This window comes from Delphinapterus leucas, chromosome 3 (genome assembly GCF_059928025.1).
Source record: "Delphinapterus leucas isolate spDelLeu-1000000601 "Yukka" chromosome 3, BTC_Dleu_Yukka2, whole genome shotgun sequence".
Lineage (NCBI taxonomy): Eukaryota > Metazoa > Chordata > Mammalia > Artiodactyla > Monodontidae > Delphinapterus > Delphinapterus leucas.
Genome location: NC_143131.1, coordinates 67,912,967 through 67,985,055, shown reverse-complemented (window position 1 = coordinate 67,985,055; position 72,089 = coordinate 67,912,967). Strand labels below are relative to the sequence as shown.

At 38.6% G+C, this 72,089-nt stretch overlaps 1 protein-coding gene across 1 annotated transcript; it reads left to right on the top strand.

Annotated features, from left to right (window-relative positions):
- Positions 1-40,773: 40,773 nt before the first annotated feature.
- Positions 40,774-71,694, top strand: HAPLN1 (hyaluronan and proteoglycan link protein 1). The gene is made up of 4 exons (XM_030759641.2): positions 40,774-40,998; positions 60,967-61,338; positions 68,932-69,234; positions 71,225-71,694. Exons 1-4 carry the CDS (start codon positions 40,899-40,901, stop codon positions 71,512-71,514), a joined length of 1,065 nt encoding a protein of 354 aa, XP_030615501.1. The 5' UTR covers positions 40,774-40,898; the 3' UTR covers positions 71,515-71,694.
- The last annotated feature ends 395 nt before the right edge of the window (positions 71,695-72,089 follow it).

Below are 72,089 nucleotides of genomic sequence, written 5' to 3'. Positions count from 1 at the left end.
CTGATCTAAAGATTAGAACAATCACTAGCTGGGGCTAGAGGCAAGTTTGTAGGAGGATCTCTCAGGTGAGTAGGATTTAAGTAAAGCAGGGACTGGTCCAGCAGGGGATGTAGAGAGAGCAAGAGAATAGCCATCTCAGGTGGCCTGACTACACAACTAGCAACTGGCCTATCTGGGAAGATAGGAAATAGGGGTGAGGAAGGATTGACGAGATGAGTCTGGAAGCCTATCTCAATTGGTATGGTTTTACCTGAAAAAAAAAAAAAAATTCTGGTACAACTCACTGTGATCTAAAATGCAAAACGGATGGTTTTATGTGGCTAATAAACAATTTCTGAAGAGAACACATTACATTCTCTTAATGCTCTGCTGGAATAAGTATATGGACGGAGAAGACCGCAGAATAAGAAACACGTGCCATGATGGATGGACCAGCTAATCTGATTTACTGCCCAGGCAACTCCCAGAGATTAGGTGTTTAAGCTGAGGGAACAACATCAGTATTCTAACTATATTTATATCATTTCATAGCCACGGACCACCAGCTTCACCACCTTTGTGGAGCTTTAATGTAAAAAATGTAGGATATTTGTTCTTAAGTCCAATTCCTTTATGTTCCTTAAAATACATACCATCCTGAACATTTACAAGAAATAGCATAAAAACTCTTCACAGTTGAAAGGCAGAGATGTATCTTATTTTTATTGGCAGTTAATGTGAGGCCTACAGTGTAACAGCTGTCTCAATAGCTACGAAATTAACGACATAAAATTGCAAAGCCTAGAGCGGCCTGTTCCCTGTGAGGACAAAGAGAAAAAATGAAAAAAGGCGCCTTGCCCTGGTTTTGAAATTACAAGAAAAGTGTAGAATTGCCTGCTGGAGGATTCGTTTTTAATTATTTCATTTCCAATATAACTGTATTCATCCAGTCAGACTTTGTGGGTGTTCGGTTTGTCTTTGGAATAAAATCTTTTCAACAGGCACTTGTTAATTTACCAAAGACTCGAATGGCAAGGGTGAGCCTGGGGGCAGGAACCGGTGAAATACATCAGGGAAAAGCGGGAAATAAGACTTTTTTTTTTTTTTTTTTTTAAAGACCTCTTTCCCGCCTCTCTTCTAAGAGGAAGCCGCCAACACTGCTTAGGTTTTATCTCCAAGACAATAGCGCCGCTCGCCGCCTCCAGTGCAGCTCAGGCTGCGCGCACCGCCCTACTCGCGCCCCTGCCTCACCTGTCCCCCTGCCGCACTAGCTCATCAGCCCCACGAGTCACCTGCTCCACCGGCGTCCCTGCCTCACTGGTCCCCGTGCCTCCCACCCCACGAGATCATCTCCCCACGAGTCTCCCTGCCCCACCAATCCCTCTGCTCCATCAGTCCTCTGGCTCTCCAGAACCTCTGCCCCACCGGCTCCCCTGCCCTTCCAGTGCACCAGTTGAGCGGCGGCCGACGTGACGAGCCCGCAGCCCGGCCTGCGCCTCCCAAGCCGGAGGGCGAGAGCCGGGAGCGCAGCCCCGATTCCCTGGACGCCCCTGAGCGCCCTGCGCCCAGGGTGCCTGCACCCGAGGCCCCCAGGCGGACCGCCCTGCGTCTCGCCTCCTCCCTGGACAGGGGCCTCTGGGCTTGTTTGCTTGTCCTCATCCCCGGGCCAGCCCTGCTCCCTCCTCCCGGCGGCTGCAACAGCCGTTTGCTTCCTGCGGTGTGTTTCTTTTTTTCCTCTCCTAGGCTCCATCAAAGGTGGCTCTGTTATTGAAATATGAAGCCATTTCCTCTCCAAAACCCTTGGTTACTCAAAGCGGGAATCAGTGGACCTATATACTCTCCCAGAAGTTATAAATAAATGTCTATTTGTTCTGGAGGCGTTTTCCCGCGCGTCCCAGCATCTTCCCCAGTGGTTATTTTAGGGGCGCGCGCGCGCGCGTGTGTGCGTGCGCGCGCCCTGTACCCATCTGGTTCTAATCCTGGGTATGGATCCATAAGCCAACCCCACCCATCCTGTCTGCCCCTCGCATTCTTCACTCTATAAATAAATCTAGGTTCTTTGAGCTCTGTCACCCAGGGATACGACAGCAGTTGTTTGTTTGTTAACGGAGATTCAAACTCGATATCAATACTGAGTCCAGTAAACAAGAAAGCATACTTCTGGCAATTTGGGTGAAAGGGTACCTCAAGTTTAGGAAGCTTTATCCGCTGTTGTCATAATTACCTTTCTACTTGGTTACCCTGGATCTACTTTGGGGAGAGGGAGGCGGGAAAGCGAGGACCTCTCCTACCTTTGGATTTTCTTTTAAGCAGAGGCTAAAAAGCAAAATGAAAATTCACTGTCCTCGCTTGTCTGCCTCATCCCGCTGCCCCACGATCATTCCACAAGCCCCTTGCCCCATCCCCTCTGGACAGATCCAGGAGGTGTGCTGTGAGTGGGGGGCTTGTGGTTTTAGCTACGGCTTTGCCTGAACCCCCGAGGAGCGGGTTACTCGGGGATCGGAGCAGAGGGCAAAGTCATTTAACAGGCTGCTGTTTCACAAGGTCTGGGCGCTGAGCTGCCCCTCCTTTCCTCCCTGAAGTTTGCATGAAGTGCACGTTAGGCTGTAATTAGGGGATCTGGGAGGAGAACTTTCCTGGTGACGCTGCTTTGCTTTTCTTCTGCTCTTGGTGAGAAAGTGCCTCCTTCTTCCCAGGACCAGGACCTCTGCCATCCAGCGCCACAAAGAGACATTCTGCGCGGCGCAGGCACACACACACACTCACACAAGCACACACACTTACCCAGAAACAAACTTAAGGTGAGGGGAAAGAGCCCTAGCTTCACTTGATCTCCAGGCTCCAACTTCAGCAGGACTTGAGAGCATCTGAACTTCTGGATTTTAGGACAAGGTAAAACTTCCATAATTTTTTTACTCTTTCTGTCAAACCTTGATACCTTTAAGATTTCAGAGAGCAATGCATATCATGATATATGTATACATTAAAATAACTTTTCTTTAATTTTCTTTTGAGTTTAACATGACATCTCAACTTTTTTTAAGATGCATATTGTCAGATAAAATACTGTACTGCAGTAAACAAGCTCAGTCTCAACTGGGGCGAGAATTAAGTCCAGTATCCCAGCTTTTGCTAGTGCTACTATAAATCTGGTAGATGCATGGTTTCCAAGTGGCAGCGTTTCCATCTGTATTTCAACAAACATTTTTATAACACCTGAAAAAAAGGATAGTATAGGCTGAAGAAAATGCTGAGGAATGGGAAGGTCCATTCCACATGTATGAGTTTTCTTTTAGAGAATATGTAAGTTTATGTGAAAAAGAAAGTTACTGTAATCATAGGTAATACCTGTTAGATTGATAATCTTTGAGATGTTACCAGTTTTGGTCTGCTCTTCTCAACTTAACTGTGAAATTAAGATCATAGAATTATGATGCTTTTCATATATAGAATGATGTTGGTAGATAATATTAATGCACTGAAAAGAAGATTTTTTAAGTCATGGTTGGTAAGATTACTTTTAAAAGGTGCTTAAAGGAATTATTTGTGTTGAGACTGTTTATTTACCATCTTAAGCAAATCTGAACTCTTTTGGGTTGAAATGAAGTTGTTCTCTTCCATTGACTATGACTGTTGTGTTCCAAATAAGATGGTTTATTATTTTGAAAATAAGTTATTTTATTTTCATTTACCCCTGGAAAAATACACAAAGTAGCCAATACATTTGGGAGTTTTTAGGGTGGAAAGTGTTCCTGTACACGTTCCAGCGTGATGTCATAAAATCAAACATACCTCTTGGAAGTTAATGGTTCTTGAGAAATAAAGCCTGTGAATTAATTTCTGAACGCAATGTAATATTTATTCATTACAAATGTAGTTTCTGGTAACCATTTCTATTTGATTATTTCAGTGTACTAAATTTGCAGTCATTTTATACACTTTAGTGACTTAGATATTTTAATGGACTCATAAAATGGGAATATTGTTCCACCAAAAATACATATAGTAGTTCTCTTTGGATAACTTTTAGTGTGATATTTCTTAATCCTTACATCAGTTTTTAACTTCAGTTCCATATATTTTTATGAATAAAGAAGTTTTTCTTTCATTCAGTAAAATAGAATGTATGCCAAATGCTGGTTGAGCATTTAAGCTTTAGCCTTTAGACACTTTGGGACTATATGTTCTTAATAATTTAATTTTTAACCTAAGAGAATGACTACATGTTTTGGTAATCTCTTCAGAAAACTGAAAACAGCCTAAAAATGGGAAAACTAGATAAGAAGTAATTTTGTTTAAATGTAACTTAATGATCAAGAGAAACCCAACAACCTCCAGACCACTGGTCTCCAAAGAGAATGAACCTAGAGGCCAGTATTCCAACGAGGAGTGTTCAGTGGGCTTGCGCTTTCTGTGAGAAACAAGCAAGAGGGGAACATCATGTTCTTATAAAGTGAGCCATTTATTGTCAGCTAGGCCCTGTCTCTCAGAGGAATGACTGACACTGTAATTTAGAAGAACTGAAGATACTTTCACAGAGAAGAATCGATTCATTATATCCCTAGTGGTTTCACTTCCTTTTCCTTCCTTTGGGAGCTGGTAACACATCCAGGATAAATACGTTCGGCGAACTCAGAAAGATGCTTTATGAATAGATGGTCTACTAAACAGTCCTGCCTTTTAGCATCTTGGATGTGGAATGTCGATATTTTCTGAGTAGTTGAAGAAGTCTTTGAATCTTAAGGTAGCACAGCACTTCATCTTTGTAAAGATGAACAAGAGGCATATTCAGAAAATAACTCCCTTTCTAAGAAATGGTTTTCTTTTCATTTCCTTTTGCCCCATGCATGTTTTATTTTCCAGGTTACATTTTTTAAATAATGGTATTCCACCAGTTAAAATTCCAGCAAAATGCAGAGCAAATTTGAAAATAACCTTTACATTATAGTCTTCTGTTACCTTTAGTTAATTTTGCAACCTCCTGTATTCCTTATTAGTAACCCTAGTTCTTAGCCTATGGTATTTAAATGTATTCAGTCTGTTATTTAAAGGTAACAATATATTGTTGGGGAAAAACTGGAATGGAAACCTGAATATTCTTAGGATTTTAATCAATAGTGTTTAAGGAGGATTAGAGGAAACAGCTGGTTAAACAAATATTAGGTGTAGAGTGGACGCGATGGTATAAATTAATAATGCAGCTCTTTATTTACACTATGAATGGGAGGGTCTGTGAAGGTTCCACGTGTGAAGCACGGTCCCTATGTGCCACCTAGTGGACAAGTCAAAGAAAGCTTTCTCACCAGCCTCTTAGTAAAAAATTCTGAGATTTCTATTTTGTTGTCATTGAACACTAACTGCAGGCCTGACGTTGGGGTAGGTGCTCAGAGTAGAAAATACAGCAGCTGACTTTCGTATAATTTAAAAATCAAGGCACCACTTAATGGTTGATTAAATTCCCGGTAGCTGCATTTAAAATCAGTTTACTCTTTACTGGGTAATTTACCATCAACTTTCTGCCTCCATGAGGATACAGTTTAATAACCGTAACTCGCTTCTAATACAGGATTGGTTTTTGGCAGAGAGGTCATGACCTAGCTTAAAAAAGGATGGGGAGAGTTTGAATCTTGAATCACTTTCTCAAATGGAAATAAATTTCTATACAGTTTACTGTTACTGATTTTAAGTGGGTAACTAATGACTAGCTTAAAAGGTTAGCACACTGATACTAGCACATATTATTACATATTCTTTAGATTTTTTTCACTAAATGCAAAAGGATAAGAGTAAAAATTACTTTGGGGTAGTGAGGTATGCTTTACAGAATATTGCTCTCAGACACTAATGATCAGCATGTAGGACAACTTCATCTATACCTGTTGTTCGTATGTAGTTTTGAAGCAGGAACATTGCTTCTAAGTCGACATGCTAGAAAAAAATCTTAAGCAAGAAGAATTACAAGAAAAGCCACTGTTGGAAAAAAGCATCAGGGGCTTCCCTGGTGGTGCAGTGGTGAAGAATCCACCTGCCAATTCAGGGGATACAGGCTTGAGCCCTGGTCCTGGAAGATTCCACATGCCGCGGAGCAACTAAGCCCATGCACCACAACTACTGAGCCTGTGCTCTAGAGCCCGAGAGCCACAACTACTGAGCCCACGAACCACAACTACTGAGCCCATGTGTCACAACTACTGAAGCCTGTGCGCCTAGAGCCTGTGTGCCACAACAATGAGAAGCCCGCGCACCACAACAAAGAGTAGCCCCCGCTCGCGGCAACTAGAGAAAGCCCGCACAGCAACGAAGACCCAACACAGCCAAAAATAAATAAATTAATTAATTAAAATCATCAGGATATCATAGGAGATTAATCCATCGGAATATTGCACAGAGACTTTTGAAAAACTTTTCTCTGGGAGATATATGAATTATTACTCCAATTGGCTCTTTGTAAGATACATGACTTAATGGCAACAGCGTTCAGCACATCAGCCTTAATCAAGACAAGTTCTGAAATTCAGATTGGAAGGAAAAATGCCTCAGTTGGGGAAAAAAAATGATTAATTTGTTGCTTGCTGAGCTCTGAAGGTGTAATCCACAAATCGAGTTAGGCCTGCTCGTGTGGAATGCAACCTTCCCGCTTAGGGGACTTTGGTTTTGTGTACAACAGCGCGACCTACTCTGTGAAAGGAGAGCTGCTCATTAAGTCTTTCTTCATTAATGCCACAAAATTATAGCCTGACTTGATCGGAGGTAATGGTTGGAATCAACATCAACAATCATGTAAAATAAAGCATATTATCTTAATTCTTATTTCCAATGAGTTATTATCCACCAGAAACACAGCATTCTGTTAACGATTTCATCTGATCATCCTTGTGATTTAGCGTGAATCATAGATTCATTTTAGTGAGAGATTGCCTAAATGTCAGAGGTCCTCAAAGTAGAAATTTAGTCATGAATTGGAAAACTGTTACAAGAAGTTTTAACGGTTTCAGGCGACTTGATACTAGAGAAGACCAAACTCTACAAGAGAGAACCAGCCAAGCTTTCTGAAATGGTCTGATGCTACTGGGTTCTTGGCTGTATTGTAGGAGCTCTGCATAATGGCTTTTTCCAGTGGTGGAGACTTGGAGGGGGCTTTGCTGGGGCTGAAGAGTTCTTAGCTATATTCAGACAAAACCAGGTTTGTTTAAAATAGCAAATGTTGCTGGACTATTCTGAGCTTCTATTAATTGTCTTATAGCTCAATAGGGGATGGGGGAGTGATATCTGAGATGGGGGTATTGCAAGAAAGCCAGGGGGCTATTTGCAAAACAAAACAAACAAACTCACAAAGTTTTCTAAATAACCTAGAAAAATTACGGAAATTCAGTGATAGGTTCTCAGTCTTATAAGGGCAACAGAAATTTCCCCTTTTGGCCAACCTTGCTTAACCCAAAGAGAACACAATTTACTTGATTGGTTCCAAAATTCTGATTACTATATTCCAATTCCATTTACTGTGTTAAATAAAATCCAATTAAGTTAATAACATTCAATTATTTTTATGATAAATCTGGATTTTCCTCAACTTTTCACAAAGTTTTATGGATAATGTTTCAGCTTAGTCTCCACCTATATGGTGTGAATTTTCCTCACTTTGACTCTCTTATTTGGAATTTGGAGATCACCTCAATCGATCATTCACGCGTTCATTTGTTCATTCAACAAAAATTTATTGAACATTTGCTATTTGCCAGGCACTGTGCTAGATCTGAGTGCTGGGCCCTTCACTTTATACCATGAAAATTGATACTAAAAATCAAAAAGCCCACATTTGATTATAATGAATGGAAAATGTTGCAAGATGCTGAGGTACATTTTAAACGACAGAAACAACCAAAATGTTCTCGCCTCATAGTTTTTGTATTAGGAGAATTTTGAGCATGCATCTTTAAAATCATTTTCCCTTGTTTGCCGTCTCCTAGCTGAGTAAGAGCTTTGTTTCTTGGTTGTGTGGGCACAGATGGGCCTGAGAGGGCAGCTCTGACACTCCAAAACCCCAGGAGGGCAAGGGTTCCAATAATCTGTCTATTTGGCTGGGGAGGAAAAGCAAAAATTCATTTGTACACAGTTGCTGTCCACCAGTTGGGAACTAAAATTCAGCCTGAGCACAGAATGATTTCGTGCTTACCATTTGCACCAGCCTCCATGCTAGGTGTTACAGAGTCACTGGCTCAAGGAGTTCACAAGCCAGTGGAGAAGACAGATGGACGCACCTAATGAATCACTAGTAAAATGTGCCAAGTAGGTGAAGCTGGCCTTCCTAGTGTCCTGGGTGTCTTTCCGTGGCACTTAGCCAAACTCTCCAGCAACCCCCGCCCCACCTCTTAAACTGAGACTCCTGCCCTCCGCTCCCTACCCCAAGAATTTGATACTTCTCTGTTTATTGATTTCTTGACTGATTGATTACACCCAAGTGTGAATGAGTTCCACTCATGCATTTACATTTCAAGCCTTTTATCTCTGTAAAGTAAATGTTTTGTTTTCTGTGAAAAGAATTTCAAGCATCTGGGGGCCTTCCCACCCTCACACCACAGTGTATAATTAAGCTGATTTAGTCCTCCATGGTCTTCAATCTGTTATCCCCATTCCATATGTGAGGCCACAGAGATTCCCTCAAGGCTTGTTTCTAGAAATGTGCAGGACCTTGGGTCCTGCTAACCCACGGCCTGATCAACCTGTCCTTCCACCCTCCCCCCAGTGCTTTGCCCAGACACAATCTCCCTCCCACATCGCAAGGGGCATCCCAGCCCATCCCTTTGAACCCTCCTGTTCTCTTTGCTTGGGTCCTCTCAGCCCTTTATTACCATGCTTGGGTGGCTGCCCCTGGACAGGTAGAACACCTATAGCTTCTTATGTTCTATGGTTTGAGCCCTTATGTCACCCCAAATAGATGGACGGAGCAGTGGGAATCCACATATTCAGTCCAGAACTCCTCTAAATCAAGGTTTTGAAGGAGGAAGTATGCATAGGACAAGCACAGGTATTAGCCATCATGTTGAAAATATGGGTCAAAGCCAGCATCTTTTTTAAATGTGTGCTCAGGTACTTTCCAATTGGTTTCAGAGAAATTTCAACATCAATGCTAACTACAGATTCTGGAAAACTAACTGGAGGAAAAAAAAAACAGTGAAAATTTGCCTTGGCTTTTTAAACAAATGATCAGAGTCATTTGTTTAAATATTTTCCTATTTTATATTTGACATAGGGCATACAGATAATCACGTTATTAGTTGTTTCAGATTTATTTACGTTTTCTTTGATTATACTCCTTTGATTATGCCACCACTGATGCTCCTGTAATATAAAGATGTGTTCATCACTTTTTAAATTGCTAAGACTAATGACCCAGATTGAGAGACTTGGTTTCCTTCCCCTACTTCCCTGCAGCTTAGAGTATAGTGATCTTTGACCTGCATCAGTCACCTAGCTGGAGGATATGAGTGCCTGACATTCAGTAAGTGTCCTATAAATGCTTCCTGTTGTTTCCATCAGTGCCTAGTACCATGCCAAACTTGAGGCTGGAGGGGTCTCCCCGCCTTCTCTTCCAAGTGCCTATATTTCAGATGTCTGAACACCTCCCAACCCCAGGCCACGCCCTGACTCTGCCTTTGTTTCCTTATCAGTCTTCTTCTTAGCTTTCAATGTCACTAAATTCATAAACTCTTCTCAGATTAAAAAATAATTATTGGTATAAAATTAATAATGTAAATAAAATTAACTGATAATTTTAATAAATCTCCAAATTTAAGGAAATTGAGACTGGAGGAAGGAAACGAGTTTAAAAAGGACATGGAACAGTATAGGCACGATCTAGTAAGGATACACTGATGGGGGAGAGAATTTGAGGATCGTGTGAATGTTTCAAGGGCAGATGACAACATGAAGAGGGGTGCAATTGACTAAGATTGGGAATAAAGGAAGAATAAAAGTTTCTGGAGAAAACGGTGAGTCTAATATAGGAAGTACCCATGGGACAGCCGAGAACTCATGTTAGTTAAACGTACATACTTAGGTACAGGGGAGAAGTCATGGCTGGAATAGATATTTGGAAGTCTTTAGTATTAAAATGGTAGTTGCAAATCATACGTAAGAGAAAGGAGTTTATTCCAAGGAAGAACAAAGGGAGAAACAGTTGACCAAGGACTAAAACCCAGGAAAAAAATTGGTAAGAATGAGCTTGCCATTATTTATATATGATTTTAACTTTCATTTTATCAACAATAAATGTCCACCGAGATGAATAACATCAATGTTTTATTAATTCTTATATCTCACAGTCTTAGTCAGTCCTCTGCACATAGAAGGTGCCAGACATGTTTGTTGAATTAAATGAAATTAAAATGGCATTTCCGAGCCTTCAGGCTCTAATGACAGATTTTCATAATGATAACCCTGAGCATGGGTAAGCCCCCAAAATGTCTGAATTGCAGTTACTTATTCAATTGTGTCCAAAACTGAGCTAGCTTTAAATATATGTTGTTGCATTTTGTTGTTTGAAAATCAGTAATCAATGTGTGGTGTAGATAGTAATTCACCACAGTACTTGATTAATCTTAGCCCATGTTGTTTAGCTTAACATATAAATGAGTTCGCCACAGAATGTAGCCTAGTTCAAGTCCATTTATAATTCTTTTTCTGGTTCCTTGGTCCTGAAGACCTCTAAATCTTCAGTCAGATTTGGAGTCTAGAATCCTGGATTTCTCTGCAACTTGCTTTTTTTTTTCCCCCTAGTTCTTCTCCCTCCTGTTGCCCCCTACTTGGGTTACCATGTAAACTATATTGAAGAATTGAGTAATTTTCAGTATAAGTATGTCCCAAATATTGCATGGTACATTCTTATACTAAAGAGATTATTTGCTGTTTATCTGAAGTTCAAATTTAACCGGTATCCTGTATTTTCCATTGGCTAAATCAGATAACCATACCCACCTCCCACATTTGTGTTACTAAAGCCAAAATATGGCAAACAAGAATTTCTTCATGAGATTCTGAACACTCCCCTTGTAAAGGCCAACAAATGAAGTTACTGAGTGAATGTTCACGAGTGAGATAAATGCATTAAAAAGATACTGTAAATAAAATTATCTAACTACAATATACCAATCAAGATGCAAATTTATAAAACATTTATAACTACTGTATGATATACCCTGGATACTAATAGCTATCTTAAGAATGCCATGAGTGTCTATCAGTGATGTGTTTTAGTCTATTTTAAATATTTAAAAATAATGTACGTTTCAAAATAAAACTTTTTAATTTTCACATCTTCAAGTTGGCAATGATAAAACAAATTAATTGCTTTTAAATGAAGGAGAATACATTTAGAAAAAATTATACAATGTACAATGGCTATAAACTCTTAACTATTCTAACTGCAGAATATCTGAAAAGGATCTTTTCGCTTAATTATATGTCCTATTGTAGTTGTGCTGCCACCTTGTGCTGTTTTGAGATATAACCCAATTTAACTCAGTCCGTTAATGTGTTGTACCAGATTGACAATTTGGTCAACATTACAATGATTCCTCACATGATTAATATTTTCCATTTCACTCAGAAACACCACATACTTCAATACCAAGAAAGGGCCCTCAAGTATTTAATGTAAATATTTTCTAGGAGTTTAATGTATTAAATCCCTCGAGATAATCACTAAATTATAAGTCATTTAGTACTGTATTAATTTATGTTTTATGGGTGAGTATAGGTTGTATCTGCCTGTATGTTTGGTCTACTTAACCTTTTAACCTGAATTTCCTATAAACTCCTTGAGCCCAACATGTCCAAAATTAAACTCATTATCTCCCTTCTACCAAGCCTGGTCCATGTCATCTCTATATAGATACCAAGACATTTCATTTATTATCCAAACCAGGACACTTTCGAAAGTGAAATGAAATGGGGTGCCTTACTAATTACTCCAGCAAAACAGGTATAAACCAAGACTGTCTCAAGCGAACCGGTCTTCTTATATATAGGTTAAAAATCATCATAATCCCAATCACCCAAACTAGAAAATGTGGAGTCACAGACTACTGTTTCATCAAACAGACCTGGAACCTCCATCTCAGACTTCCTTCTACCTACTTGCTCCCTTTCATCTCCACTGTCCATCACACTTGTCAACATTCTCATTAGCCTTGTCCTGTTGTCTGCAGAGGCACCCAGCAGGCCCAAATCCTTTTTCAGGGTACATCTAACAGTCCCTTTCCTCCACAGCTGCTCCAAACTGCTGGCAGCTGCTGGGAGAGCTCATCACCCTGCAGCATGGGGCCAGTGCACAACTTCATGGTATCTGATTTCAGCTGGATCTTTAATGCTATGTGGCCATTCTACCATATTGCTTGAAAGTTTTTGCTTCTCCAACTTCCTGCAGCAGATATCCAAGCCTCCCTAATCCTGCTAAAAAGAGAAACCATCTGTAAAGAACCTTCTCTTTGTCCTGCCACCAAAACTAGTCCCTAACACAACCTTCTTTTCCCTTCTGTTAGGAAAAACAACAACAGAAACGGATCTCTCTCCTTTGCCTCTAAGCATCTCAGGCAGACATTGTCCCCTGAGTTCTAGATCCCGAATCCTCCAGTCTTTTCAAAGATATTCGCTATAAATTATGCTTTTTCTCTCTTGTATTCATCACCCTGTCCCACTCTGGTAATTTCCTCCTTTTGGCATTTGATCATGGTCAAATCTTTTTGTCCTAAAATTATCAGACATTCCCTAACCTCACATACATCCTATCTTTCTCCTTCCCTCACAGCCAGACTTCACTCTGAGGGCAAGAAGCACCCCGTGCTCACTCTCCACCCCTTCACCCATCCACTCCTCAGCCCACTGGCAACGTGCTTTCTCCTTGCACTCCAGTAGAACACTCCTCACCAGGGTCACACCAACGAGTTGTTTACAGTATGTTTGCTGAGTGGTATTTCATGCTGGTGACCACGTTCCCTTCACAACAATCTCTACCCTTTGCTTCTGTGACAGCCACTCCCCTAGTTGCCACAGACTTCTTTGCTGACTCCATCTCAGTCTGTTTCAGGCTTCCAAGAGCCCGCCTGCCCCTTGGCAGCTCTGTACTCTAACAGCTTCCACCCAGGACACCTCACCCTACCTGTACTCTTCCATCTACTCCTCTGCATTACACCACTCTCACCTGTGTGCAGATGAGTCCCAGAGCTTTATACCTGGCCCAGAATTTTCTCCCGAGTGTCCGGACCACAAACATCTCACAACTAGGAAGTCACCCTAACATCTCAAACTCCACAGGTCCCAAATCAACTCCTTTTCTTTCTCCTGAATTTGAACTTCCCCCAATTTTATCTAGTTTAGTAAATGGCACCATCTTCTCTTCACTCAGTTCCCAAAAACCAGAAACATGGGAATCATCATGTAGACCCTAGCCCATAAATACCTCTTAGATATATACACCCTTTTTATCTCCATTAGCATAAACCTTACCCCTAATTGCCACCCTCTCTTCTCAGATTCCTGTAAACCTTACCCACTGGTCCCTGTGTCTTACTGCTTAGATTAGAAAGTCTTTCTGCTTTCTAATGCATTCTCCCACATTCTCTCACACTTTCTGAAGTGTAAATGGAAAAGACCTGCCTGCTAAAATCCCTTCAATGCCTTTCTATTGCTGTGAAAATTAAGTCCAAGTTCTTTAATATGACTGGCAGCGTTCTCAGTGACCAGCTCTAGCTTACCTTTCCAGCCTCATCTCTCATCTAAAGTGACCCGGCATCCCAGCTGACAGGATCAAGTGACCAGAATAATTAAAACAGTAAAAACAGATCAACAGCTCTAAATATTAGAGTTATCAGATGCAGATTTTATGTTTATTTTAAGAAACTGCGTCCTAAGAAATTTAGCAAAGAACTGGAAACTACAAAAATATGATTCAAATGGAAACTCTAGAACTGAGAAAATGTAATAACCAAAATTAAGAACTCAGTACATGAGTTTATGAAAAGTTTAGATACATTGAGGAGATGATTAGTAAACTGGGAAATACTTCTGAAAAAATAACCAGACTGAAACCTGATAGAAAAAGGATGAAAGATACTGGAAGGGAAAAAAAGGAAAAGGCATGTGGGGTATAGACACTGGTGTCCCGGCAGGAGAATCAGCAAGTGGGGCAGAAACAATCTCTTAGAAATAGTAGCTTGTGACTGTCCATGTCAGGGATTCAAGGAGCACTACAAAGCCCAACAGGATAAAAACCAGAAAATAAAAAAATGAAAACCTCACAGCCAGGCATGATTATAGAAAAACTGCTGACAAAAACAAAGAGAGAATGTTAAAAACTTCCAGAAACAAAAGACTTCAGATAGACTAACAAGTAGCCAAATTAGCTAGTTGGAAATTTTGCTTTTCTTTTCACTTTAGGAAAATGCCAAAAATCAGTCGGTTGGCTTGGTTGTCTTCTGGGTGGATCTTATCGAGTCAGCCTACTTTCTCTGAGAGCAAAGTCTTCAAGCCTAGAGGGACAGCAGTGTGGCTGGTTCCCCAAAGGAGCTGCACTGAGATAAATCTTAGTGGTGACTCAGTTCCTGCAATCTGTTCTCAGATGCTGTACGGTCCTATTGCTATCTAGGAAAATTCTGGAAGCAATTTGGGAGTCTCCTATCTATCTTTATCACTAAGATTATTTTAGATTACAAAGAAGAAATAAATATGATTGAGAAGTTGATGATTTATGCCGGTGATATATATATATATACACACACACACATATATATACATCTATCTATATATGTATATATATATGTGTGTGTGTATATATATATATATACAGTAAGTCCATATATCTATCTATATATGTATATATATATGTGTGTATATATATATATATATATATATATATATATACAGTAAGTCCCCTACATACAAACAAGTTCCATTCCGAGAGCACGTTCATAAGTCCAATTTGTTCGTAAGTCCAACAAAGCCTAGGTACCTAACTAACACAATCGGCTATATAGTACTGTACTGTAATAGGTTTATGATACTTTGCACACAAATAATACTTAACAAACACTAAAAATAAAGAAAACATTTTTAATCTTAGAGTACATTACCTTGAAAAGTGCAGTAGTACCAGCTACATCACCGCTGCTTTTACACTTGCTTCCGGACATCCTGGGCTTGAAATAAAGACACTGTACTACTGTACTCTATGCAGTACAGTAAAGTACACAAAAGCACAGCCACTTACAGAGGATGCACGCACGTGACAATGTACGCCAGACACGTGAACGAACTTACATGATTGGACATGCAAACGTACGTTCTCATATTTGAAAGTTCACAACTTGAAGGTTCGTATGTAGGGGACTTACTGTATATTACAGCAAAGTGATTCAGTTATACATATATATGCTTTTTCATATTCTTTTCCATTATGGTTTATATTGAATATAGCTCCCTGTGCTACACTGTAGGACCTTGTTGTTTATCCATCCTGTATATAATAGTTTGCATCTGCTAATCTCAAACTCCCAGTCCTTCCCTCCCCCACCCCCCTCCCTCCCCCTTGGCAACAACAAGTCTGTTCTCTATGTCTGGGAGTCTGGTTTGTAGATAAGTTCATTTGTGTCATATTTTAGATTCCACATATAAGTGATATCATATGGTATTTGTCTTTCTCTTTCTGACTCACTTAGTATGATCATCTCTAGGTCCATCCATGTTGCTGCAAATGGCATTATTTCATTCTTTTTTATGTATGCCAGATATTTTACAATGTTATAACTATTTGTTTAAGGCATTGAAAGACAGGTCTTGGCAGCCAAAGTAAATACAAATTTATCACAAAGATTCTGATAATTAAAAGCTCCAGAATATTTCTCTTCTCTTACCAGACATTCATGGAGTTCCACTCTTCTAATTCTTTGCTCATGCCCTCCTTTCAGGCAGGCATCCCTTACCATGTTATCCCTCCCACCTGAAATACGACTCCTGCTAGGATCCTTCATATAACACTTCCTCCAAGCAATTTTACATTGTACTGCTACCTGGAATGCACTTTTCTCTCAATTCTTTCTTAATATTTTATTTGTATCACCGTTACTTAGCACACTTTCTATGTGTTATACTGTATTTAATTGTTGAAATGTCTTTCTTGTTTAGATTGTTTATCCATCTGATGTCCTAAAGAGCTCTGACCTGAAAGTTTAGATTGGGAATTGGAGTTCAAAGAACCAAATCTGTTCCAATGTTCCACCCACTCTAGGAATTCCCTGTGTAGTATAATTGACAGATGTTTGCTGATCTGCTTCAACACCTGCAGCGGCAGAAAGCACTAGTATTTCACAGGGCAATTCATTTCACTTTTAGAGGACTTACCAGAAAGTTCTTCCCGACAATGTGCAAAACTGGTTCCCTTAACTTCCATCCACGTGTTCCCGTGTCCCCTGTGAAGTTACATTGAATAAGTTTAATACCTTCCCCAGTTTATATCTGAGCAATCTAATTCTAAATGCAAAACACTGTTATGTTCTGTAAAACTTTGTTATTTTGGGCACATCATTCCAAACTCTGCAGATCATTTTATTTCTTGTAGCTTCTAAGCCACATTTCAACTACTCTTAGTACTAGGCTTTATGGCCCTTGCGGGCTTTGAGACTTGAAACTCTGAAAGGAAAAACTTCATTTATATTAACGTGACTTGAAAGCAAACCTCTTGATTGATAGTGTTCACAGAATTATTGAAATGAGTAAGATAATGTCCTTGTCACTGGAAAGTCTCCTTTTATTAAACAAATAACCAGTGCACCAGAGAAACGGAAAGCAAACGTCAGTGCAGACTTGAAAACCTTTCTTTTGAAAACAGAAGGCATTGACCATCTGCACTCTTTTATTCACTTCACTTCATTACGTATTGTCACTATTTCAAGTTAATCTTCAGATAACAGAATGAAAACAGCATTGTACCGTCATTGAATATCTATATCCTTAAACTGTTAGGCTATCAAAAACTGAAACCAAGCTTGTCTTATAGTTATGATTAGTGGTAATGCACTAATTTCCCAAAGATAAAATAATATATTTTGAAGAATATGAGATCTAAATATTAAAAGAAAATACCAATTTACTGTAATTGGTATAAAGCAACATGTGACATTAATTTGTATTACTGTACATTCTTTGAAAAAATGCTTCCCTCCATCCCAGTCCTCCTTGCCTGCACCAGTATTGCAGTATCTATGCTAAGGATGAGAAGTGAAAAATCTGTGACTCCTGAATAATAATAATAATTGTAAATTCTGAAAGGTAATGGATTTGCCATAGGACAGCAGCTGTCACCTCAGACTGATAGAAGGCAAGAGGGTCATTCAGAGATGAGACATCTGCAATACCTCGAATGGCAGGCCTCCCACTTTTAAAAACCTCTTGGTTTCTACACAGTATAGCAGATTTTAAATAAAGCATTTGTTTCAACCTACCAACAGGAGAATTCCAGTGTTCTGCTCTTGATGTTAAAGTAGAAGTGTAGCCTGAATTATGCTCCTATTCTTACCAACATTTTAATCGGTTGTTAATTAAACCTATTATCCTAAACTATGGAACAGGATTGATTTAATATTAAATATATTGGGAATCAGTTCTTTCTTTGTTTACACTTTTCATTTATGTAACAGAATGTTCCCATGAATCACAAATCTGAATTTTTGGTGCATGCGTGAACAGTATAGGAAACTTAATTTTGAATGAATTCAAAAACATTTCCCTTCATCTATGCCCTGACATATAATTGAAAATTACCTAAGCATACAAAAAAATGCCTTACAGTGTATTGACTTCCTGTGAAGTTGAGATTTTGATGTAATTGCACTCGAGCTCTGTGTAATGCCTATGAGCCTTTGATTAAGGAAGATTGCTCAGGAGCAGAGCAACTCTCTACACAGCCCATAGGATTTCTCCTCGAAGTAAAACGAAGGCATCCTGGGCCTTGATGATTTACAATTTCGGACTTCCCTGGTTGCTCAGTAGTTAAGAATCCACCTGCCAGAGCAGGGGACACAGGATCAATCCCTGGTCTGGGAAGATCCCACATGCTGCGGAGCAACTAAGCCCATGAGCCACAACTACTGAAGCTCCACAAGAGAAGCCACCGCAATGAGAAGCCCGCGCACCGCAACAAAAGAGCAGCCCCCTCTGGCCACAACTAGAGAAAAGTCCGCGTGCAGCAATGAAGACCCAATGCAGCCAATCGATCAGTCAATAAATAAATTTTACAATTTGAACTGTATATATGCTCCTTAAGGACAACCAGAAAAGTGCTTGTCATTCAGCGTGAACAGGCTCTATGTAAGATGCCCTAATAATAGTCGTCACCATATAAGGTCACCAAAACAGTTTTTGGACACACACACTTGATAAAAAATAATCTCCGTCAAGATTATCTGCCCTTGGTGGTTTACTAACTGGTTAAACAGCCAAGTGAAAAGTGGTGAAGGGAGATGCAGACAAACTGGACCTTTATTTATAAAGCCAGATCTTTACATTTGGGTTCTGTAAAACCTTTGCCTATGGGCTGAGATACAAAGCGTAACAGGGATTAGAACCTTACTTCAAGGGGCAGTATGGAAGGAGATGGAAGACAGAAAGGATCAATTCTATGAAAAACAAAAATCACCTTCAAGGGACTTCCCTGGTGATCCAGTAGGTAAGACTCCGATCTCCCAAAGCAGGGGGCCTGGGTTCGATCCCTGGTCGGGGAACTAGATCCCACATGCATACTCCAACTAAGAAGTCCCCATGCCACAACTAAGAAGTCGCATGCTGCAACTGAAAAAAAAAAAAAACCCTCATGCTCAACGAAGATCCCGTGTGCCACAACTAAGACCCGGCGCAGCCAAAACAAGTAAATAAATAAATACTTTTTAAAAAATTACCTTCAATAGTTTATTGATGGTAAGATACATTGTATTAAATATTTTACATTTGTTTGGCTACTTTATGGTTTTTAAAACCTCAACTTTATTTTATATACTGATAGTTTACTTTTTACTGACTTAGCATTCTTTTTTAAAATCATTGATAATTTACACACAACAGTGAATTTGATTTTTCATAGATAATATATTACATGGGGATTAAAAATTTATTAAACATGTTTAAAATTTTTTGAAATAGCATATTCTACACTAAAAATGCTATATTTCCCTTAATCAAGAGAGGCTAATCCTTAAATAGAATTGAGCATCATGTATAAGGTTGCCTCATTAGAAAAGTATTTGGGCAACTTTTTATATCCATGCTGATGAAGTTCAAATTTAAGTTATTTCAGTTATTTTGGAGCTTGCACTATGGAGTTCGGTAGACCTGAGCTTAAATCCCAATTCAGATTTTACTGTGACCACCTATGTACATTGTGCAAATTGCTCCTTGAGTTTCATTATCCATTTTAAAATAGAATGATTGATAGTATTTACCTCATAGTGTTTGTAGTTCTGAGAATCTACCATGATAATACATGTAAAGCACCATATAAATCTATTTATATTATTTTCATAAACTACTACTAAGGGGAAATATAGGTAAATATTTATCTAAAATGGCAGAAGAAATCATTGAGGAAAATACTAATACATTTAGTTTCATAAATGTTCACAATTTCTATACACAGAAAACGCTATTAATCAAAATAGAGGGAAAATGTCTTCAACATACACCAAAGGAGCAGTATCCTTAATATACAAAGAGTTCTTAAAAATTAGTACAATGTTTTCAACAAGAGTGCCAAAACAATTCAATGGAGAAGGTATACTTGTTTTAAAAATTGATGCTGGGACAACTAGGTAGCCACATCAGAATAATTAAGTTGGACCTCTACCTCATATCACACACAAATATTAATTCAATATAGAGCAAAGGCCTAAACATAAAAGCTAAAATTATAGAACTCTTAGAAGAAAACATAGAAATATTCATGAACTTAGAATATGCAATGTTTTCTTAGACATGACACCAAAGGCACAAGCAACCAATAAAAAAATAGATAACTTAGACTTCATCAAAATTAAAACCTTTCTTCAAAGGACAATATCAAGAAAATGTAAAGACAACACACAGATTGGGAGAAATTTTGCAAATCATATATCTAGTAAGGATATGGTATCTAGAGTATATGAATAACTCTTACAACACTTAAAAAAATTAAAAATGGGTGAAGGATTTGAAGAGCCATTTTTTCCAAGAATATATGTAAGTGGCCAATAAGCACAGGAAAGGATGCTCAACATCATTAGTCATTAGGGAAAGGCAAATAAAAAACAAAATGAGATACCACTTCACTCCCACTTAGGGAGGATATAATTAAAAAGACAATAACAGGTGCTAGTGAGGACATGGAGAAGTTGGAACCCTCATGCATCACTGGTAGAAATATAAACTGGTGAACTGCAATTCCATTGCTAGGTGTATAATATGTTCACGTAAAAACTTGTACGTGGACATTTATAGCAGCATTATTCACTAGAGCCAAAAAGCTAAAAAATAACCCAAATATCCATCAACTGCTGAATGGATAAACAACATGTGGTGTATCTATACAATGGATTATTTTTCAGCCATAAAAAGAATGAAGTACTGATACATGCTACAGAATGGGTGAACCTTGAAATTATGCTCAGTGAAAGTAGCCAGTCATTAAAGGACCACATAATGTATGATTCCATTTACATGAAATGTCTGGAATAGATAAATCCACATAGACAGAAAGTAGATTAATACTTGCCAGAGAATAGGGAGAGGGGGGATGGAGAGTGACTACTCATGAGTACAGGGTTTCTTTTAGGGGTGATGAAATGTTCCAGAATTAGATAGCGGTAATGGCTGCACAACTTCGTGGATATACATCTTAATTTAGTAACCTCATGTTGTAGAATCTAGCTGAAGAAAATATTTACCTAAAGCTATGTAATAATGTTTTTTATTAGTAAAACAATACAAATATACTTAAATATGCAAAAATGGGTAATTATTTAAAATATTTTTGACATACACATACAATAGTGTAACATGCAGGTATTAAAAACTATGTAAAAGAGGATTTAATGAAATGAAAAGATGCCCATTATATATTCAGTTTTAAAAATCGCTTTTAAAAAGGCCATATAATTTTGTTCCATCTCAGCAGAAATAAAAAGCATTTATATTTGGCTAAAATGTTTGGATAAGTATGAAATAAAATGCAAACAAAATTAATCTCCATTGGAATTACAGATGATTGTATTAACTTATAACATTTATTAAGGTACAATCAACATGCAATAAATAGGACATGTTCAAAGTGCACAAATGATAATTTTTCATGTATATATGCCTGTAAAACTAATACTACAATTAAGATAATAAAAGCGTTCATCACCCAGAAAGTTTTCAACTATCCAACTATGTTTATTTATTTAATAAACAGCCAAACAATTTCCAAAGTGATCACATCATTTTACATTCTCTCCAGCAGTGTGTGACAGTGTTCCAGTTGCTCACATCTTTTCCAACACTTGGTATGGTTAGTCCTATTTATCTTTCATCAGATTAGCCTGGATAGACGTTTATCAATTTTATTGATCTTTTCACGGAACCGTCTTTTGTTTTCATTGATTTTCTCATTGTTTCTGTTTTCTACTTCATTGATTTCTGTGCTGATCTTTATAATTCTTTCTTCTGCTTATATCAGGTTTCATATGCTCTTCTTTTTCTAGTTTCTTAAGGTGGAATCTGAAGTCATTGACTTGGGACTTTTCCTCTTTTCTACTGTAGGTATGTAAAGCTATAAACTTTTCGCTACATAATGCTTCAGCTGCATCCCAGAAATTTTGATATGTTGAATCTTCACTTTCATTCAATTGGAAATAATTGTTAATGTTCCTTTTGATTTTTTTCTATGACCCTTGGGTTACTTAGAGGTTGGTAGTTTAGTTTCTAAATACATGGATATATTCCACATATCTTTTTGTTATTGATTTCCAACTTAATTCTACCATTACCCAACATTTTTCTTATTCTAGGTCCCAACGTACTCATCAAATATTTTTCATAAAGCCTTTTAGTTCCCATTTACAGATGTTTCTCTCATGACCAAACAGCTAATGAGAATTCCATGGCCTAAATGATCCACTTTGAATAACATCTTATACTTTCCCCAAACTCGGAAACTCATCACACTACTAAAACCTGTTTCTACAACTGTGATTTTGGTTTTTATGATCTCCTTGGGTGGCTCATTTTTTCCCTGGCATTACTAAACCTTAAATTATAAAATAATCTCCCTGAAAAAGGTATCAGAAATTCCTAACTATTTTCTTGCTTTGGGTGTTTTAGGGGCAAAAAGAAAATACCAAGTTCCTTTCAAAATTTAAGATTGTCCTTTGCATTATATCCAACCCAAACAGATATGACAGAGTACTGGTGCCAAGGAATGTGTCCCATGCAGCCTTTCTTTTTAACGAAGCTGAAGACTGCTTCCTCAATTAGTTGAAACTTCTGGGTGGTCTTTTTAAAAATAGTTCTTTGAAGAAAATAGTGAACTAATAATACTATAAAGGTAAAAAAGAAACTTTAGTCCTTTAACGTTGAATCTAAGAAAGAATGAAGAGAAATTCAATGTTTTTTGTTTATTCATATAGAATTTTCTATCTCTGACTTGAGCGAAAAATTCTATACAAATCCAATGGAAGAAATTTTTTTAAAAAAGATGTGTATATATTTGGGCTTAGAATTAGCCAAGTTTAATTAATTAAGAGAGAGAGTGTGTGTGTGTGTGTGTGTGTGTGTGTGTGTAAACTACTTGGTTTGCTTATTTTTATATGTAAATAGATGCATACAAACATTCTGCAGTCTATATTAAAATCAGTGTATAATAAATTTAAAATATCTGGGACATGTAGTAAATAAAGAACTCTGTGCAATTCTGAGAAAATTGGCTATTACTTAGCCTGCACATTTCATTTCCACTTTTGGGTCTGAAATCACCCCTATGTGTTCTTTCAATATTATCCCCCATTACAGCTTGCCCTAGGCAAAATACTAAAGTAGTTGAAGTTGCTTTTATGGGCACTCCATTCTCTTCCAGAGACTCCTTTTTCCTTGTTACTCTTCTTGGCTGGTCAGTGAAAAAAAAAATTGTATTTCAGTTGTGAGGCCTTTTATTTCCCTGAAAAGTATCCATTTAGGTAGCTATTCCCTCCAGAGAAACACAGGACAGGCTGACAATATTAGTCATCTTCACTACTCAAATGCCTGTAACTCTGATTTTCAGTACTACACTGGATATGGCAGTCTAACAGTTTGACAGTGAAAATCGTCACCACTTAGCACTCAGAGCACTCAATATTGGTCTTGGCTAAATCCAGCAACCCCAAACCCTCTCCTAAATGGAGAGGTGGCTAAATGGTGGGTGGCTAAATCCACCCACCCCAAATAGGAAGGATAGTCAAATGAATTCTGTCATGAAAACAGAAAATCTTCCACAAACAGGGACCTAACAATTGGGGTGGCTGGCTAGTGGACTGAGCAAATTTAAATAAGGTAGACTATTTGCCTATTGTAGACTTTGCAAGTCCTTCAGGCAAATTCATTCTAAATGGCATTTTTGGTTGTGTAAATACAATGTCTGTACTAAGAATTATTCTGAATACAGAACACTGAATTTAAGTTCTCCATGGTGCTACTGACCTTTATCAGTGATTGGCCAAAGGAGCTTTGGGTGGCGGATGAATATTGTCATGGCCTTCAGCTTAGTTTTCTTGCCTCATTGTTTTATTAGTGGAATTATTAGCAGCTATTTCTCACTGTCCATAAGCAGAAGATTTCCTGCTTCTGTCCACCATTGCCCAGAATGCATCGTTTTCTAGGGCTGTTGTCTCCCCAGTCTATATTAATGTCTCCCATTTAAATAAGCTTTCCTAAAGTACCCATTATCACACACACACAAAAAGACTCAAATCTGCATCTGGCAAATACCATCCCAGGAAATTATCCAAAATCATGGATGCCAACAAAAGAGGTCAACAACCATTTGCTTTTCATGTATGTTTAATTATTGGAGGGAATTTGATTTGCCAATTATGCTAGTATTCTGAAGCAGCTTGATTTTGCTGTTGAGAATGTGAACTTTAAAGTGGGACTGTGCCAGTGAGCTTATGCCAGATCCACTGTGGGCACCAAAAAGTTTAATTTGTGAAGAGAACCAAATAAAGAATGGCAGGAGCTATGCTACTGCATGGAGATAAATGGAGCCTGTGCCCCAGAACAGGCAGCCAAGGTGGATGGCTTGATTCAGTGGTGTGATTCAGTGGTCAATGGGATGACTTCTTGGACAAAATATTTCTCCCACTGCCTAATATGCTCACTGTGAAAGATAAACCTTTGAATGAAAAGCATTAGTAGAGAAGCAAGAGTCATCAGAAGACTCAAGACAAAGGAAGTGTTGGTTTCAAGGGAGGAGAGGGTCAGGACAGCAGGTCTGAGGTGGGAGCCTGCAAGTATAGATCCATGAGTAACTAAAATACCCCAGACACAAGCATGTTCTAAAAAGAGAAAGAAGAAGATGGAAACAAAGGAAGACATGGAGGGATGCAGGAGCAAATTTACCTTGTCCCACCTGGCCTGTTTTGTGACTTAGAAATTCTTGTCTAGCTAATATTTGTACTTTAAGAAAACCAAGGGGATAGAAATATTCTTCTGATGTTTCAGTTGAAGAGCACTAACTAGGAATGTTCTATATAAATGCATTTCCAGAATTTAGATATCCCAACACCAAAGAGCACAAAAGTTTATCAATCCTCCTGATGTTTTCTCTTTTTCTCTTTCCATTATGTAGATTAGAGTGTTCCAAAATATTAAAATTGACAGATATAAATTGAAAGATAGTCATGAGGGTATTCTTCCAGCCTGCGTGCTGAAGATTCAAGGACAGATAGATACTACAATGTAGGCATTGCTCTGATCAAGGCAGCTGCATCCTAGTTGGAGAAGTTGAGTGTCTAATCACATCAGTATGACACCAAATGCAATCCCGTGGGATTTAAAGAGGTCCTTCCTGGTTTGATCTCCATAATGGTGATATAGACTTCATTTTATATACTTGCCTCTAAAATATTATTGAATAAATGTTTTTCACACGATGCCAGTATTTATTCTGCCTTTGCATATGATTAAATAGAAATTTATGCTTTTGCTGAAAGGGTTATTTTGCAAAGACCTTCCTAAACTATCACTAAAAATGCAAATCATAGTCAAGAGGTTCCTAACAGCAGGCTATGCTCTTCTTCTCAATTGGAGAAACAGCAGATGTATCCTTTGGCCATTCACTACATACTGAGAGAATATCTGCCAACTGCAGTTCTTAAAAATTGATTTTGCCTAAACCAGATCATAGAAGTTAATAATTCAATGAGATCCTTGTCTCTTCCTCTTTTCCTGTGGGTTTTTTTTGTTTGTTTGTTTGCTTTTCAATGACAAGTTGCCCTTTTTCATACCAGTTTTATCGTATACATTTTATTAAATACTTTAAGCACATTCCCCCTCTTGGAAGAGGAAATCTTAATCTTAAATCTTATTCCAAAATACCTGTCACCTTAACTACCTTAACTGTCAAACAGCCAACTTAATCTATTAGCCTTTTTTTTTTTTAAGCAATGGCATTTTGACAGAATGAAATTCTTCCCTTGAAATTCAGGAATGAATGAAAAAACGGACACACCCTTCCAGATGTGAAGAAAATAAACATTATCCTGCCCTTGAACTTCCTGAAATTTAAATGACCTTCAGTTTTGTGGTACTTTGCACCCCACCCGCTTTACTCTCTTCCACCACCCCTTTGGTCCAGCAACATAGATTCACTGAGCGTTTCTAAGCTCACTTGTAGACTGTTTCTAACATGGCGGGGTGGAATGGGGACTGCGGCATATGCCCCTGCTGGCATTGGATCTGACGCATTTTGGCATTAGCAGAATGAAGAGGTGACGTGGTTGCCCCTGAACTCATTCATTGCTAGAAATGACCATCTGAAGTCCAATGACATTGAGCCTTCTTACATCATGGCTGCTCTTACTATTCACTCTCTTTGTCTCTCCTAAGCCCAGGGAGGCTTCCATTAGCCTGGCAGAAAAGGACAGCAGAGTTCAGAGAGCCTCACTAAGGTGATTACGTTTGACAGACTGGTCTTGCTCCCTTTTATTTTTTTTCACCACTAGCAATGGCTGCTTCTTTGTTTTACGTGTCATACCTTTCTCTTTTCATGACAGAGGTCGGATAATTGTTTAAGGAGTGCATCAAAAGTCGTGATCCTTAAGCAAATTTTAAATTAGCAAGTAGGAGGAAATGAGATAATTTGTCCTCAGGTCTTGCTCTTTCCCTTTTTTGCCCCTATTTGACTACATTTTACATCTATAGTTTTTGCTTTGAGCCTGCTGTTGGTGGTGGTACAATTTCAAACAATCTCCATAGTACCGGGTGAAGAAATCAAATAGGAAGTGCTGATGAAAAATCAATTCTACTCATACGAAGCCTTCAATGGCTTGTATGGTGTTTATTTTCTATCAGTGTGAGAATATTCTATCAATAAGATGGGCTGGGGATTAGCAATGGGGGTAGAGGAGGCAGACAGCAATGAGAGTCCACGTAAATGCCTTTAAAGATTTTATGCCTTATGTTGTTCTACAAATGAACTTCAAGAACCTGGGTGGAAACACTTGCAGGAAGGTACAGGCAGTCGTATGCTCTTGGCCAAAAGTGGTCCTTTTAAGTCAGATTATGTAGATTATCTTTTCAAATGAGCAGCAAACTTGAAAGATGACAGGTTGAGGTTGAGGCAGGCCAGGAAGGGTCACAGAAATCAACAAAAAAAAAATGGAGTAACTAGTAGTGACTCTAGTAATTAGTTAACTCTAGTACACCCTCCATCAGCTGCATTTAGAACCACAGAAATGCCAATCTTTTTAATTCATTCACTGAACACTCACTGAAAACTCACTACGTGCCAGGAGTACAAAGACTCAGGGGGTTTGTCCTCAGGGGGTTTAAACTTTTGTAACATTAGCATGGAATCGAACACTTTTAGGTGCTTCATTTATCATTTGAAAATTAAATGAATTTTTTCTAAGTTTGTATGAAATGTGATGATTTGTCCAATAAGTAAGATGTGTGTGTATGTGTGTGTGTGTGGCATATCTAATGTCTAGAGAGCTATAGCATATGGCTGTGCAGATTGTGTACTATATAGCACTGGAGGCTGCCATTCATCCTACAGTGCACAAAGCAAAACCAGCGTCCCTGAGCTCCTACTGTGCGCAGAGGATATTGTGGTGAACACAGTTTCTACCTTCTTGGAGCTTGCATTCCAGCTGTTATGCATCCATGCAATGGGCTGGATTCTGCTCTCAAATCCTATAAAATACATTCCTAGAAGCACTTTAAAGTACATGGCTTGACAGTCTTTTGCTATAACCCAATATGAAAATGTATTACAATTCGAGTGTGTTCCATAATTACACTGATCATTGAATTTATAGCAATATTATGTTAATCTGGCGTTCCTGAAGCGTGAGAATCCAATATGAAAAGTTAACCCGTTACTTTCAAAAATTTTTACATTTTACTTTCATAAAAAATTGGAAATCTTTTTAAAGCATGTTATGTTTGCATCTTCCTTAGTAAACAGCGAATATATGACATGGTTAAGAAAATCCCTCTTGGGGTGTGGAGAAAAGGGAATCCTCCTACACCGTTTGTGGGAATGTAAATTGGTGCAGCCACTGTGGAGAACAGTATGGAGGTTCCTTAAAAAACTACAAACAGAACTACCATATGATTCAGCAATCCACTCCTGGGCATATATCCAGAAAAGAGGAAAACTCTAATTCGAAAAGATACATGCACCCCAATGTTCACTGTAGTAATACTTACAATAGCTAAGACACGGAAGCAACCTAAATGCCCATCGACAGATGAATGGATAAAGAAGATGTGGTATATATATATACATACATACATACACAATGGAATACTTCTTAGCCATAAAAAGAATGAAATAATGCCATTTGCAGCAACATGGATGGACCTAGAGATTATCATACTAAGTGAAATGAGTCAGACACAGAAAGACAAATACTATCTATATATGATATCACTTACATGGGGAATCTAAAAAAAAATGATACAAATGAACTTACTTACAAAACAGAAATAAACTCACAGACCTAGAAAACAAACTTATGGTTACCAAAGGGGAAAGGGGAGGGGGAAAATAAATTAGGAATTTGGGATTAACAGACATAAACTACTATACATAAAATAAACTACAAGGACCCACTGTATAACACAGGGAACTATATTCATTATCTTGTAATAATCTATAATGGAAAAAAATGAAGAAGGATATATATACATATGTATAACTGAATCACTTTGCTGTACACCTGAAACATTGTAAATCAACTATACTTAAAGAAAAAGAAAAGAAAATCCCTCTTAGTAATATGCTTTAACAGGGTTGTATTTTGAGAATATTATTGTGAGATGTGTAAAGATAAATAACTCTCGGTGGTTGTGGCACTTTGTTTGGAAGAGCTGAGAGCATCAGGAAAAATGCAAACAAGTGTGACATGCAAGGCCTTCTTGTCCCTGCCCCTGCCCGCCTGTCCAGCCTCGTCTCCAACCAGTCCATTCTGATTATCCTACTCTCCCGTCACAGGGAGCTACATGTAGTCCCACAAGCAGCCCAAGCCTCTCACAGCTCATTTCCTTTGCATGTGCTCTTCTAATAGACAGCGATATCCCTTTCCCTCTTCTCTGTCTCCTTCTCTTTCAGATCCAGCTGAGCAGTCACCTTCTTTGTGAAATCATTCTGAGCCCCTCCCAGGCACGGGATTAGGTGCCTGCCAAGGCTGCTGCATTTCACAGCTCCAGGGGGTGCCATTCCCTCTGCATACCAGAGAGCTCCTCCTTCTTCAGTAGTATCCTACGGAGATGCCTCTAGATGCTTAGCATCCTGCTCTGTCTACTGCTTCACAGCCTCCCAAAGAGTAACTGCTTTGCCATCTGAAGCTGAACCTTATTTCTACTTGCCTGGCATGAAGTGGCACTCAATGGATAATTACTTGAATTATGGCTTCACATGGCACGGTACATATTAGGAGCCCTCAAGATATGTCAGGCTGTTTTTTCCCTCCCTGGATCTGTTCAGATTGTTCACTTAGCCTATCTGGCCATTTTTTCTCTATGCGGATATCTGTCCTTCAAGTCATTCCTCCCACTGCCAGTGGCTGTGCTGCTGGCTGCCTTTTTCAGGAGTCCACTAGCTCTAAGGACACTGCTCCTTGGCCACCGCCCAGCTGCTGCTGCTTTCTTCTCCCTCCTCCTCTTCTTGTTCTTTTCTGCTTGCTTCTCAGTGGTAGGAGCTTTTGCCTTTTCAACGCTTGTCTGCAAATGCACACTCTGAATCAGCCATTGGCATTTTATTTCCCATGACATTTATACCTTTCGTGGTTCTCTCAGTATTTGCAGTATTGTGTGCACTAAAAATGATTTTCAGGTTGCAGTTATTACCAACACCTGAGGGTGATGACTGACAGCTGAGTTGGTGAGGTTTTTCTACAACTTTTTAATAGCAGCTCATTTTTTGAGGAGCTGTACAGTGTTACCATTTCCCTTGCTTTCTAGGTACTTTATTCTCAGGATTACATTTTATCGCCTAGATACAGATAGATCTGCGTACTGCTGAAGTTAGCAAGATGAAAGAGATTATTCAAAGGTCATTAGTACACAAATAATCCTCAGCTGTCATTTACCCGGCATTGATGAGAATTCTGATCTTTAGGTAACTGTTCATGAACAGCCATTTCTTTCTATGAAACTTAGCTTTTATGGTTACTCCTTTCCTCTTAACTCTAACAGCACCCACCCAGGAACTCTGTCACCTTTACACTGCTCTCACTAGCATGGACTTGTGTCTCTCCATAATATCTTACAAAGCCATGGTCAAGTTTGAAATGGAAAAGATCTTGGGCAACTTTGTATTGGTAATTCCAATGGTGGGAATATGGAGGGAGACTGAAAGTCTGCGGGAGGGTTCGGGTTGGTAATTTTATGGTATTTAGGACATTGAAAAACCTTCGAGATTTATGTATACCTACTTTCCATACTTCTGATAATACTGCCCATATTTTTATGCATTATACTCACAGATGATTATTTACTTCTAAGTCAATGGCAAGACTAATACCTATATTACATAAAGGTTTTAAATGACATTCTTCTTTATGAAAGTTATAAATTATGTAGCTATTTTTAGAGTCTAGAGCTCTGACTGTCTAAGCTTCAGTGCCTATAAAGAAGGTTGATTAAATGTTTTCAGAATGAAAAAATTCCTCAGCTAAAGAAGATGTAAATGAGGATTATTTAGTTTTAAAAGCTTAAACACTGAAAGATCACTGTAACTTAATCTATTAAGACATATTCTTGGGTTGTATCTTGTATCGCAAAACCAATATGGAAACTTGATTTAATGAGCTTAGCAGTCAATATTTGCCAAGTCAATTGGAGAATACTGGATTCTCCCTTGTTGTGCTGTGTAGACACAGCCTTTCAGACTGGAACAGGCTTTGTTATTCATAAGCCAACAAACTGAATTCTGATGAGATCATGCTTTGACGTAGGATGTGGACCAATAGTAAACCTGCTTCAGGGTCTTGGAAGATATCTTAAAAGTGACAGCCAAAAGAGGTGGGGGACTGCATCAAGCAAAGAGGAGAGAAGTTTATGCTCTAAAGATCATTAATGGATTTATTTTTGTTTTTATCATGACTTAGCATGATCAGATACCTCAGGAAAACATTGATCATAAAACCCTTCATTGTATTCAGTAAAAAATCAGAAATGACATATATTTAAAATCTTTCTACACCTTCTCAGAGTCTGATCATCGTTTAAAATATCTGTGAGTTGCCTGATTCTTGTTGTTTGTCAGCTAGTTTAGAATTCCATGTAGGATTCAGTGGGGAGCTTAGAGTTGGATTTTGCATTATGTTGAAAACTTGTTACTGTCACATCTGTGATGCACCAAAGCTGTGTTGTAGATAATTTGCAGTTGTATTTTTAGATCTAGTGTTAATATAATGTTTAACTGACAGCTGTTGAAATTTTTAACTTTATAAGAAATGCTAACATTTTAAACAAAATGGAGCCTTAAAATACTGTTTTGCTAGCTTAATTAGAAACTTTAAAAAGCAATTTAGTTGAAATTCATGTTATGATCAGTTTTCTATATGTATAAACTCTACTTCTAGTTTTAAAAAAATTGTTTCAAATTGTAAAGTCTACAGCTAAGAGGTTTGGATTCATTTAGTTGTGTGAATATGAGCTAGAGTAACTTGTTTTTATGTAACCTACATTTAAAAGCAGTCCTAACACCATCTTATTCATATTTGCACATTAAAATACAAAGAGGAGAGTTATTTTCCATGGTATTAAAATGATGTAAAAGATTAATAAAAATGGAAGTTGTTTTATTTTATTCACTTTTGTGTTTTTAGATTTATTATGTTAGGAAACAATGAGATAGCAATCTAAGCTCTTAATATTCATATAGGTGTATATATATATATATATTCATTCTTTTACAGCGCTTCAGGAAAAAGTGTTTACTATACATCATTGGTTAAAAGGGGCCTTCCAATCTCTTTAAAATGCCTGTGTTTAAGTTCTATTTGCATTGCAATTCACTAGGGAATGTTTACCTTTGTAGAGTTTTTAATTTAGTGCCAAATTCCTTGTCAGCATTCAAAAATCACTTAGTACTACTGAGAATGGCAGTAAGTCATTTGATTTTATACATTAAGAAAAATATTTTTAACATTTAATTTTATATTATTCAGTATAATGCTTTGTATTGATGCTACTGAGAATTTTGATCATGGACTCAAGGAAGAATGAATCTATAAAATGATGTGTTTCCTATACAAGTATGCCTAGCAAGTATATGTTTTTTCAGAACAATGCTAACATATGTACAAGTTTTTCTTGTTTGGTTTTTGAGGAGATTATAATAGTCCAGAAACGAAATTTTAGTCAAAATTACCTCTAGCATGTGGACTTATTATTCCCATAATTTGATCATGATTATAATGCCAAGACACCATTTAGCATGGCAGCATTTAGCAATCAAATTATAAAAGAAATTGTGAGTGAGCTTGGGAAGTGACAGCATTGCTAATTTACATACCAACAGGTTTAATCATCTTTTAAGAATTGCTCGTGAGGCGATTTGATTTTTGAAAATTTTATGTGTAATAACAGAAAATGAATGTTTTCTGCATTCTATGAAGGATGCATTTTTAATTGCATAGCAATATAATATTCATATCAGTTATAGTCTAATTTTTAATGTTCTATGGTAAAATCATGATCCTTTTTTTTAGGGCAATAAATGTAGGATAAGTTCCCCACAGGTAAACAGAAGGGAAGGTAAAAGATTCATTTTCTTTTAATCTCACCATTATCATCAAAATGTATTTCTTCACATGTACTTATTGACCTCCTCTACTAATAACTCTCTGGTTAAGAAACAAACTATTAATTATGGAAGACATGCCCCAACCCTAAAAACCTAGAAATCTCATGTAACTGAAAGGCTTTTGAGTAGATGTGGGAACCCTGCAGGTGGCAGACAGACAGCTCACAGGAACATGCCCAAGCTACTGTACCAACGTCCACAACACTCCAGGGCTTTGAGACCTTAAGTCCTGCCCATATCTTATACTAGTTTTTTCTCCAACAGATTGTGAATTATCCACTAGCATTAGAACTAGAATATTGGAATATAATGAGAGAAAGTCTGGAATTTCCTTGGCATGACCTGGGAAGACAGTCTTACTGACTGCCCGTGTAAATGGGCAGGCATTACTATAGTTACAACTTATATTTTTTCCGTCTTGTTTTATGAGTGGACTTTGACATCTACCTGTCCACTGGTATTATCTCACAAGATTGGAGAGGCATAGTTTATGCTGCCTACTCTCCAATATAATTCCAACCAAAGGTATTGCATGTAAATAAACGTTGAATGAAATGTTCCCAGCTCTTAAGCATCACTATAAGGTTAGGGTTTCACATCATCTATAACCTGGGAGTGTCAGAATCCTGCTGTATATGCCTCATTCATTTATTCATTCAGCAATGCCAGGCTATTAGATACTCAGAAACAAGAAAAGTCCAAATAAGTCACCGTGCTTATTAGTATGTATATGCACTGCTTTCCCCCATACTCCCTAGGGATTCAATAAAAACTTGCAGGACTGAACACTATAAACACCAAATATAATTTGTGCTTTTATTTCTATATGCTTTTTATGTTTGTTTTAGAAAAGCAATCAACAAACAAAACCACTGTGGAACCCTTTCATAAAGCTGGTTTTGGAGAAGTCTAACCCCTGTCTCAGGAATTATCTAAAGCAGGTTCAGATGGGTCAATGAGAGGCTGGAGCAAATGTGCTTTGATTAAGTGAAGAGCTGCTGAGTTTGTCCCAAACTCTATCAATATTCCTCCAAGAGACAGCTGGCAAAGAATAACCAGCCAAAAAGCAATAAGTGAATCAAAATGCTACTTAAACAAGCATTATTGATGTCATCCCTTTAAAAATCCATTCATTTGTTTTTTGAGGTGAACAGTCCTAAAATGCAATGTAAGTAGAATGGAGGGCCTGATATCTCCGTCAAGAAAAAGTTGAATAATAATAACAACAAAGAATGTGTGGAAGACTTTGACATTTGTCATCAACTATTCTAATTGATGGATAAAAAAAATCTGACCCTGAAGCAGTTGAATTACTTCTCTTAAGAGTCACACAACTGGAGTGACAGAGCAAAGAATGAAACTAAATTCTGCCTTTCCTCCATCACACTCATAACATATTGCCCACCTCCCTAGGATAGCCCCCATTTACATGGTACTGGTTTCCCATACAGTTATAAATAGTTCTTCTGTTCATTCTCTGCCCTGGTTTGGATGATAAATCATATGATCACATCAAATATCAAATAATGTAATAAATATAATAAATACAGGGAAAAGAGAAGAGAAAAAAATGAAGTTACAGTGGATGGGTAAGATTTGTAGGTAACAAATGGAGAAATAGAAGCAGAAAAGCAAAAGATAAAAAAACATCTTTGAAATGAAAAATTTAGGGGCAAAATGGAAATTAAATAGGCTGATTTCAAAGTATGGAGGAGGAAGGAAAAAAGTCATAAAATTTAAAATGCAGCTTATTTTGAGAGTCGTGAGGACCCTATGTTCAATTATTCTAAGGCTTTAACATTACCGGACTCCCTGGTGACCCCGTAGTCTAGAAACGGTCAGTCTGTTGCTTCCTTGTCCTTGGCGTGATCCTTTCCTTTCGTAACTCAGCTTTGACTCCCTGAAGCTCAAGCACGAGATGAAGAACGCCTGGTATTCTTAAAGGCTTAGACACGTGGTTCTCCAATCTGAGCCTGCGTCAGACTCACCTGGAGGAGGGGGCAGGGCTTGTGAAACACTGCCAGCTGGGCCCTACCCTCAGTTTCTGATTCAGGAGATCTGTCGTAGGCCCAGGGAATTCGCTTTTTTAATGAGTTGCCTGGTGTTACTACTGCTGCTTCAGGCCCTCCTCTGTGTTTTGATACCTGCACTCATTCCAAATAGTGAACTTTTTTTTTTAATTGAAGTATAGTTGATTTACAATGTTGTGTTAGTTTCAGGTGTACAGCAAAGTGACTCAGATATATATATATATATACACACATATATTCTTTTTCAGATTCTTTTCCCCAATAGTTTATTACAAAATATTGAGTTCTCTGTGCTACACAGTAGGCCTTTGATGGTTATCTATTTTATATATAGTAGTGTGTTATGTTAATATATTAATCCCAAACTCCTAATTTATCCCTCCCCCGCACCTTTCCCCTTTGGTAACCATAAGTTTGTTTTCTGTCTGTGGGTCTGTTTGGTATATAAGTTCATTTGTATCATTTTTAGATTCCACATACAAGTGATAGTGAACTTTTTAGAACTCACCTGCCTCTGAGAAGGAGATATCTTTAGTTTGCTATTTTCTTACATTTATCCATGAAAACTGATCAGGTTTGAGGTGAGCCATGCCAGCTTGATAACAATACCTTAGTCTGCATAGTTTTTATACTTTTCAAAAACACTTTTCACCTTGGGGAAAAAAATTATTAGTATTTTGTAGGTGAAAAACTTGAGACCTGATGTGTTGATTATGAGACCAGGTATAGAACTCATGTTTTCTTCCTCCTGACCTAGGACTTTTTCCAGCTTCTTAGGTTGCCAAAGGATCACGCCAAGGAAGCAGCAGACTGACCATGGCCTGAGAAGGAGGTTACCACAATGTCTGTGGCTAGACATCTAATTCAGGGCATCACAAATTCTCTTCTACTTCTTCAGTAGTTTGCACTTTCATAGAACAATGCAAGATGACAGGGCAGATGTTTTGTTCACTTGGAGTTTATACAGACTCACTCCCTGAGGGTAGTTATTGTATAACTGAACACAGATTTTTTTCATTCATGGCTTCTCTTTTGATCATTGGGTATATTCCAAGCAGTTCTGCATTCTGCCCCATTGTGTGCAGTAAATCCTGGGGCTTAGGTAAACACCCAGGGGTCCCTCCGCACACTGAACAATTCAAATGCATCAGTAGTCTGAGTTCTTTAGCCATCATTTGGGTCAGTGGTCTGACTCCTGGATTTTACACACCTGCAGAGTCAAAACAGAAAACAAAGCCAACCAATAAAAACAAAACAAGTGATGAGTCAGCATAAGATTGTCATTAAAAATATATTGCTAAGTAAGTATAAAATAATCTACAATTTTAAAAAGTCTAAAAGTTATAATTCCATGAAATAAAGGCCATTCTAACAGAAAAATGGTCAGAAAAAAAGAACAATTTTTAAAAGTTGAATTAATTTAACCTAATGAAAAAGTATACTTTGCAGTCCCTTGTTTTGTTTTTTTTTTTTTCATTTCACTGCACCACTGATCATGGACCGGCTCCTGCCTGTAACTAGATCAGACTTGAAAGATATCAAGAAGGAGAAGGTTCAGTCTATTGTAAAATAATTCTGTCCAATCAGATTCTATGGTTTGCTCATTCAGCTTCTAGCAACCTCTGTATGGATTCTCATAACCTGTAAACTAAATTTCAAGTGCTGAATTGAAACCTGGTGTATGTAATTATGCCCTCAATGGAGAAGAAAAACAACTCTTCACCTGTCCTCTATGTAACTACACACGTGATCTTTAAACAGTGTAAAAACTCGCCTCAGTCTTGGCTCCTTTAGTCCTGGTTTCTCCCAGATCCAGTTTTCCATTCGCCCCTCCTCTTGGCACACAGGATGCGCGTGCAGCGAGGAAAGCATTCCAACTTTGGATGTACAGACGTCTTGTGCCAACGGTGCTGTGATCAGTGCTATGCCTACAACCCAGTGAGAGAAGGAGGAGAAGCACTCCAGCTTGTGTGAAGCCTTGGAAGAGTTGTGAGAGCTGATGGCATTCCTCAGGGTACACCGGACACCCGTGATGCCGGTGGATTGTGCAGGCTCTGGGGTCACATCAGACTGCCCAGATCCCCAGCTTCTCACTTCACATGATGCGGACTTCACCACTCTGACGTGTTTCCAGAGCTGTAAAATGTGTATACTAACATACTTCAATTGAGCTGTTCTGAGAAATAACAATTAAATGGGTGAAGCTTCAAGGACAGTACCAAGCATGTACAGTTGTCCCCAGAGTCCTTGTGGGAATTGCTTCCAGGATGCCCTGTGGATACCAAACCCCACAGATGCTCAAGTCCCTTATATAAAACGCTCAAGGGCTTCCCTGGTGGCGCAGCGGTTAAGAATCCGCCTGCCAATGCAGGGGACACGGGCTCGAGCCCTGGTCCGGGAAGATCCTACATGCTGTGGAGCAACTAAGCCCATGCACCACAACTACTGAAGCCCACGCACCTAGAGCCCGTGCTCCACAGCAAGAGAAGCCACCGCAATGAGAAGCCTGCACACCTCAACGAAGAGTAGCCCCCGCTCGCTGCAACTAGAGAAAGCCTGCGCACAGCAACGAATACCCAATGCAGCCAAAAAATAAATTTATTTTAAAAAATAAAATGCTCAAGTCCCTAATATATTTGCATATAACCTAGGCACATCCTCTTGTATACTTTAAATCATCTCTAGATTACTTATAATAACTAATATGATGTAAATGCTGTGAAAATATTTGAAATGAAAGTTTTGCTTTTTTGGTACTTTCTGCAATATTTTTCCCAAATATTTTTGTTCTGAGATCGGTTGACTCCGAGGATGCAGAACCCATGGATACAGAGGGCCCGCTATAATAGTAGTTCAGGAAATATGTGGCATTAGCTCTCAAGACACAGAAGATAGCATACAGGCCTTCCACTTTGTTTTATTTCCCCATTGCCCAATACAATAATTTTAACACAGTAGGTGTTTAAGAAATAGCAGTCGGCCACTTTGGTATTAGACTATTGGTATTGTATGTCTTTGTGTCTATCAAACTATTAGGCTTTCAGGTTGGGCCGATATCTTGCTTCCAAATAGTGGTTCAGTTGTCACCAAAGCAGAACTGTAAAATCACAGTACTATCATGCCTGTGACTGTGAACACAGACATCTCAATTTGAACTCATCTTGAAGCTGGCTACAGCATCACGGTGGCAAGGTTTGATAGGCTATAGAAAGAGACCAGCAGTGTGTGAGCTGCAGGGGAACTAAGACTGTTAATTCAAGGCTGGCAATAACTGGTTCTATAGAAGCCCCCAAATTTCCTAAATTCTGCTCTTATCAAAAACTGAAAAATTTTAACCAAAAATACCTGGATATTCAGAGAAGACATCATTACAAATGCAAATAAACAGGGTTCAGTGTCCTTCTCCTTTGAGGACCAGCACACAGATAGCTGGCACAGCCCTCATCCTCAGGAACCTCAACCGAGTGTGCAGCACCTCGTGTGTACTTGCAGTTTGCTTAAACACCTGAAAATTGTGTCCCTGAGGTTTGCTTTCCTAGTTTCATGTCTTTTGGTGACACAGTTGTTATACCGCCAGCGTAACAGAGACCCCTTCCACTTTCTTCTACCTGGACTGCATTGATGCCCGTGTAGGGGTATTTGCACTGAGGATGTGTAATGTCCTCAGCTATTTTAATTAAAGATGGTGCACGTGTGAACGCACGTGTGTGTGCCCACACGTGGACCACCGTGGTGGTGCTCATGGCACCAGAGTGGTGCTGTAAACAAGGCAGGGCACGACCTTGCCACGAAAAGTGCCATCTGACTCTCATATGCAAGCCTTGGAAAAAAAAGTTCATACTCACATATAACATAAGTCAAAGTTTTCATATCACCTACGTTCAAGTAAAAGAGCCTAAATAAGAAAGGCAACAAAATAACTTTCTTTTTCAGAAAAATAAGCACAACTCAAAGTAGGTGTTGCTTTTACCTAAGGCAAATACAAACATTGTCGCTTTCTTAGATGCGTGACCTCCAACAAGGTAACTGTGTCAGAAAAAAATGGAAAGATTCGTCTCATAGGATTATTATAAGGACTGCATGAGCCATTACACGCACAGCGCTTAGCAGAGCACTAGGCAGATAGTAGACATTCAATTAAAAGGAACTGCTGTTATTATTATTTACCTCCAGCACTGCCCCCACCCCAGGATGTTTGCATTTTAAAATTGGGTCGTTGGATACTTAATATTGTGACACAATGGAATGAATCCTTAGTGATATAATTTTTAATACTATGATATGGAATTAAAGTAGATAAATTTGTGTGTGATATATCTTAGGTACAAATGAGTAAAATCAGGGTGACTTCTGTGGTAGGATGCATAACTGTGTGTGTGTGTGTGTGTGTGTGTGTGTGTGTTTAGGGGGGAGTACACAACTCCGTATAAATTATACTGTAGATGTCCACCCTAATGTGAAAGATAATCTAGCAAATTCTCTGCCTCTGCTCATCTTGACCCTTCTTAGAATGTCTCCTTTAACAGTCAAAATTGTATGTTTTTCTCACACCCTCTCTTCCACATTTCCCCCTCTCCTCTGATCCCCGTGGTGAGCAAAGAGCACAGGACACCTCGTATACCCGTTGGCCCATTGTCTTATGTGTCTGTCTATAACTGTGTCAATCATATTCCAAATTCCAAAAGGTCACCTCTATTATATCTGTTCACCCAAAGTGTAGCTCGGGGCTGAAAACAGGTAATATTTGTTAACAGTATTCCTATGGAAAAAAGTCAGTTGCTTCAAAAAAATAATCATTTCCCAAAAAAGCTGAGAGGAGCAAGCAAGTGAACTCCTGAAAACAAGATCAGTAAATCGGAGAGAATTTTGCAGGTGACAGTTTTAGTTTCCCGGGAAAGTAAGTTTCTCAATTTGCTCATCCACCATCTTCTTTCTGTGACATAATGAAGAAAAAGAAAAGGGTTAAAGCAAATATGAAAGACTGAATCCATAAGCATCACAACGATGCCGATTTTTAGAGGGGAGAAGGCAGAGGGGTACTGCTGTCCCAAGAGACTTGGGGGACGTCTGTGAGTAGTGCATTAGGCTCTGGAGAAGAGGCTGGCCTGCAAGGACCTCCAGGAACAGACTCAGAGCTCTTTAATAAGCATTCCAGGGAGTCAGGCTTTCCTGGAAAAAACAAACTAGTGTGAGAAGTCATTACTGTGCAATTTCAGTCTCAAAAATAGCCAAGTATTGTTAAGGCTGCTGTGTGCATGAGAGAAAAAGAAAGCTCTTGTTAATATCTGCCTCAGCTTCCACATTAAAAGAGGAGCTACACTGAAAATCTTGCCTGGCAAATACTGCAAAGGTCGTCTGGTTTGTATTATTTGGAATCACTTTTTGGTCCTTAGAATGACGAAGTTTTGGGGGGATTGTGTCCCTTTTTGTCAAATCGGTCTTGCAATAAAGGACAGCCAGGCGATGGCTCAGCCTCTTTCACTCAGGACTAGAGCTGCGCCTGGCTGTCTATTTCAGCTCTTTATTTGCTTAATTGCCCTGGGAGGCTGGCAGGAACGGTCCCTGCAGCCGTGGCTCTGCTGACTGCAGAGACCCTACCTGGCACTCCAAGTTGATGCGTCAGCATTTTAGGTAGAAATGAATGAAAAATCAATCAGGATGACTGCACTGGTAGCATGCACAACTCTAACCTAGTTTGTCTATAATTTTCAACTATTCACCATAGACCCAAGCAGTGTTTAAGATGGTGAGTCTGTAACAAATGTGCTGCTTCTGTTTAATCAGGCATTTTTGTGTGTGTCCTCTTTTCTATTTAGAACAAGCAAATCTAACCTGCTTAGGAAGCCATATGTAAAATGAATGGATTCAGTTCCGAATTAAACCTGATGACAAATATTCATATGTAGCTGTATCAAACTGTGTTATTAACTTATACTTCAAATTCAGAGGTTTAAATGTTTTTGAAAAGTCTGTTTATATCCTTGCCACGTCTTTTTGTAACTTGCTATAACTCTCTACATCGAAACTATACTGTTCTAAATAAATTTCTAGATTTACAATTCTGCAAAGATAGAGTTAAACACTGTTTGGACTCTGGCTACATAAGAGAAATTGGAATTGTTCAAAGCTGCAGTCTTCAGCTCCCAAAGACAGCTACAGTAACTTTCTGAGCACATCGGGTTAAATATTTTTACAGACCCATTCTATGATGATAAGGCAGTAATAAGTTGTGCAGTGCAACACTCCAAAGGGTTCCAAATCTCACAAGCCTCTTTGTATGTGATGCTTTCACAGTGAAGAAGATTCTTTGGGCTACAAAGATGAATAGTCTACTTCTTCTGGTGCTGATTTCAATCTGCTGGGCCGATCATCATTCAGACAACTATACTGTAGATCATGACAGAGTTATTCACATCCAAGGTAAGAAAACACAGCTTCTCTTATGAAAGTCAAATCATTTCAAGTTACTTAGAGTTGAGATGCTTGGTTAGTGTTTCTTAATTTTAGTTCTGCTGCATTGACTTTTCCTTTCAGCGAATTGGTGAACATGCTCCCTGGCTTTTGAATGCTATTGCATTACAGTAGAGTTAAGAATCGGGGGACAATTAAAGTGGATTGGCTTAAGAATGTCCAGCTGCAGGGAGTTGATGCAATTGTTCAAGGCTTTTCAGTTGCTATCTTCTAAGTAGAATGGAGGGTAGAAAGTTTATTTAGAGGCAAGGCAAAAGCGGGGTGGGGGGGGAGAAATAGGAAGTAAAACTTAAGATGTAAGGTCATTTTGTTAGAATCATCATTAAGAAAAACATGAAAATGAAAGTCAGACAAGCTAAGGTTCAGGAAAAAGTAACTTACCCTATTAAAATCTCCTTCGGTAAAGCTTTAGTTCCCATAGACCAATGTATTGCCCTGCATATTTCTTTCCAGCTCAGCTGAATCCTAAGCCTGGGAGCTGTAGCAGGATTTGAGGCTGCAGTACAATGCAGCTATTTCCTCAGCCCCAGCTTCAGATGAGGGACATCCTGCGTTAAGAAAGCTAAGAGACTTAGCTTTCAATAAGACTTAGCTTTCAATGTTGCATTTCAATGCAATAAGAAAAATATAATACTAAAGGAGCTGGAGCTTCTCTCTTTGCCCTTGTATGCTGAATAATTAAAATAAGAATTACAGGATTTAACAGTTTAAACATATGATGGTATGAATTTTAGATGAACTCAGTTTGGGGACCAGAGGCATTATAAGTTTGCTAAGAGACATAAAACATCAAGTTACAGCTTCAAGGTCAAAAGTGTAGTCTCAGAAAATCGCATCCACTGTTGAAAAGTATGACTTGTGAAGGTCAAATGACAGTGTAGGTCTGGCTGGAAGTATTTTCCTGCATGTATTACAACTACCCAGATAGAATTCTGAATTTGACAAAGTCTAGCTATTTTAGGCATTTCTCTTTCAGTTCTCTTTGTTTCTAACAGCTTTACGATTTTCACTGTTGGACCATAAAAAGGAATTACATAATCATAAGTTTTACTATGCAAGCTGCTGACTCAGCTGTTTCCTTTACTATATATAGTAGAATCAAAGCTGTTTCCCAGAGACTTAAGATATTTACACATAGAGATTTCTGATGGGGGAGAACATCCTTTTAACATCAAGTCACAGAGGTTTTAAATCCAATGGAGGATTAACCTTTAGCAATGGTTTCAAGCCATTACTAGACTAGATACCTGTTATTGATGTATAAATCATTTAGTCTAATTTCATGCAGAGTATAAAAATATTATTTTAAAACTATATTAACATTTTAAAAGTTACTCCTGAAGGAAGCCTGTAAGTCAGACTCAAGTTTTCTCAGCAAGGAAAACTTCTGTTGCTCCAGTCTTTCCATTCCCATATACTCTGTTGAAATTTAGTGCAAAGGAATTGCTGACACAAGGTATCAGAATTATCCAGATTATTTGCCTACACTATCCAATTTTTTAAAAAATGACTTGCTAGTCCACTTCATTTTAATTGTAAATTCATGTTCTTAGAAAGTTGCTCTGAGCTTTCAAGTAATAAAACTACTACAACAACAACAACAACAAAAAACCAACTACAAGGCCTACATTTTGCTTGTGGAAATTAACACTGAAATGTGATTTGGGTCAATATTATGATGCTATGTCCATAGTTGAAATTTTTTAAAAAATTGCTCTAAATACCTGTTCTCATTAGTTTTTATCCAACAAAAAGTTTTCTTTTTACTTTATTATAGCATTCAGATTGAACTTTCATGTTCTCAGCCCTTCAGAGAAACACTTCCAAATGGCCTGCCATAATTTCAGTTGCCTTTTATAACACAAAAATAAACCCATAGCACAGCAGATAATCATTAAAGCAGATAACCTTCATTACTTACATACTGGATTATTTTCTCATATTTAAAACTTTTATTTATCAAACACAGCCCTCCAAAAACAAAACAAAAACATGGCCCAGAAGGAATTTAAGGGAGCTGAAGGCTTCATAAAATTTTATAAGAATTTTGCAATCAAATGATTAAATTAGTAATCTGAATCTCAAATTCCCAAATTGTACTGATAAGCAGTATGAGCTTCTCTCAGTGACAGAAAATTATTCAAACTTCGTGTTACTACAAAAACACCTTTTCTACCTCTCATTTGTAATTAATTTTTTATTTTTGTACCTCAAGTTTCCCAGGCTTAAATAATACCAGGGGAATAATGCACATAATCCTCAAATTCTCCTTGGCTGCCTTGATAAAGATGCTGAACACTTTGTTAGCACGTTCTTAACTCTTATGCATAAGAGTTACCTAATTATTTTTTCTGAAGGCTTCCTCCTTATCTAGTTGTGGGAGATTCTATAGAGATATAGGCAAAAAAAAATTTTTAATCTGGCTTAAAAAAAAAAAGTCAGAATACCAGGGGAAAAAATGGCAAGTATAGATTCCTGGGCAAAGTGTTTCTATTGAAAAGCTTTAGATAAAATTGCACTTGTACTAATTCACTTCCTTTAATTTTTTTATTGAATCAACTTGATTATATAAGAAAGTAAACTACACTTGTCCATGGAGTCTGCTAAAAATTTGCGATCAAGGTATCAGCTTCTGTATCATATACTGTTCGCAGTGTGGGGGATAGTAATTTCCTCAAATACTTCTACAGGAAGAGATAACTGCTGTTGACATTGTCTCTATAACAATCTCAACTAACGGATTATACTCCTCATTTCATGATGTGCCTAGTCAAACAACTTCTCAATCCTTTGAAACTTGAGTTCATTAGGAAGAATTTTATATGGAGTACTAAATCACACAAAAGCACAGTTTTTAAAATATTTGGATCTGTTCTAAAAAAACTCTTTGTAGACTTTCAATTACCAGTAGAAGTTCACAGATGATGAATATACTTTGTAAAATACAACTTTTACGAAGACGTTTATATGGACAGCAGAGAAATTTTATGACCGTTTGCCTATTAACAATTATAGTTATACTGAATACATAACCGCCTGATCTTATCCATGTCAGCGATCCAGTGTTTCCTGCCTCTGGCATTCCAAGTGCAGGTCTTCTGATGACAAGTTCAGGAGTTTTTCCCCTAATCCCAGTTACTGGCTTTAGACCTTGGGCAGTTTACTTAATCTCTTCAAGTCTCAGTTATCTCATGTATAGAATTGGGTATAATCACTGTTATTCTATAAAGCTTTGTGAGAATTAAATTAGATAATATATGGAAAAGTGCTTAGTACCCAGAACACAATAAGCACCAGTAGGTGATAGTTGTTATCGCCATGTTGATTATTTCTTCACTGTCACGGAAAACTGATTTTTAAATAGAAAAAGGAGCACAAATACTGGTGGGAAAAGGTCATGCTTTTCAAATTCATTTGCTAGCAGAACCGTATCATTACCTTAGTTCTAATGAAGTAAACATTTTATAAATTGCCTTCTTTGCCCTCCTTAATTCCAGTTTTAAATTTCTCCAATGGTATTAAACATTATCTGATCACTTTTACTTTCCGTGTAGAAAATGAAGCTTTCCAAACTTAAGTAATATTCCCCTTAATATACTGAGTAGGTGAACACAAATAAGCTACATTAAATTTTTTAAAAGAATAATAAGAGGAAATCTTAAGAGATGAAAACAGTTCCCTTCTTTATAATAAGTAAAACTTACGGTTACTTTTCTCAAAAGATAAAGCAATTAGATTTTTTTAAAGAAAGAGTTGTCAGAAGTTCATCTCTGTGGGTGGCAAAAATAATGGAGATCTAGAATCCCTCGCAGAAGTAGACACTCTCCACTCAATGTGGTTGGTTCCCCCTTCTTGTGCCCCAAACCACTCTTCCATTCTAGCTTAGCATCAGACTGTCAGCTTTGTAACACTCCAGCTATACAGTAGTGCCTGGCACATACTAGGTGCTTAATATATGTGCTGAATACATGAATGAGTGCAATGAGACACTTCTAAATTACCACTCTTGTAATGAGCACTTCTCAAGTCCTGTGGCATCCATGGCATTTAGCAACACATGACACATTGTGTGGGCCTAATGTACATTAATAGATCACTGCTTTCATTGTGTAATGTTGGCATAAAGTAAATCATAGTTTACAGAATTTAAGAACTTAAAAGGACTTTAATATAGATCATTGAGATCAATACGCCATTGTATAAATGAGGAAATCAAGACCCAGCACTTAAATGTTGCTTGGCCCAGGCTGCATGGCTGATGAGAAGTTTCTCTTGGCTAACCCCCTTCTTCAAATCTGGGATCATTTTTCACCTTCTTTTTTTTTTTTTTTTTTTTTTTGCGGTACGCGGACCTCTCACTGTTGTGGCCTCTCCGCGGCATGTGGGATCTTCCCGGACTGGGGCACGAACCCGCATCCCCTGCATTGGCAGGCGGACTCTCAACCACTGCGCCACCAGGGAAGCCCTCACCTTCTTAATGAATGCACCCTGACTACTGTGCTCTTCCCCTCCTCTGGCATCCCTGTCTACCTCTGATCTTCTTTTCCTTTTCTCTGTAGTCCTAGATATCTACTTTCCTTATTTTTATGCAATTGTTTGTGTCCATCTCTGCCACAAGAACATGTATCAGCTCCACGAGGGCAGGGATCTTTGTCTGATGTATCCCAGTCACCTAAACTAATACTGGGCACATAGTATAGGTAATCAATACATTTGTTAAATAAATTCAGGGCCAAAATCTAGGAACTTTTCCTAATCAAGTCCTAGTCAGTCTTTCCAAATCTCAGGAAACTTTACAGTTTGTACGATGAGAGGCAGCAGATAAGGAAGAGGATTCTGAGTTTCTATAGCAATTTTTGTTTGGTCATTTTTTATCGCTCCCACACTGCGCATAGCGTCTTACAATCCAGGAGAATCCACCAGAGGCAGGATGCAGCAATCCTCCTAATGTGTGCACGAAGCTTTGAAGAGTATTTGATTTACATTTGGTCACTGCAATGCTATCGTGTTCCTTATGTAATATCTGCAGAGTTGGGATCTGGTGGTGCAGAGAGGATCAAAAGGAGTGAAGTGATTTTAATAATGGATGATCATAAACCATCTACAGAACCAAAGTTTAATGGGAGAGCTAGAAAAGCATTCTCTCTTCCACTTAAAACTTGTCTGGACTCAGACTCCATGAGTCTGTTTACTAAAAGTTAAATTATAATTTATTTTTTTCTTTTCCAGGCAGAGTACACTGTCTGCAGCTACAAATGCAAAATCCATGAATATCAACTATGTTTTCCAAACTGCATTTGGCTAAATGCATACACTGTTAATAATACTGTCTAGAAATTACGAGCTATAAAATATTAGAGAATTTCATCATGAAATTATAAAAATTAGCAACATCCTAATTCTAAACTCTCTTCTTAACTTACCATAGGATGTGAAACCAAATATGTTAATAAGAACCTACTGCTTTAAACACAGCCTTATCATTTGACCAGAATATCACCATATAAATACAGTAAATAAAACCAAGAGAAGAAGGAAAATGTATATAGGCATATACATACATATGTAAAAATACTGCACACATACATATATACACTTATTTGGCCTGCTATAACAGAATACCATAGACTGGGTGGCTTATCAACAATAGAAATTGATTTCTCACAGTTCTGGAGGCTGGGAAGTCCCAGATCATGGTGCTGGCACATTTGGTGTCTGGTGAGAGCTGGCTTCCTAGTTCACAGATGGCTGTCTTTTCTCTGTGTCCTCACATGGCAGAAGGGGACAAGGGACCGCTCCTGGGTCCCTTATATAAGGGCACTAATTCCATTCATGAGGGCTCCACCCTCATAACCTAATCACCTCCAAAGGCCGCACCTCCAAATATCATCACACTGGGAATCAGGTTTCAACATATGAATTTGGGAGGGGGGGCACAAATGTGTCATCTACAGTAAGCACCTTAATAGGCATTGGGAATAGAATGATGACCAAAACTCACAGTCTTTGTCTTCATCAAGCTTATGATCTAGTGAAAGGCAGACATTACTATGAATATAGAACTACTAACTGTGATAACTGCCATTCAATAAAGCAGTTTCTTTAAATTATAGGTATAAGTCAAACATGGCAATAATTTTCCTCAACTATATAGTTGGTACACTAGGTACACACACACACACATACAGTTTATACATTTATACACACATACACAACGGTTATAAATAGGAAAAGCAAGGAATGAAATGCAACTTTGCATTTGCTAGCCCATTGCCCAGTCTTCTGTGCATTTGTGTGTCCTTTTGAAATAATCTACTCATTCGGGCATTTGCTAAACATTGGCCTTCTTTGTGCAAAATACTGAGTTATTCTCTATGGAAGAACAAACCATCTCCTCAATGAGCTTAATGACAATATTATCGGGGCGACAAAGATGACAAAAAACAATAAAATAAGTGTTATATAGAGGCTGAAATATGAAGAAAAGAATAATTAGTTACCAAACAAAAATATCCTACTATTTAGAATTTTGTATTCATACTCACTTTTTAAACCCATAAAATACACCTTAAGAATATTTCTAAACTTGTTGTAGAGTAGCCTAAAATGCTGAATTCTATGTTACTCTATAATGCATCTATTAAAACAATGAATTTTAGAATATTTCCAGGTATAAAAGCCTATATTTAATAATATTTTCAGGTAGCAACAAATTCACACTAACAGCCATTGCGTTCTCTGTTCCATCCTGAGTGCTGAAATTGGCAAATTATGCAGGAAGCCAATGACTGTTTGGAAACTTTCCCAAAGCTTTTTTTTTTCCCCCCAGAAAAATCCATTAAATAGAGAAGCCTTTTTCTTTGGTTGCAGCTTTGCTGGAACCAGTGTTGACTCAGCTAAAGCACTGACCTATAGCTGAATGGATTAATGTTAAAGTAATTTCAACATGCTATATTTCTCTGACTTTCTCAGCTACCAAGAAAGAATAGTTAGATTTCTTTATTGCTTTGGCTCTTTATTTTAAATGGAAAATGGAAACTACTCTTTTAGGAATGTATTTTGGAGTGCAAAAATCTACCAAAGTGCTAAGTTAAAATATTTAATTAAGAGGTATCAAAGTGAAAATAGGGGGTGGGAGGGGATCTTTGTTACAGAAATATTTTTATTTCAAAATGAAGACACTGAAAGCATAAGAAATCTAAAAGTTCTATACAAATCACTTCGAAAACATTTTGTGTATTTTGTATTGCTACAATGTAGTAGCAACACTACATATGTTCTCAAAAATGATTATCAAGTAGTCAGTACAAATTGGAGCCATTTTAATCTTCTTTTAATTAAACACCTTGGTTGCTTGACTTGAGTGCTTACTCGATAACTAATTACCACATGTATAAGCTCTGAGTAGTATGTTTTTACATACTCAAGGATTATGCTGTGAAATGTACTAAAGAATATTAAGTTAAACAAGAATTCTACCTACCTTTCCCACACACTGTCCACTCAAACAAGACAAGGACATTAAGGATAAAAACACAGAAAGACCATAGTCCATCAAGTACAAAATTAACAAACAAGTTAGAACAGGGAGCATTTACTACAGTCAAGGGTTCAGATTAGGTGAAGGGGGTGGAAAGAAGGGAGAGTCGTCTCTTGTTTCTAAAGAGAGGTCGTAAATTTAAAATAGAAACACCACTGAAAACATATCCTTGAAGTGAGGAGATTTCCACTTCTAGAGGATTCTATTTGAAGTGGTGTTTGTTTGCTTCCTTGCTTTGCCTTGTTCCTGGAAAGCATTGGAAATGACGTTTGTCCGATTGGCTCAGCGTTACTGAATGGTAGGGAAAGGCACAGATGAAACAGGTGAAAGGCATGTAAGTTAAAGACAGGTTTCCTTATAAACTACAGTATGTATTACATACAGTTTTTATTTTCTTAGTTATATGGCTACATTTTTTCACAATGGATTTATGATTATCTGTGACCAATAATATTGCTAGTAAAAAATAATGAACACTCACACAAGGGTTTTTTCCTTTTCTGTTTTTTGCTTTTTTCAAGAATAGAGAGGAAAATTCTAAAGTTTTCTTCCCTAGAATAATGTGGGTTATGAACAATTCTTATTTTCTCTTGAAAACTGTCATAAATTATACTGAAAGGTTTTAAATCTCCAGAATTTACATATGATTATTTTATGTTCTCACTTTGCCTTTTTTATCACACAATCATTAACGAAGGGTCTTAATTAGCTTAAAACACTGAAAAGCTGATTGGACGTTAATACTTCATAGAGATGTTTCCATGTAAACGGAATATCTTATTTTAAAAGATGTATGATATAACAGTTATTTATAGGCTGCCCATAATATATTAAAATCAAAGTGTGCTCCAAAACCAAGCTTTGGCCTCTTTTCTTATAACTATTTATTTGGCTTGCATATGTAATTGAATAAATAAAAACAAATGAACATATAAACAATAAATATAAAAGTGTTTTTAAGGGGGAAAATCTTGTGAGAGAGCCCCTAGGGGGCTGTAGGATGAACCCCATAGAGGGGAATTAGGAAGGGCTCTGTAGGCTGAGCTCTGAATAGTGAGCAGAAGCCTGTCACTTCAAAACCCAGGGACAGAGCATTCCAGGTAGAAAGAATGGGAAGTGCAAATTCTCTGAGATGGGAATAAACATGGTATTTTCAAACCAGAGAGAAGCTAAAGGGACTACAGCCTGGCAGTGGAGAGGGTGTGGTTTAAGATGAGACTGGAAGAGGAGGCATGAGTGAGACCATCGTACTTTTTATTTGGTTCAGAGTACAGAGTTCAGATTTTATTCTAAAAGTGCTTGAAAATGGCTAAAAGGTTTTGAGCAAAGGGATGATGTAATATGATTTACATGTACAAAAGACCAGGTGACTACTGGATTATGGTGGGTCAAGAGTAAAAGTGAGGAGACCTTTAGGAGGGTCTTGAGGTAGTTTAGGTGAGAAATCACGGTGGTGTGGCCCACGATGGTAGCAGTGGAGATGGACGGAGATGAACCAATTTGGAAAAAAAAAAAAAAAAATGAGGTAGAGATGGCAGCACTTGCTGACAGACTAGACGCAGGGATTAAGGGAAAGGGGCATATCAAACACACCTGCTAGATTTTGGCTTGAACAAATGGACAGATGACGGAGGCATAAAATGAACTGAGGAAGATTGGGAGAAGAACAAGTCTGGGCAGGACAGGAGGACTCAAAGTTATTTGTTTGGCATCCAGTATATGAGCAGCAGGTCATTGGATTTACTAGTTCGGAGCTCAGGAAAAAGTACACTGCTAGAAAGTTTTGGAATCACCAGCACATCAACATTTATAGCCATGGGACTAGATGAGATCACAGGAGAAGGAGGAAATGCAAGCAGAGACAAGGAGATCGCCCGGGTCTGAAATTCAGAAACCCTCAGCATCAACAGGTGGGATAAAGGAGGATTCAAAGGTCACATATTCACTTCCCAGAGTCTAAATCCTGATCGCTGATATGTGGTAATTTTTTTCCCCAGGTAACTTTTTAAAAAAATCTAAATTAATTGCAAGTATTTAAAAATAGGAGATATTCACATTAAAATGTGCATTTCTAGGGAATTCCCTGGTGGTCCAGTGGTTAGGACTCTGTGCTTTCACTGCCAAGAGCGTAAGGGCAGGGGTTTGATCCCTGGTCGGGGAAGTGGGATCCCACAGGCCACAAGGTGCAGCCAAAAAAAAAAAGTGTATTTCTAGCATCTGTTGAAAAATCCAAAGACCTGCTGCTTTTCAGCCTGCATTCCCATTGGACAACATCAGTGGGAACGAGTACCTGCTCCCCGTGAGCATGGAATGCGCGCACCCAGCAATGGTACAGTCCCTTTCACTCCTTGTGTTCTCAAGACCGTGGTGCTCCCTTCATGTTCACTCAGCCTTGCCCACCTGGGCTTTTGTGTTCGACTTACCTTTCATTTTGTTTCAGCACTAAACTTAATACTTGACACGTTATAGGCTATCAATTCATGATTGTTGATTAAGAATCAAAAGTTCCCTTTTGCCTCCAGAACTGACTCTGGATAGTACTATCTTGATACCTTTCAAACTAAGTGAAGACACTAACCATACCAATGTATAAAACCAACAGTGTCCTTTCTGCAAATTATGGATAACTTGACCTTACGTTTTACCACAACGAGGAAATGGTCTGAGCAGAGACAAGTAGATCCGAGCCCTCTACCACATAAAAACACATTTCTAATAATTAGGGACTGTTTGGTTAATTACAGCCTAATGAAGAAGAATGACGCATGCTAATGTTTCAGTTTCTCCACACCCTTTGAAAGAAGTCTGTATTACAGTCCTGGAAAGTATGATTCTTCAAAGATTGTCATTTACTATATTAGTAAAACATTCAAATTTTATTTTCTTATAATGTATTCCTTAATTTCTCTATATCTGTGATATTTTTTTTCTCAGACTAAAATAATAGAAATCAAATGCTATTTCTTTACTCACAAATCTTTGATAACATGCATAAATTTAAATTCTGAAAATTATTAGCAAGAGCAGACAACTCCGAGTTGACAAAGCTAGTATGACTGTCTCAAGTTTGGGGACCAGTTATATTGGACTTAACCAATGGCAATAATACTGATAAATAAATATTAGCATTTAAAACCACTTACTATGTGTGATACACAATAGAAACTTCATTACCTAGGTCATGTCATTTAGCCCTCACCACCACACTGTATAAAGGTGGTTATCCTCACTGAGGCTGAGAGAGGGTCTGTAGCTTGCCCCAGGTCGTATGGCTGTTAAGTGGTAAAGCTGAGATTCAAACTCACGCAGGCTGATTCCTCTGCTCCTGACCCACCAGGAACCGTACAGCCTCCATCTAAGCCTTCTCTGAAAAACTTCTGAGTGAAGCAGTGGGTAAAAACGGCTCCCATTTTATTCCATTCAACTGATATAATTATGTTCCAGAAGAAATCAAATCACTATGAAAAAAAGATTTGGTCTCAAGCCTTGGAGAAACTTTTCCTCAGGCCACCATAGTGATTCTGGAGAGCAGTTCAAGGAGCAAGGTGGGGTGACAGCTACCAATACACACATTCCACCTCTACACCCAAACGAAGACTTTCTTTTTTTTTTTTTTTTGCGGTACACAGGCCTCTCACTGTTGTGGCCTCTCCCGTTGCGGAGCACAGGCTCTGGACGCACAGGCTCAGTGGCCATGGCTCACGGGCCCAGCCACTCCGCGGCATGTGGGATCTTCCTGGACCGGGGCACGAACCCGTGTCCCCTGCATCGGCAGGCGGACTCTCAACCACTGCGCCACCAGGGAAGCCCCCGAAGACTTACTGGAACCCCCAAGGAAAGTGAGGAGGAAGCAGGAAGAAGCTGGATTAGATACAGGGTTTTTTTTGAAAAGGCTTTAAGGTGGTGGTCCTGAAATGAGCTCCTATTCTACTAAGAACCACTAGATTAGGAAAATCATCATCAGTGTTGAGATGCGAGTTTTCAGGAATCAGTACTTTCTAGGAACTGTCTTCTGAAAGAGCACAGGAAAGAAGAAAATGTCGATGACAGAAGCTGGTTTGCATACCCGGCACACTTTGGACACTCAGTAAATGTTTGCTAGTAACAGCCAACATTTACTGGGCACTCAGGGTACCAGGCACTAGGCTAAGCTCTCAGCGTATCACGTCCTTTAACCCTCACAAGAACCCTGCAAAGAAGGTGGCTGAACTCCATTTTACGGATGAGAAAACTGAGCACATAAAGGTTAGGTGACACCAGGTAAGAGGCACAGTCCACACGCTTAACCAATAAACTATAGCTGCTGCGAAAATAGATGAAACAATAATGAATGTGGAAAGACAAAAGCCACAAAGAATTTAGTAGAACAGAGCTAAACACCTTCTTCACACTTTACTTCTTCCTGGTTGAAAAAGATGAAGAAAAAGGAATTAAAAAGAGACAATAGTTTTCAAGATAGTAACCCAGTTTCAGGTTTACGTCTCAGAACACAGATTTTTGAACTACGTTCAATGGACGCCCTAGAACTACATGGAGGCTCTTGATGCCCATTTCCTGCAAAGAAGCTCACATTTTATATGGCAAAGATCTGTCTAAAGTATCCTCTGGGGAGAAAAGTTTCCACTGTCCCTGAAAAAACCTTCAGGCTCTAAAATAGTGATAGCACTTATCCTTATTTTTTTACTATGAAACTTGGATATAATAACATGGTACACATTCATGATCAACATCACCCGAAACAACACTATATGTTGGTGTTGGGTTGTCTCCCATCACAGAATCAATTTAGCTCTAAGGCAAGTGTTGGGCTGCACCCCACAGGCCTACAAGCCCTGTACCTGCCCAGCTTCAAGACTGAAGAAAGAGCCCAGAGTCAGCAACAGAGACATCAACAGTTTAATGGATTGGGGAGCTTACACATCTGAAGCAAGGTCCTGGAGCGACACCCCACTGTGTGTGGCAGAGGGCAGGCAGGACCTGGCTACAGTCTTAGCTCCCCAGGGAGAGGGGAGGTTACCATTTTTAGGGGGAAATGATGTCAGGTTGGTTCATCAGTTACCAGGGAAACCAGAAGAGGAATACACCCCTCATCTCCCCTTTGATAAGCTATCATGGTGGAGACGTTCTGATCTAAAGCTAGAATAATGATTAGCTGGGGCCTGGGGCAACTGTGTAGGAAGGTGAGTCATGAGAGTAGGGAGTAGGTGAAGCAGGCACTGGTCGAGCAGGGGATGTACAGAAAGCAAGAGAACAGCCATCTTGAGTGGTCTGACCATACAGGAAGGAAGCTGGACGTGGTCAATACCTAAGGGAATGCTCCACAGCACATCACATCAGATAATGCAGGTCACATACCATTTAAGGAAACTGGAAACACAATTCTAGTAATCTGGTTCAGCTGTAGATTGATAGGAACAAGCAGGGCACAATGACTATACAGTGTTTAGAGAGCAGGTAGGCCCCGGCAGAGGGTGGAGGGGTGTTGGGAGGAGTATGTTCCTGTAGCCTGTGAGGCCAAAAGACAGGGTCACAGAGGGTGAGAAACAGCAGTAATCACTTTACAGCAAAGAGCAATCTTCACTTACCTTATTTTCAGCTTTGGACTCTTCCTTTATAGTCAAAACTAGAAGACAGTCAGTACCTTTGTCGGTGGTATCTTAAAGGAATTGAAAAAACGAGGTAAAATTTTCACGTTTTGAAGACCTGTTTAAACATAACATTATTATTATTAACAGAGCCATAGGTCTTCTCCAGAAATATAATCTTGCAATTATAACAATATACTGCAATTCTGGCTACAAGCTTCTTCTACCAGCTTCTTGTGTGTATTTCTAGAGACACTTTAGGGAAAGTTTTTTGTTTATCTTTGTCAATTAAGTTTTTTGTTACTTTTTTTCAACCATTTTTAATATTTTTATTCCATTTCTACTTAGGGCGTGCACAGGTGATACGTGCACACAGTTCAAAAATTTTTAAATATGGGAGTATACACAGTGAAAATAGCCCAGGAGCTCTCAACCCAGACATCTACCTTTTCTTTCCACAGGCTACCATGGTTATTAGTTTCATGGGTTTCTAGTGATTCCTTCAGATATAGTTTATGTAAGTATACATATTTCTTTCCAAGTTACACAAATGGTAAGAAGCACACATATTCTTATATGTCTTCAGGTCAGCATTTGAACTCCAGGTAAAAGCAAAGATGGGCCAGGGATAAATACAACAGGATTTCAAACCCAAGTCAAGTAGTAGAGGGCAGAGGGCAGCCATGGATCCTCCTTAAAGCTTCTTTCCTGCCCTCTTCAGGTCACCCTTCCTGAAGTGCTGAGTCATAGAGGAGAGACTCAGAGTCTTTACATTGAGGAACAGCTGGGCAAGAAACTAAAGCTCTGTCTCTGATAAATGAAAAGCCCTCTGAAAGGACAGTAAAGACTAGATGGAGAGAGAGAGGGGCAGAGGGGAGGGTCCTTGTGAACATGTCTGATGCAAAGCTGACAAGACACAGCAGAGTCAAGACCACTGACGGGAGCTTCTGGCTCCCAGTGAGCAACACCGGGAACAATGGGATTTACTCCAGTCTGAAGGAAACAAAACACAGTCGCCCCTCAGTGTCCACTGGAGATTCGTTCCAAGACTCAACTCCAATACCAGAATCCTCAGATGCTCAAGTCCCCTGTATAAAATGTTGCAGTATTTGCACCTAGCCTACAGGCATCATCCCTTATAATACCTAAAACAATGTAAATGTTGCTATGTAAATAGCTGTAAATACAATGTAAATGCTATGTAAATACTTAGGCAAGAAGCAAATTGAAGTTTTGCTTTTCAGAGCTTTCTGGAATGTTGTTTTCAAATATTTTCTATCTCTGATTGGTTGAATCCCAAATGAGGCACACACAGATACAGAGGGCTGACTGTAATTATAAACAGTTAAAGATTAATGAGTAAGATAATTTTTTCCTAAATTATGTATCCTACTCAAATGTAATGTGTAAGATGAGAGACCAATGTCTAAATTATGTTCTTTTTAAATATTGTGTCTTTAATATGTATCTTTACCCGTTTTTATAAAGTGTTTTCATTTTAGAGCAATATGGTATAAAGCAAGGGCCGGGGTCTATGTCTACTGCCATAGCTGAGCACAGCCTCTGGGAGGCATTCGTCTATTTCAGTCACAGACACTTATCACATGCCAGGCACTATTTTGATGCTGGAGGAACAATATAACAAGACGTGGACTAGGGAGACAGAGTGACTGTTTTCAGTAGACTGTGGTAAGCACAACGAGAAGGATACACATCCAGCCTGGTTGCTCATCATCGGGCAGGTTGGCTACCCTAAAGGAAGTAACAGCTTCCAAAGTGTTAGTCTTACACATCTCAACCCACCAAAGTGATAACAGATGCCACAAAAATAAGGAACTATCTTTAAAACCTCGTGCAGCATTTTCAAATGACTCATCATGGAGCTGGTGCTTGAGTGTCCGCCTACTCGTTTGGAATGTCAGGGAGGAATTAGTTTTTCATTTGGAGTGATGAAAAAGTTTTGGAAATAGATGGTGATGGTGGTTGTGATCGCAGATGGCCTCGGCCTGCAGCAGCTTGAAGCAGGATTTCAGGTCCCCGGCCAGAGACTGAAGTCAGGCCAAGGCAGCGAGGACGGGGAATCCTCGCCACTAGACCACCAAGGCCAGTGGCCAGTGACAAGGCCCCTGGCCCGTCGGCTTTGTAGAAATGAACTTCCACGAAGAGGCGGAAAGTAGAGAAACAAGTGTTTATTAGGAAGAAAAAGAATATGTGTGAATAGACACACACACACACTTGAAGGACTCAGAGAGAGACTCGCGCCCTCGTAGTAGTTTGAATCACTTACATGGGGCATTTCTTCTGGGTTTCCTCTGGCCAATCTTGCTTTGCCTGGTTCTGAGTCCATCTTTGGTTTGTCTCAGGGTCCTCCCCTGTATGCGTGCACATCTCTTAGCCAGGATGGATTCTAGCGAAGAGGCCTATGGGTAGGTTGACATCACCTACTATGGGGTGGCACTCCCTCCCTTTTTGACCCGAGGAGCCTTTCTGCACAGGTGTAGTCGGGGAGGTCTCCCTGACCTCAAGAATGAAAAATATGTGGTCTCTGTACCTCTTACCTGGGCAGGCTCAGCTTCTCCTCGCTCCCGCTGTTATCTTCATCTTGAAGTCTCTCTCCAGAGGGGACAAACTCCAGCTGCTCAGCCTGTGGCCCATCTATCTCCTGCCTCAGTTGCACAACAATGTGAAAGTAATTAATGCCACTGAATCACACACTTAAAAATGGTTAAAATGGCAAATTTTATGTTATGTGTATTTTACCACAATAAAGAAATCAAATGATGGTGGTAGAATTTTTTCTTGGGAGGGGAGTATTTTTTTGTCTTTGTTTAACCATCTTAAATATGTTCCTCAGTTTTGTTTGTTTGGGTTCTTTTTACATTTTATTGGTCTAGGAAATCCAAAAGTCTGGAGGCTCCTTCATTATACACCAGTGAGAAAGTAACCAACACCAAGACTGGTTATTTTGTACAATCCAAAAAGTTATTTATTTTTAAAAGACAAACTTTGACCCATAACACCTTTTTCTTTTTTTTTCTTTCTGTTACCTCTATTTCTTTGGCAATGAACTGCCGCCCCCCCCCCAAATGTTTAAACTTTTAATAGAACTAAGAACAATAGGTAATAGTCCAAAACCATACTTCTAAATTGTTTTTGTCCTATTGTTTAAAAGATTTCATCTAAATTACAGAGTGATACAACAATCAGCTTTTCGGTCATGCCATTGCTTTCATCATTTGGTGAAACTGAATGATGTCCTCTGGATTTCACAGCAGACTGTAAAATAATAATGAAGCCCTGCTGTTTCCCCTGGAGACAACTGTGGTCTATGAAGGCCATCAAATCTTTCATCACTGTCACTGACACTCACTAATAAAAATATGAAATTCCTGTAACTTACAGACTGAACTTTTAAAAAATTCAGTCCCCCTAAAACGAGCACATGTATGCTGCTTGGTTTTCTCTAGTTAATATATAAAAAAAAAAAAAAAAAAAAAGGATAAGCAATACTCATTCTGATGATCAAGGTTTATTTTTATCTTTTGATTTGCTTTACAACTGCCCTGTATATTGAACAGTTTTGACTTAAACATTAATTTCAAACCAATCCACATTTTTAACCCAATGATCAGATTACTCTAGACAAGACTGTGCAAAGTTTGCCATCAGCATTTTAGGCTCCCTTTGTTCCAGCCCTCTACCCTCTCCCTCTTAGTGTGTTTCCTGGCTGATCCCTATCATGACAACCTGCCATAGGGAGCCAGATACGAATCTTAAGCTCAATGTTCTCATGATGTAGACCTGTCACTCAAACAGCTAAGCCCTGCTAGAGCCTGCAACAGAGCCCAGGGCTCCTGACTCACTGGCCAGTGCTCTTTCCTACATCTTACCTGCTCTGCAACAGGCCACTCCCGCCAGCAATGCTCAATGCTGTGTAATCTGCAGTGTTGAGCTTCTAGAAGCAAACAAGCTAATAAAACACATTGTTCTAAAGGCCATGTTGGGGACTTAGGTTAATGAACGTTACTGGCCCTCAGTCACTCAAAGTGTTACACATTACCCAACTTTCTTAGGGTTCTTTGAATTTCAGCCAGGGCCTCGTGGCATCTACTACCTCAACACCCCAGTTGCCCCAAAAATAAGAATGGTGGAAATTTATACATTCTAGCAGACTTGTTAGAAAAATTATTTTGTGGGAAGCCAATGGATTTTTGGTGTCTGCTTAGGTCTCAACATTATACCACGTAAGTCATCATCTATGCAGAATGCTAGAGTATAAGTAAATAGTACCTAAAAAAAAATCAGAAGCTTATACTTCTAAAATACTACAAGACGATTTACAGTTAACCTCAGAAAAAAATTAGAAATTTCAGTCTCTTGTATAAGACTTTTGATCTGTGCTTTAACTCTTTAATTTATAAAACACTCAGGCCTTGTGTTCATTCTGGAATACCTTATGATTATGCTAAACCACACAATAATTTCCAAGTTTCCTATATAACACATTGTAGGTATTATTTTACTCCACATGGTTAAAAACTTTATAAGTAAGTGGAACCATGGAAGGTTAATATATGTCAAAATTATGCTCAATATTAGGCAGTATCATATAGGAGAAATACAGGGGGAAAACTATGCAGTAGGAACAGTTTGGGTCAGCCATTATTTTAAGTGCTTTATGTGCCTATTAGGTCAACTATGCATAGTAGACATTACTTTTCCTAGTTCACATGTAAGGAAATTGGGGCTTAGGGCTTGCACACCTTGCTCAAGGATTCAGAGCTAGCAACTTGAAGAGGTGAGGTTAGAACAAGGTCTCTGACACATCAAAGCCCATGTTCCTAACTACTGTAACTCCCCTTTAGCCCAGTGCATCTGGGCATTAGTTTTGACTTTAAAGTAAAAAGCTTGAGAGAATCATGAAACTGCAACTTTCTGAAGGCCTCATGTCTTGTCTAAACTCAAGTCCCAGCATGGGAAGGCCCAGCTTCAGGCGTCCTCCCAAGGTAGTGGGTAGATCCATGTTCCCTAGGGCCTCAGGCATTGCTGAGCAGACTTATTAAACAGCACCTTTTCCTCCTCCCAGAAAGAAGATACTACAAATATTTAGGTAGAACATGGATGCAGTCCCTGGGGATATTGCAGGGGGAATATTCTACATAGGGTAGAGTTGGATACATTTACCTTTTATGTCTTATGATTCTATGGGCCTAAATAAGAAGATAAAGAAGAGAATCTAAAGGAAATGCTTAATGAGCTGGATTTGTGATTCATTTTACTTAAGCCATTATCCTCTCAGTTTATGATCTATTCAAAGTAGGGGCACTGATGGCTTTAAAAGTGGTTCAACTGTTCAGTTTCAGAGGACTGGGGCTGACATAAATATGTTCATTTTTTAATATGAATTTTGATTGCTCTATGATAAAAATATAACCACTGTCTATTCTTGGACCCTTTATTTTAAAATCTGAATCCTACATGCGCCATTAAATAACTAAGATTTGAGGTTTGTCTGGAGATGACTTGCTACTCCTCCTGACGACCTGTGTACTATCGTTAACGATTTGTGACCAAGGTTTATTCAGAACCTCCAGCCTAAAGCAGGAAGGGCTGCTTGAAAGACAGCTTTGGCAGCCTTTGAGAGCTGTGTGTGGATGAGGTATGTGTGTCCAGGAATTCTTATATCGCTTTCTCATTTTCAAAGCTTGCACATCCTCAAGAGACCTTGTCAAGGTCAAAAGCGCAACGAGCGAACCAGGGGAAACCCCAGAGAAAGCCAAGATCTGAAAATAACAGCTGGCTCTCCAGAGGCCTGCGGCGGAGCTGACTTGGCAGGCTAGGAATATCATGGTGCTCCCAGGAAGGCAGTAAAGTCCTTGGAGGAGGGAGGAGGGAAGCAAAAGGGCGAGGCGTGGCAAGGCAGAAGCAAAGCGAGAGGATTCTGTAAACCAAGATACAGTAGAAAGCAGGGGTAGCGGGGGGTGGGGGGTGGGGGGGTGTAGAAGGAGATTTAAGGGAATAAAGAAACATAATTATCTGGTTAATTAGAAAATAAATATAACTTTGGATACACTTTTAACACCCAAGGTTTGAGGAATATATTTCAAAATCTGGAGTTTTTTAAAAAGCACTCACTAAAAATACCTTTCTGATGTCTGGCCTTTGTGTGAAAATAATACATGCATGTTGCTTGAAATGCTCCAGAACGGCATATCGCAGGTGTACATTTGAACTGAAGCCAGAGATGGGAGGACACTCTAATTCTTTGGCCAGAACAGTACAATGAAAGTTAATCATGTTGCCGTATACTTTTCCTAGAAATACAATACAGACTTACCGTATTAGAAAGCTCAGCTGGGGAGAGATCAATTTACCTAGCTTGAATGTTTTGGGTTTATATTGATGAAATAGTTATGGTTCCCTGTCACTTCTCTTGGTCTTGTTTCTACGTTTTTGATATTTAACTGTAGAAGAAAAATAAATAGAATTTACGATGACATCTTCAAACTTCAGATGACTATAGAGTATTATAGCCAATGTTTCTAATTGATTATAATGTACATCCTTCCTTTTTTCAGTAGCTTAAAAGACATGACTACCTTGTAGATGCCCTCTAGTTACTAAAGGTACCTTTCTATGTGGCTCAAAGATCACTGCTCAACAATGCAGAGAAGCTTATTGCCAATGCTACTCTTTGTCAGATACCCTGTGTAGGTAGTATATTTCATATTATAAAAAAGTCTAAAAGCATATTAATGGTTCTTTCCTTTTTTTCTCTGTTTTCAATTATAGCAGAAAATGGCCCCCGTCTACTCGTGGAAGCAGAACAAGCCAAGGTGTTCTCACACAGAGGTGGCAATATTACACTGCCATGTAAATTTTACCGAGACCCTACAGCACTTGGCTCAGGAACCCACAAAATCCGAATTAAGTGGACCAAGCTAACTTCAGATTACCTCAAGGAAGTGGATGTTTTTGTTTCCATGGGATACCACAAGAAAACCTATGGAGGGTACCAGGGAAGAGTGTTTCTGAAAGGAGGCAGTGATAATGATGCTTCTCTGGTGATCACAGACCTGACCCTGGAGGATTATGGGAGATACAAGTGTGAGGTGATTGAAGGATTAGAAGATGATACTGCGGTGGTAGCATTAGATTTACAAGGTAAGTATCTATAGATCATGTAAAACTTAGGAATGATAATTAATCATTGCTTTTTTTTTTCATGACAAGTAATGTCTAATGGTTGCCACGGTGCCGATGTGAGAAATCAAAAGTCCATGTAAAGAATGTTTTTCTGTTCTTTTGTAATCTGCAATCTATGATTCCAGCTTTCATATTTGAAATGTACACACAATAGTTATATGCAAATTTGAAGCTATTTGCAAGTAGGAGAAACATGCAGTGGAACTGAATTAACAACATTCAGAAACTGCCTTATGCCATTCAAAATTTAAAACTCATTACATAGTTATGAAGAAATTCAGAGTGGAGGCTTTTTTATTATGCTTCTAAAATTATCTCAGTTTCAAAATAATGGCAAGTTTTGTGAAGGACATCTGCTAACTAAAATACATTTAATTGTATTTTGTAAAATAACTGTGAAAACTTAATTTAACAAAAAAGTAGACTCTAGATTTATTTAAATATTCTTGTAAAGAAGTAATTTTTTTTAATGGTCCAGAGTCTCTTAGACACTGAATACCAAATGGTCAAGGCATTTTGTGGGGGGAGTTTTATTTCTTAAATATGTAATACATTCAGTAGGTTCAAAGATCAAAATGTATACAAAGCTAAACAATAAAATGTATCCATGCCATCCTGTTTCCCCTCTGCCCAAAGGCCTTTAGGCCTGTCCTTAGTTTCTCATGTATCTCAAGACACCCTTTATTCATGAACTTCAGTGTCTCTTTACATGGAAGGATGAATTTTGGCTGCATTAATAGAAGATTTCCTTCCTTATATAAACTATAGGTGTGTGTTTACTAGAAGCTCCTTCCACATTCTAGGCCAGATTTGTGGCTTTTGGAAAAATATGTTTGGCACACTAGCACTTCATTGAAGATGTGACCTGAATCCCACAGAGTGCCACCACATGCATGCAGATTTATTAGCTTTATGTATCTGATACATTGCTTGATGTTGTAAAGTTCATTTTTGTGACCTCTTGTCTCTCTTAGTTGTAGTTCTTGGCTCCTGATTGCATGCCCCCTTATACTTTGAGTTTTTATTGATTCACTTTCATATCCATGAACATTGGCATTATTCAGGATGAAAGAAGTAATTGGCTTAGAGAAGACAGTCAATCATCAAATATTAATTGAGGGTCACTTTCTTTTATCAAAGGGGCATCAGGCACTGGACGCTAGTAGTATCAAGATGCTTATGTTAGTCCCAGCTTTGTCAGTATACGTTTTGTAACCAGAGCAAGTTACTTATCCTTATTGTACCTTGGCTTCCAATCTATGAATAATAGGTTGAACTGTATTATCTGTCAAGTTACTTTTTCTTAAACTTAAGTAATTCACATGCCATATTTATTATCTCCCTACACTTACTTAAAAATATATTTTAAATAAATAGAAACCAGTATAACTTGCCAGAAATAGAAGGAAACCATAAAAATAAGTACAGTGAACATAAGATATTTCTAATTATAAATGGATACATGCTTGCTGGTGGCTTTGAGCATGAAGCCAGCTCTCCCTTTTCTTGAAAAGCAGATTTAACACGTGTTAGAAGATAGTACACTCTACGGTCAAACTGAGACTTCCTTTAAGACACAATTAGAGGTGTTGAAGGGGAATTGTAAGAAGAGTAATTTTTCCTGCATAGGCGCTGCACTCTCCCAAATCTCCATGTTTTCCATGCTTTCATAACACTTCTCTACCATATAGCACATACGTATATATGAGCTAAGTAAATGTGTCCAAGAAACCAATTTAAATGATAAATATTTTTACAAGTGCTGTTTTCGTACCATGAGAAACAAAAAAATTCCAAGTCATGGTTCCTTTCATTGAACAATCTTACAGTCCATTAAAGATTCTAAGATACTTTCAAAAGTAAGTACTTTAAAATAAGGTAGAATTTGGTAAAGTAAGTAGGTAAAACAAATTGCTCTAATCTATGCATATTTATTTTGCTCACTTTCAGTAATGTCCCTTGACAGCTGAAACTTAGGGAAAGCTCCTTTTCTAAGATAACATGGCTAGGAGTAAGAGCTAGGGCTAGAATTTGATACCAAGGGCACTGAATGAAGTCAATGCTTTTATCTACTATGATCTGGGAGTTTGCAGGAAGGAGAAAGTTTCTGTTGGGGTGGGAAAAAATGCAGGTTTCAGAGAGACAGTGGTGTTTGACAGCCTCAGTTCTTCTGAAGTTTTCTCAAGATTCTCAAAGGCCCCAAAGTTATTTGGGAGATGACTTAGGGACTGTCCTTTGGTCATACTTCATTAATTGGTGTGCCCATTCTCACTGCAGAGAATGTTTTTCCATCTTTCTTGTGTACTATAAAAAGGGCAGAAGCAGTCATTACCCAGAGGCTCTGCCTTGAAATAACTGACATTTCCATATTTAACATTATATACATGAATTCATTTCTGAAGTGGAGAAAATATATTCCTTCAAGAATAAGATCAGGGGCTTCCCTGGTGGCGCGGTGGTTGAGAGTCCGCCTGCCAATGCAGGGGACACGGGTTCGTGCCCTGGTCCGGGAAGATCCCACATGCCGTGGAGCGGCTGGGCCCGTGAGCCATGGCTGCTGAGCCTGCGCGTCCGGAGCCTGTGCTCCGCAACGGGAGAGGCCATAACAGTGAGAGGCCCGCGTATGGAAAAAAAAAAAAAAAGAATAAGATCAAAGGGACTTCCCTGGTGGCGCAGTGGTTAAGAATCCGCCTGCCAATGCAGGGGACACAGATTCGAGCCGTGGTCCGGGAAGATCCCACATGCCGCGGATCAACTAAGCCCCTGCGCCACAACTACTGAGCCTGCGCTCTAGAGCCCACGAGCCACAACTACTGAGCCCATACACTGCAACTACTGAAGCCTGTGTGCTCAGAGCCTCTGCTCCGCAAAAAGAGAAGCCACTGCAATGAGAAGCCCGCGCACCTCAACGAAGAGTAGCCCCCGCTCGCCACAACTAGAGAAAGCCCGCACACAACAAAAAAGACCCAACTCAGCCAAAAATAAATAAATAAATAAATTTATTTTTTAAAAAAGAAAAGATCAACTCTACCCTGAGCCCTCCCCTTCCACCCCCAGCTATGATGTTCTCAGAGCACCGTCTACAGATTTCCATTGTAATTCTAATCACATTTTGTTTTGTAAAATTTGCAAATTGTCCGTCTTCACCTGCTAAATAGGATCTACTTGAGGCAGTCAAGTGCCAAAACAAAGTAAGTGCTCAGTAAATAGTTTATAGGTGAGTTAATGTTTGATACAATGGGTTTATACTTTCAAATACAAAAAAGCCTGCATGCAATGGAAGGCGGTGGAAAGGAAGAGACATTTCATTTGGACCATGAAAGGTGCACCTGGTTCTTTCAAGGGGTAGAGAGCATGACAAAGTGGGAAAGAGGGCATCACAGGTGTGAGGGAGAAACTCTTCAAAGGCCAAAATGTGAATAACAGATGCCACGGACAGCATCCGCCTTGACTGGTTAAGGCTCAGCATGGCAACAGGGTGGGATACAAATTTTTAACTTTTTATTATAGCCAATTTCGAACACTCGGAAAAGTAGAAAGACTAGTATAATGAATCTCTATATATCACCAGCTTCAAAAAATGTCATGATATAGCCAATCTTATTTTATCTTGCTTTATTTACTCCCACCCCCAATGAATAATTTTCAAGAAAATCTCAAGACATTATTTTATCTATATATACTTCAACATGAGATAAGAACTCATTTTAAAATAAAATTACAACATTTAAATTATAGAATAAGATCTGAGGAACCTTGATTGCTACCTGAGGATGGTAGGGACTTGACAATTTCCACCTAGTCTGGGGTAGATGCTCAAGGTGCAGCAATTATATACATAAGAGTTTGAAGGCTATGATAAACCACATGTAGCACAAGAGATACCTTGTGGTTATCATTTACTAGCTCTTATTCCACGTCCTGACCTTTTTCCATTACCAATTACATCCTTATAGCGGACCATCTACCAATCAGCAAGTTTCACTCAAGCTCCTTGTCAATCTTCTAACATGCATAAATTAGACCAGGGAAGCATATCATTTTGAACGTCATAATTAAGCTGCCTTTCCAACTGTAATTGTACAATGCCTTTAATCATATTGGCCCTTTAATACCAGATTAAATGCTATGTGCTTCAAAGAATTTTCCCAATTAGAAAAATATCGTTCTTCTTCAAGATGCCCAAATTGTATGGTTTGTATTTATAAGATTTTATTCTGTCTTGGATTCAAATTTATATATCCATAGTATATGTATCAAATCATAGACTCTTTGCAGAAATAGGCCACACTCCAAACTCAAGGTACCCTAGAGTACTGAGTGCAATGCCTTGCTCTTAGTTGTGTTTTAAGATCTGTTTTTCAAATCACACTGATTAAAAAAAAAGTAAACCCTTTGAAACACTGACCTACTATGAGTTGGAATTAGCTGTGGAAACACAATTTTTTTTCATATAGCATCTTGGATAGGGTAAAGCCCTCTGATTACTACCAAATTACCTACACTGCTAGAAACAACACCCAGCAAGAGACAAGCCTTATATGAATATAACAAGGAGAGTGTCACTAGACATTCATGAGCAGCCCGATACAGAATTCATTTGCGCAATCAATAAACATACAGATAATATGAAAAACATATTTGTGCTGCCAATCTTCCACTGTATTGGTCTTCCATTGATGAAAATGGGGCCAAATACACAAAAATATAGTCTGAGGACTTTTAGAAATAGAAAGCTAATTTCAGATATGTACATAGCACTGAAAGGTACTCTGAGAGGCACTGAAGAAGGTAAAATTGTTCTGCATGGTCTCTACCTTTTTATTACTAAAAATATTTACTTTGTGGAGTTACTGAAATTTCCTTAAGCTTTTATATGTACCATGGCATGAAAACCTTTCATATATCCAACAAATTGATATTTGCCAACCACTAGGATGAACTGGTCTGTGCAATTGTAAGTCTTAAAGAATGTGTTTTTAAAACATTTCAGTTGACTAAACTACCCACATCATTTGATATTATTCTTTTCCATGTGAGGTATCTTCCTTATTAATCCCCTTTTTAGAGATGCATACCAGCCCTTCATGGAAAAGAGCTTCTGATTATATTTTGACATATAAGTATAAAATAATCATATTTGGAAAATAATCATATACCCTTCTTTCTCACCCATGAAAGTCTAACTTTTCTTATTTTTGTAATGCCGGATGAAAGCAATCACCATTTGCTCCATAATTCAGCTGTAGGAACTGCACTTTTTTCCACAGAGCCAAGAAGGTTTCTGTAATTATAGTCTTAGATGTTGACATCTTAACTAGCTGAAAGTAAAAGGAGCAAATAAATAAAATACTAAGAAACATGCAGTTCCAGAAATGCCCACACTTGCACGAAACATTTGATTGTTGAAATGTATGCACCAAATGTGTACAATACAGTGAAACTTTTAAAATGTTGGTGGGGACACAGAAATTGACCTTGATTTACTTGGAATGTGTTCTTTCCAGTATCATCAACCATTAATTAAAATCTGCTAAGTAAATCTTTTGAGTTACTGTAAGTTGATCATTTATTCTTACAATTGAAAAATAGTAAAATTTTAATATAGGGTTTCACTTTGACTTTGAGTAATGATTGCATGAAATTATGTTAAATTTGAAAGGAACTCAGAAATATATTACACTGGATTTGGAACTGAATCAAACATAACTCAGTGGTTAATCAAGGACAAATTACTAAGGAAAAAATTTTCACAATGCCTATGGGAGTCCACCAAACACAGTCTGGTGAATTTAAACTGAGAGGTTGTCTAGGTCTTTAAAATTATTATAAATTAAAAGGGTCTACATTCTCCACTGTTACCATCTTGAACTATTTGAGAAATGTAATTCAACCTAAATGGTTGAATTTTGGTTTAAATACTTTGAGATTTTCTCTCACTTAAGGTCTAGCTGCCAAGGAAACCTCTACTGGACAAATTAAGTATTTTCCTTTTCACTGGCATTCCTGGGGTTACTGAGAAAGAGGATGGAAGGCATGAGGGGACGGAGAGCACCAGAGCAGCTCCTTCCCAGTGCTGACTGAGTCTTAGCTGGCTGCCTGGTCACAGCCCTTCTTAGAAGGAGTCATCTTCAGGCCTTCCCCACCTCCATTCCGCCCACTGCTGCAGGGGGCAAAGGCAACGAAGGGAGTCTTTTCCTCCTTACTTTTGGCTCCGATTCAGCTTACAGATCCTTCAGCCAAGAACCTGAGAAGGCAGGATGAGATCAGGAAGCCTTCCTGGATCTCTGCCTCTAGTGGATGGTGCCAGCTGGACTGCCCTACAGGGACAAACATGTCCAGCAGAGACTTTCAGTGGATGTGACTTGATTTAGGCTACTGAAATTTCTTCTTGTAGAGTCTTCCAGGACAATTTCTAAAAGAATACATTTCCTGTGTACTGGTTACACTGTTAGTGGATTGTGCATCCATCTTGTATAGGGTCTGCAGTCTCATAAAATAGCACATTTGGTATAATCCACCAAATTACTGCGTCAGCAGACAGTTTTTTACATTCCACACACTAAAATATGAATTATTTTTAATTATATTTAAAAATTCAAGGCAAAGCCTTGAATAATCACTTGAAATTAATTGTCTTTTAGCAACCATGGGAGACACATGTTGATAGTGGTCCTTCATAAAGTCCAGCAAATGATATAACTTTGCTTTCTTATGATGCAATCCTTACCCTTTAAAGAAACTGTGCAGAAAGTTGTGAAACAGCTCAGACATCTCCCATGATTATCTGACGGAAAGAAATGCTTTTGGAAAGCTGTTGCATCTTCCCAAAGTCAAGTGCCAAGTCACAGTGTTTACATATACTAAGGGTTCTTGTCCTCTAAAATATTTAATTCTTTGGCAATAACTTTGACAGATGTTTATTTTGTACCTACCTTGCACAGGACAAGCTTCTGGAAGCTTTTTTTTTTTTCCTATTTGCAATAAAAATGTTTTTAAAAGCTTAGTTTCGGTTTGCAATACATGAATACAGAAACTGAAAAATAGTAATGGAAACATTTTAAAAACGAAAGCTCTTATTTTAGTCACATTGTTCAAGGACAGAATTAAATAAGATTAAGAACTACACTAAAAGTTGAAACAGATAAGAGAGCCACGATGTCTTTTACGGAAGTGCCTCACTGTAAAAAGTTACCTTATTAATATGAAATAAGACCGCTTAATTATGTTGTTGTCAGATATGCAATAGGTAAGTTCTCAGGGAGCGCTATTTGGAAACTATAATCTGCAGACCCATCGTTTCGGAAAGGAGAATTGTGAGGACTGAGCTGAACTCTTAGCAAAAGAGGTAAATCACTGAAGTTACCAGACCAAAGAGCTAACTGTGAGATGCTCAGAGCTGAGAGGTTGTTTGAAGGGAAATGGGACCATGAGAAAACACTGCAAGTTGAACAAAAACTGCTTCTTCATCTGATGGAGATTCTATTATGTTTTTCCCCACTCAAGTGGGATTTGTGCCACTAACGATTCCTTGCCTTCTCCTTTGGACAGGTGTGGTATTTCCTTATTTTCCACGACTGGGGCGCTACAATCTCAATTTTCACGAGGCACAGCAGGCTTGTCTGGACCAGGATGCTGTGATCGCCTCCTTTGACCAGCTGTACGATGCCTGGAGGGGTGGGCTGGACTGGTGCAATGCTGGCTGGCTCAGTGATGGGTCTGTACAGTATCCCATCACAAAACCCAGAGAACCCTGCGGAGGCCAGAACACAGTGCCCGGAGTCAGGAACTATGGGTTTTGGGACAAAGATAAAAGCAGATATGACGTCTTCTGTTTTACATCCAACTTCAATGGTAAGATATTAACCACACTGCCTTGTTTCCTATCCCAGAGACCAATACATACTATGATGTGACATTAAACTTTTAATCTTATCTACTTAAAAAAAAAAGAAAAAAAGCTTTGAAGTGTTGCTCCAGATACAAGAAATTCTTAAATGTCATAATTTTTTAAAATCCAAAGACATCAAGCAAAAGTACATATTTCCATGATTCTTTGGTTTTATTGCATCCAACTGTTATTATGAAATAGTTTAACTGTCATGTTGTATGGAGTCTTTTTCTTACTGCCAAAGATGATGCTGCCACTGTGTGCCTTCCATGGGATAGAGACCTCTCCACTGAAGTAAGGATGGCATCTGTGTCACGGTCGTCTTCTCTAAATTACAATGTCAATTTATTCATAGATGATCAGCAAAGCTTAGGATAAAGAGAGAGCATTATCTCTCTGATAAAGAGAGGGCTCAGGATAAAGAGACCTTTGCAAGAAAATTAAGTAGAAATAACATTGGAAGTGAAAGCAGAAGTGAGAGATCCAGGTTGTATCAGTGTTGATGACTGACTCATTGAATGTGACACAGCTCCCAACCCTATCTTGCTCCTTCCAGAACCAGTGATGTAACATGTAGGGCCCAGTGCAAAATGAAAACGTGGGCTTCTTGTTAAACAATTATTAAGAATTTTAAGATGACACAGTAAAGCATTAAATCACGCGTGCGGCCCTGGCCCCATTATTTTATATTTCAGGTGCCTGGTGACATGCTTTGGCAAAAACAGCAAGGGATCAGGGATCAACAAACTTTCTGTAAAGGGTCAGACAGTAAATATTCTTGGCTTTGTGGGCCATATGGTCTCTGTTGCAACCACTCCATGTAGCTTTGTATGTTATAACACAAAAGCCGCCGTGAACAATATTAAACAGATGGGTGTGACTGTGTTCTAATAAAACCTCACTGGACCCGTGCGCTGTAGTTTGCCGGCCTCAGCTACAGATGATAGAACTAACCCTCTTATTAATGTTCGCGTGACGGCTGCCCTTTCTCCAAATCATATCCTCTTAGTCTAGAAAGAACAGGCAAGCATTAATTTAGACTTCAATCATCTGTATTTAAAGAGAGGCAGGAGGGTATCACATTACAATGTGTAATCAGGTTAGACAGTCTGATTCTATTCTGCCAGAAACTAAAAGTCTGAGAAAATCTTGCACTGATGGGTATCACTTTAGTCAGTTGATGTCATATTTTATACATTTCATGCATATTTGATACAAATTGAAGGAATCTCAGTCATTAACACAATTGAATTAGTGGTTGAGACTAACTTGCTCTTTCTTGTAAAATCAAGAAATGGTTAGGTGTCAGAGCTCCCACAGAGGGAAATTGAAAAAAATAACTAACTTCATCCTCTTTGCTAGTGAGTGAACAGACTGAGTTCACATTCTGAGTCCATATTATTTATGGCAAGTGACTTCCTGTATGTTTTGCATTTTCATACTGTAGTCTTTGAATAAGAATAATGTCTTATTGATACCTGTAATGAAAAGGATTTGAGGGCTTTTGATTATTTTTAAATGGACTTTTCTGTCAGGAATGTTTTTTGATCCTTTCACATTCAAATTTTGCCTCTCTAGAAACTTGTGCTGGGCTTCAGTCTTGCTACAGCTAGAATTTAAATAGCTCTTGCTTTTAACATGGAATTCTGTCTTCTCTAGTGCCACAGAAGGGCCCTTTTTGCCACTAATTAGCTAAAAGAGACCTGTCATTTCCCTTTTCTTTTTTACAGCTTTAAAAGGGCATGTCTGACATTAAGGGGCAAGGAAAAAACTAATTTAATGGAGAGCAACCTAGGGGCACTACATTTAACTGACAATCCTGTGTTTCAGAACCTTTACAGACACTGCTCTATATCCCCCTTCATTGAGAAACACTTCTATTTAGGGCTCCTTCCACCTCTGTGGGGCTGAGCCACAGACAGGCCCACTGACCCTCTCTCCTTTTCTCCACAGGCCGATTTTACTACCTGATCCACCCCACCAAGCTGACCTACGACGAAGCGGTGCAGGCCTGTCTCAATGATGGTGCTCAGATTGCTAAAGTGGGCCACATATTCGCTGCCTGGAAACTTCTGGGATATGACCGTTGCGATGCAGGCTGGATGGCGGACGGCAGTGTCCGCTACCCCATCTCTAGGCCAAGAAGGCGCTGCAGTCCTATTGAGGCTGCAGTGCGCTTCGTGGGTTTCCCAGATAAAAAGCATAAGCTGTATGGTGTCTACTGCTTCAGAGCATACAACTGAGCGTGCCCCTAGAGCACGTCAGTTTTAAAGTCATTAAGAACATGTGAAAGGTTTTTTTTTTTCAGTATGAACTCATGCAAGTTACCAAAACTGTGATAACCCTTTTTTACTTACTGTAAAGTCATTTTCATAAAGACCAATTCATTAATTTGTTTTTGTAAAGCTATCATTCAATATATATTATAAATTAATATAATTTTAAGGGAAGCACTACATAAGGAGGCTTTAGAGCCAAACCGTTTAGGCTACATCATCTCAACGAAGTATCCTTTCATGATCGGGGCATGCAATAGCTTAAGGATTGCTAGGATTAAATTAAGGAAAGTAAAGCTACTCAGAGTAGCAGCTGCCACAAGCACAAATTTTACACATTTGTACAATTTTGAAATGCACTACAATAAACAGATTAGAGCAACAGATTTGAAATACAGGCTTCTTTACATAAACTGAGATTCTGAGAGGCTGCACAAAACTCAGTTTCACAAGGGAACAATCTACACTTTTCTAAAATATTTCAAAGCTCCAATAGACAGAATTATTTTACTCTTTAAAATCCTGCCTTTTTGACCAAAAAA

Coding starts and splice junctions, on each gene's coding strand:
- HAPLN1 (XM_030759641.2), top strand. CDS start 40,899: ATGAATAGTCTACTTCTTCTGGTGCTGATTTCAATCTGCTGGGCCGAT. Junction 40,999..60,966: donor CAGAGTTATTCACATCCAAG/GTAAGAAAACAC, acceptor TTTCAATTATAG/CAGAAAATGGCCCCCGTCTA. Junction 69,235..71,224: donor TTTTACATCCAACTTCAATG/GTAAGATATTAA, acceptor TTTTCTCCACAG/GCCGATTTTACTACCTGATC.